Source organism: Anser cygnoides, chromosome 9 (assembly GCF_040182565.1).
Source record: "Anser cygnoides isolate HZ-2024a breed goose chromosome 9, Taihu_goose_T2T_genome, whole genome shotgun sequence".
In the NCBI taxonomy this organism is placed as follows: Eukaryota; Metazoa; Chordata; class Aves; order Anseriformes; family Anatidae; genus Anser; species Anser cygnoides.
In genome coordinates, this window is record NC_089881.1 from 23,439,589 (window position 1) to 23,511,677 (window position 72,089).

Here is a 72,089-nt window from a genome sequence, read left to right on the forward strand (position 1 = left end):
GATTTAAATGCAAAACAAAACAAAAAACCCCAATATTAATGCACTCTGCATATAGAACAGCTTTTGGTATCCTTGCATGCAGAAGTGGAAGGAACAAGCTTTAAACAGGAGGAGGAAAACAAATAGTGTAGGAGTTGACAGATATTTGGATTTTAGTAAAGCATTTGATGCTGTCTCATGAAATCTTAATTGAAAAATTAATTCGAGTCAGCTTGGCTAGAGACAATTTTGTGTGGATTGAATATTAGGTAAAAGACAAAAAAAGTTACAATAAACAGCTATGTAACAAGATGGTTGGACATGTCCAGTGGGGTAACACATACTGATTGTTACTCCAGGTTTAGTTATATCTTCATTAGTGATCTAGAAACAAGTGTAAATAGGATCTTAATGAAATGCAGAAATTATGCTCATTCTAGAGGATTTAAAATGTCAACAAGGCATGCGTTACTTTGTGAAATAAAAAGGAACTGATTAGAAACATGGATGAAACTTGGCCAGAAAGAGATTCAGCCATAGAATAAAATGTTTTTATTAAAAAAAAATAAAAATAAGAAAACAAAAAATATGGCAAATTGGAAGACAAATCATTAAAATAAGAAGTATAGAAAAAGAAGCTGTAGTAATGGACAAGAAGAGAGATGGTAAATGTCACGAGAACTATAAAAAATATAAAGGTAACTCCAGGATCCAATGCCCTTTGTAGCCAATGGAAGTCTGGCCATTGATTTCAAAGGATTTTGGCAATTGCAAAGCAGGGATTTCCTGCAAACTTGTCATGGACCTTGCATGCAACTATGAGAAATGCACTCTTAGAAAGATGATCAATTGTATGGAAATCAGAGAAGATACTGAAGAAATTATGTATTTATTTATTTATTTTGGTGAGAACTGAGGGAGGAAGAAAAATTAAGAGAAGTGGTTATGGCTTAGGCTAGTAAGGAGTAAGTGGAACACAATAACAACTTCAAGTGTCTGAGGGTATGAGATGGGAAAAGAGGTAATTATTCACTTCATTATATGGAAGTACAATTTTAACAAGTAAGAGAAATACATTACACAGAATGAAAGACATCTGATGTAAATATCAGGAAATGCAGCATATTAAACTGTTGAATAATAGAAGAGATGGAAGTCGTGTGGTTTAGGACTCTTAAAAATCAGATTGAATGCCAGCCACTGAAATGCAGGAAGTAATTTTTCTTTTTTATTCCTTACAATTCTGTGAAATATTTGACTTAAAAAGACTAGTATCTTCCAGACAATTCCTGTGCAAGTTTCATGTGTTAAAGCCTACATCAGGAGAAGCAGAAATAGCAAAGGATAAATTGCTCTTAAAAAGGAATAAATACTCTTTGTACCTTTTGATCATGTAATCTTCTCTCTACTTTTACCACTCTCTGATTAAGATTATAGTCTTTTATCAAATCTAGTACTCGTGTCAATATCTTTGAGCTTTTTTTCCCTTATGTAGAGGTTAGCAAGGTAGGAAATGGGAATATTTTTACCAGTATCCCACAGATCTGTTAGCTGAAGAATTTTTTACCATGATTTGTCTTAGGTTACTCTGTCTTCTGACAGAAATACCAGCCATAGGTATGGATGTGGTGTAAGATTTGTTCTCAGGAATTTATCTTCTCTGGTCAAATCCCTTTCTTAGCTTTTAGTTTCTAAATTTGATAAAGTAATTTGATTAATCAATGCAGTTCTTTGGATATGTCCACTAATTCACTTTGCAAAAAATTGCAATGTAAAAACATTAAACAAAGAAAATGTAAAGAACTGGGATTTATGGGGGTATGGAAATTCCACAGTTCATGATAGGGCAGGTAGCTGTTTATACTCAGCAGTTTCGGCCATTTCCCCAATCTCTGTATTTTAGTTCCCAGTTCTATACCAAAAGTAGGAAGCAAAGAAAAAGTTTTGATGACAAATAAGGATTTTTTTTTTCTTTCATTCTTAAAGAGGCAAATTAAAATATAGATACATAGTTATAAACTTAGGAAATGCAAATTCTTTTTTGGTATAAATGATCATAAATTCAATCATTTCAAGTTCAGTATGACAATCTACAGCAATGGAGGATATATACTATATCTATCTCAGCATTTGTTAATGTATAAACTCTTTTACTCACACTGGTGTTCATTCTCAATAGTCTTAGGAAACATTAATGCACAATTTGTAGATTTTACACACTACCACAGTTTACAACAAAACACACTGAAAACTGGCTTCTAGTCAGTTCGGACAGGAACCTGTCTTAATTTAATGATATCATTACCAAAGTTTAAGAAAATATTGTAAAAGTAATAGGGGATTAAAAAAAAAAAAAAAAGTGGAAACAATGTGGTGAAAGCTTGCCAGGGGTAAGCATAAATAAAATTTTAATATAAAAAAACATTTTATATATTTTTACTATAAACAATCATTGACAAATTTATGTATCTAAGCCTAGAAAATCAAATTGTCCTGCACTGCAAGAAGCAAGGATCAGAGATAAGCTGAATATAAAGCCCTAGTACAACACCTGGATGCATAAGTGCACAACAGAAAATAGGGAAGCAGTGGTATTTGTCCGTGTAGTAGTGCTGAGACAGTTATTGGAATAGTCTGTTTAATTCTTCAGTCCAAATTCCAAACTTATATTGGAAATGATCAGAAAAATGATATTAAGAGGTCTGGAAAACCTATTTTCTAGGGAAAAATTTAAGAAACTAAATCTATGTGGTTTATCCAAACACAGTTCAAGAGATTACTTTCATTAACTTGAAGTCAAGGAAGTACTGATGTGAAAAATCACCTGCTGGCAAGTTATTAAAACCAATAAATCTTCTGATCCATATATAAACTATGATAGTATCAATGACATCAGTGGAACCACACTATTATGCAAGTCAGATTATTTAAGTGCTTGTAGTTTATCCTCAGGTAAATTCAGTCAGTGACTGTAGTGCCTGTCTAAAACAAACAAACAAACCTACAAAACCAACACATTCAGATCAGTCCCAGTTCAGATCAGAATCAAAAAATTCAGGCTTGGATATGTGGACAGTTTATAAATACCTGAAATTAAACAGATTAATGACTAAGGCTGGTTAAGATTAAGAATCAGCTCAAAATGCATGGAAAAAAAACACCACCACAAACTGTGAAATATTCTGACATTCTTCAAAACTGAAATTCTGTGTTTCTGCACACTTGTATTATGCATTTAAAAGAATGATCATGTTTTATTCCTTGCCAGATTTGTTTTTCTACTTGGAAAACATTTATTCTGTTTCTTGTTTACAGTGAATTTAGAATTAACGTGGTTGTTTTGGTTGAACAAAAACAACCTCGACTTGTAATATGCTTCATTTTATCATACCAGAAAAATCCAATGTAAAAAAAATGTAACCTGAAGTTTGTTTAAATTACTTAAAGAGTTAAGTTAGTTGACAAAAGAATTAAGTTAGCTGATAATTACCATATAAACAGATCAAGGATCAAAACTACCAGTGAAGTTTTACGAAGTGTAAGAAGATTATATTTCCAAGTTATAATACTGAAAGGCAGAACTAGCTTAATGTATATAGAAAAATAAACCTAATATCCGTATGTGAAATATCATTGTCTCAGTGAATGTTTTTCACAAAGTAATAATCAGAATAAGAAAATCCAGCAGTCCAGTTCAATAAAGTAACACACAGTTGGCATTAGTGAAGCATGTATTTGGTGCAATGATGTTTATTTGTATAAACCAAGCCATGTTTTCTTAAATACTGTAGAAATATACAGAAATCCCAATTCAAAAACACTCTGCCTGGTTTCCTCATGAGTTTGCCATCCTAAAAACCATTTCCCTGTGCCAGCTTTCCTTGCAGAACGTGCTCACCTCTTTGATTATCAATCACATGCCTGCTGCACTCAGCTTCTCCCAGGACTCTGCTCATCACAGGCTCTTTTGGTGTCCCCTAGCTATTTTTAAGCATGGTATTACAGAAAGCTAAAAATGCATCTGTTATTTTCACATCCTAAATTTAAACACCTTTAAATAAAAAATCCTGACTAAATCTGCTGGCACAGAACAGAATCATTCTTGAGCAGCAAATATCTGACTGAGTATAGTCAGATCTTGAGCAGGGAAACACTACGTGGAGGACTCAGGTCAGCAGCTCTGTTGGCTACAGCAAGGAACGAGCTTGCAATAGGGAGGAGACCCGTCCGAGCAGCACGAAGGTTCTAGAACAAAGTACAGCAAGGAAGACCTAGCAGCATAGCTCTAAAACTGGAAAACATCCTGGTAAGAGCTGGAAGATCCACATGCATCTCAGCATTCCTCTTCCTGAGAAGTCTTGCAGTCTGAGTCACCACCAATATTCCTTGTGCTATTTGTTAATCATTAACCAGGTTAGCTAACAGTGCTGGTGTGGCTGTGCCTACTTCTGCTGCGAACACACTTTTATAATTTACCATGGTATGAATGATGTTTATGTTTTACTTAATTGATTCCAAAGCATCATAGCAGTCTGGGAATGATCATGTGAGCGTCTGGAGTGAGTCAGACACTATCTCCAGGTTAAGTCCTTGGTGTTGCTTTAGATGGTCAAAACTCAGGGCGTTAACAGGCTCAGGCTTAGGAGTTTATAAAGCATGTGGCAAATACAGACAGGACAGAAGACACAATCTAGTGACAACATGAGATTTACAGCATTGCAGACTGGCAAAAGCCGAACAGTAGAAACCCTTCAACTTGAATTGTTTTTCAGATATTTATTTTTAGAGTAAGATTTGATTTTTGATTCAATAAAAATACAGAAAATATGATTTTTTAAAAAAGATTATTATATATATATATATATATTTTCATCAGAAAATACAACACGGAATAGAACGTAGTTCAATGCCACAGCAGTTGACCTGGGCACTAGCAGACAGACTCATTTCTCAGTCCCGGGTACTGAATTGACATCCCACATTCATACAGACATGGAAGACCAAATATGAAAAATGAATAAATGAGTTTGACGACTAACCCAATGTTATGTTAGATTTTAATACTTCTAAATTTCTAATTAAAGCAAGGTGGAATCTATCATATTCTGCTCAGATGACAAATCAACCCTCTGAATTAAAACTGTGAAGTGCTTAAAGGAAAAAAAAAAAAAAGAATAGATCTCCATGTCCTCATTCCAGTTCTTGGAAAGAAGTTTAAAACGAGCAAAAAACTGCCTTCATATCAGCAGCTATAAAAGTACACTGTTACAGGTAAAGGTCTCGGCAAAGCAGGGAAGGCACAGACGCGTGATCAAAGCTGCGCAGAAATACATGTGTTTCCTTCAGTTGTTTGGCAATGTGTCATTATTTAGGTAAATTATTTACATATAAGAAGCAGCATATCCTCTGAGTCACGTAACACTCCTGGCTCCTTAAACTTGCTGCTTATCTGACAGCAGGGCAGTCGCAGATATAAGGAGCTTGGCTACTTGGCAGTCCTTGATTGGTCTGAGAATGCTCTTCTGCTGAAGGAAAGAAGCAGTGAGACGGAAAATCAGCTCTCAGGTTTGTCTTTTCTGCTTTGTTTTCAAGTAAAAGTGTTTAAAGCTGTGGAGGTGGAAGTTCTGATTCGATCAGACAGGGAGATCAGAGTGAGTAAGCATGTGCTGCTCCCCCCCACACCTATTTCTTTGTTAATTTGTGAGAACATCATGGGTGTGATGTTGTAGGGGGCAGACGAGGGGAGTGATGCCAGCCAGGCCTGGGCCTGGGCCTGTTTCCCCCACAGCCTAGGAGCTCACTGCTGATCCTGCCAGGGCAGCCTCTGGCACCAGACCAGGCCTGGACACACCTGGTCCTGTGCTTTGAGCTGTGCAAAGATGATGGATAAAAGATATTAAGTTGGAAGCTGGGGGCCCTCTGCTGCAGGAGCAATTAAGTAATTACTAATGGCTAAAAATGTCATGTTGTTGGTCCTTACCAGGTATTCTTCGGTGTTGGAAATGCAAAGCGTGCTCTAGGAAAACAAAGAGCCAGTTAATTGCACGATTTTACCTTACTAGAGTAGCACTGTAATATTTCTGAATACATCTGTTTTTGGACAACCAAAAAAGGGTATATAGATAATTCTGTCTCACACTGTGAGGACACAGAGTGACTCTACAATGCATACAGGCACATGAAAAGGAGTTCTGAGGTAGTTTGTACCCAGTTTATGTGGGGTCACCCCAATTTAAATGGGTCTGGTCTAGGACTTAACAGTGCTGCAGAAGAAAAGACAACTCCTAAATCTGTTATGGTTTAAAAAAATAAACATCAACCTTAAAATTACACAGGAATATTGGAGTGAGAATTGGCATTAGGCTGAGTAAACCAAATCAGAGGAACATTATGCATCAATGTGGAACGAAACTGCATGTACTCTTTTCTCTTTAAAGTGTTAGCAGGACATCAAGGTGGAATTAAAATGTTTTAAATGTCAGATGCTTGCTTCTCTTAGCTCCCACCAGGAATTTTCCAATCATCAAAAATCCAGCCATAATAAATGCACTTACACTGCAGTGTGCAGCTATTTCTCTCTAGCTGATAATGCTGTCAGACAGCCTTTGTGCAACAGAAGAAATAGAGCAAACACTTCTCAGCTGATTTCCTGCTACTCCATTGGCATATAAGTGTTGGCAATAAGGGTGAGATGTATAATAAGGCTTCAGACTTAGTTTTCTTTGCTCTGCAGTCATGCCATGAGATAGCAAACCTCAGACCTTAAAGCTCTCCATTAGTTGACGGTGGCTTTGCAAGGTGCTGCCCCTCTCTGCCAGGCTGGGGAAGACCTCCTGTGAGAGGAGGCTGCTTGGAGCTCATCCTCACCCACAGCTCATCAAAACACTGCCGATATCCTGGAGTTCTCACAGTTAAAATTTACAGCAATTAATGCAATGCATCTGACATTTCACTGCTTGAAGTGAAGTACCATGGAATGGCTATTCCTCCTTCACCACACAGGAGTTTCTTTCTTCTCGATTTTTCCCTTCTCCCCTCCCTTTTCTCCCAGCTGACCCCAAGTCCATCCATTCTCCTTCAAAAAGCACACGATGGGCTCAGACTTAGCTGTAGCAGGGGTGAAATTAATCACCAATTAATGTAGTGCTGAGGTCAGTGCTGTAGGTAATGAGTCTGATTAACACACATGATCCTGCAGCAGTGGTTAGCTAAATCTTTGCTTTCTTCCTTCTGGGATTAATCTCAGTTTATACATTTGCTCCTGGTCAGCCAGCAGTTAGATCCCAGATATATCAGGCTGGTCTGTCAGACAGCTTCAGGTTCCCTGGGCTCTTCATCTTTTAAATCTTTGCATAAATATCTCTGCACTTGTACCACAACAGGTATTTTTTTTAAGCCAGCATACTTGTTTTAGTGAGAACAAGCAGCAAATCAGCATCTCTGTGGATTCTGAAAAACTATGTTTCTAGGTTTTCCCAGCTGTAAAACTCTTAGAAAGGCTTTTCTTCCTTCTCTTTGCCTGTTTTTCTCTGGCAGAAGTTTGATTGCAATTTTCTTTCAATGTTTTTAAAGTGACTGACTTTAATTTGAATGTATTTTCCCCTGAAAATCCTTTCAGTCATTGTGGAATTATACAAAGCAGCTTTCTGCACAGGAGAAAAAAATAATAATAAAAAAAAAAATCTGAGACTGTTTCTGCTGAGGGGGGTGTGTGTTATGGGGAGTGCTGCTGTTTCCTGCCCTGAGCCAAAGCAGTTTGCTTCCTACCAGGCAGAAGGGATACAGCAGCGCTGCTGTGAGATGGAAATCAGGCAGAAGGTTGAGACAAGAGAGGCTGGGTACCAATCCCTCCTGCCTCCTTTCCATGCAAAGATGGCACGTTAGCAGACTGTCTGGTGATGGTGCTGTTACACAAATAATACACAAATTAGGTCTTGATGCTCCTGGCCCACTCCAGGTCACTGAAGCCCTATTTGGCAGCACCTATCCTGCTTTCGTATCCTTTGCTTCTTTGTTCTCGTTCCCTGAGTTTCTCCCATGCAAGAAATGCTCTTCCCTCATTTCTCTTACCAGAGTGCCAAAACAGCTGCAAAATGGGGCTGCTGAGCCTGGAGGGAGGAACGGTCACTGGGGGCCCTGTAAACCAAGCAAGGAAGGCTGGAGGAGTGACTCTAAACAGTGCAATGGCTCTGCATTTCCACATAGAATAATAACTTTTCAAAAAGTTGGGGGTGGGGTGCTATTTGATTTCGTGTTTGTTTTTAACATCTTGGCTCCACTGCTTTTGATGGGCTGCTCTCTATCAGCCTGGTTTCAAAGAAACAAGATGAAATTTTACAATGGTGAAGAAAAAGTATAGATTTTATTTTCAACTAAGTATGTTACTCTACAATGCCAAAACCACTATGGATTTGCTTTCTTTTTCAAATAAGAATGTAATAATACAGCAGCACACAACTTACTGTTGTTTATGACTTCAAGACCTGCGAAACTGAGCCCTGTGCAAGTTCAGAGCAGCCAAGGAAATGTGGTAGAGCAGTCAGAAATCAAAATTGTATCTTGGAGAATTTGCCAGTATCTCTGCACCTGTGTTCATCTCAAACTATCATACAAGCTTATTTTGTTTTGTAATGTCAAATCAAACAAAGTCACGTACTCGAGGACAAACAGTAACATTCAACAGCTCTTGTTAATTTAGGATAGATTCAGTGGAATAGTACAGAAATAAGGCATGAAATATAAGATATTGATGTACTTTCCAATAATGATGCATATCTTTCTGATTTCTCTGTGTCAATAATGATGCTTTCCAGTAAGGTCAGAATGGACAAGGCTTATTGGGGTGGTGAGGAGAAAGTAAATTCTTTCCTATCCCCCCCCAAACGTGGTAGGCTGAAACAGGTTGGCTCATCTTAGAAAAATGATGCAGATGATGCAGGTGTCTCCTTCTTATAAATTTACAGCAAATAAATATCCAGGAGGAGAAAAAGAAATATTTTCATAAGAGAAAAATGGTAACACTCAATAAAAATAGTTGCATATACATTTAGTCTGGAAATGAGAGTAATTTCTAATCTAGTGACTGATATTGTCAAATGTTAGGAGCAGAGTGGGCAAGAAACTACAAGATTATATTTAATCATACAATGAGTGAAATAATATATAATGATTTCTTATAACTGTAGAGGTCTGGACATGATGGACGGGAAGTCTTGAGAAATTTTGCTGTGGAAAATAACGTTGATTTTTGCTAAAAACCATTTTCAGAAGGGGAAAAAAAATGAGCAAAAGCTATCAGCTTGCTCCAGCAAATACATGCTTTTGAGATTATTACAGTTAGTAGGCCTTGAAGTTTAATTAAAGTGTTCTTAACAGCTAAATAACACTAAAGGCAATAGAGAAACTAAATTTCTAACAAACTAAAGCAGTATCCTCAGCCTTACCTTCATCAATGTATTTGAGAGTGAGAGAAAAGGAGATGCTGAAGAATACAAAAAAATAGAAAAAATTGTCAACATGTATATATTTAATTTTTGTAGATGTCCCCATCAATACCAATAAAGATCATGGGTAGAATCTGAATTCCTTTCTAGTTGGAAATCAACTGTTGATATCCATCTGTCCCCCTGCAGGGACCCTCAGGACTCACAACTGCTAATCTCACATTGTGAATAGAAGGCAAATGTTTTGCATGTGCTACACACAACTTGAAATAAAATACAATTATTGACTTCAGCTCTACATTATTCTGAAAAGGGTAAATGTACTGTGTGTGATGGGAAGCCTTCCAATAACATTTTTAGAAAAATTAGATATTTTAGGTGGCCTACGGTAGGCAACATTATTTGTAATGCACATGAAAACGTTACATATTCACATTCATCAATATGCATTGGCATAAGGGAACTGATTTTCTGAGATCATTGCTTCATCAGCTGACAATGGGAATGAAGTGTTCGACTTTGCTTTCTGCCAATTCCCCCTGCCATGATGCCTTAACATGAAATATACCACAAAGCCAACTTTTTGGCTGAACTGTTAATCAATTCATGTTCTGAATCATGAGTATTCATTGTAGTTAGTATTTTTATCTTGATATATGTGCATTGGATAATTGAGCCAGATTTCTCTAAATCAGTGTGACCATAGAAATTTTTCAGCCTTTTTAGATGCTGCACAGTTGAAAGACTTGTGCTGGTTTTGCTGGTCAAAAAGGAGCAAAATCGGGTGTAGAACTGTTTTAACACTTTTTAAAGCTCTTGTTGCCTAGAAGGCATTTCTGGTTTGTTTCTTCTGAATGTTTTCTATGTTTTCTGTGGTGTGGTTGAAACTCAATTCAAGATCAAGGGCATGTGAAACAACAGAAAACTTTTTTATTGGGTTTATCCTTTTGCTACTAGTAATCTGCAACACATTAGCCATTTTGGGCTGCTTTTAAAGAATAAGCAGACACTGAGTTGTTGTTTAGACTTTTGTTTTGAGAATTAAACAACCGTCACTGTATCCATTAATATCTGTACTGATAGATTAATAAATGTTCACCTGCATGAATCTTCAACTACCATTTTTTCCTAGTTGTCTATATTTACTGGAAAAATGAGTTTTATGCCATTTACTTCCATGTTGAAAGTCTGCCTAAATCCATGGTACGACTTAAACCTTTAAGGCAGGGTTGACCTGGTATTTAAATAAGCTTTTTGATGCTGAATACCATTCATTCAGATGCACTAGCAAATTCTTCCACAGCAGCAGCATGGACCCCACTTTTTTTTTTTTTCAGTGTAGAAGGGGAAAAAATATTTTATCTGCTTTGCAGAGCTTCAGACTCACTGAATGATTTGAAAGAAAATTGTCTTTGTTCTGATTTATGAGCAATCACAAGTAACACAGATTCTTCCCTTGGGACATTTCTACTGAAGTGTAACCACATCGAGATTAAGCTTCCTCTTTGCGTGCCCTGATAGTCTTGTGGGTGCTATTACCAGTTAAGGCATACAGACTCATGAGCATGATCTAAAACAAGCAAGTACAAGTATTCATTGCAATAGAGAAGCACATAAAATTGCTGAGTAAGCTGGTACCACTTTTTACATTATGCTTGGGATTTAAAGTGACAAAAGCCAGTCCCAGCAGCAAGCCTTGGGGCACTCCCTTATTAACCTCTCTGTATGTCAAGAATTAGCTATTTTTTCTTCTCCTTTGTTTTCCCTATCTCATGAACAGTTTTTAATCCATGGCAGAAAGTTACCTTTTACCCTGTAGCTATCAAATTTCCATAATGGGCTTTGGTGATGGATTGTGTCATAAGCCTTCTAAAACTACAACTGAATGGTCTCCTCAGGTCTTCTTTTATTCTCTATTAACTTTTTGCTGGCACTGAACAGATTTGTAGGGAAAGATTTTTAACCTTTCAAAACATGGGGGATTTTTACCTATTTCTTTATTTTTTAAATATCCTGTAGTTTTATATTCACATCTATCACTCAGTCTAAGATACCGGGCTTCACATAGCAGTAGTTGCTTCTCAGATAAGAAGTTAGACAGTGGAAAATCTGAAAACCCTCAACATATAGTTACCTCATATCTGAATGGACAGATTCACATTTAAACGAACTAGATAGAAGTCTACAGCATTGCTATTGTGCTTTACAGTAGCTAAGAATCTGTTTGTATTCTTTGGGAGACTATTTTGGGAGAGAAATCAACCTTGTGGCATGTCATCTGCAACTCACATGTGATCCACAAATCAAGGCATTGCCAGCACCCTGATGGGAGCTGAATAACTGAGTTACATTTCTCGTGTCTTGTGTTAGAATGAATTGTGCTCCAGCGTATTCCCACAATGAAAGAAGAGGTGTATTTTTCCCTCTTCTTTTTAATCTGACCTAAAGATGTTTTTCTCTGAGTACTCTGTGGGAAGACGGAAGGCACTGTCTGCTGCATCCCTCAAGGAGGAAAGCAGACAGCATGGAAAAACTTCTCCAGCAGCAAGCAAAAAGTTGAAGTGTAGCTGGGGAATTATCATAAAAGATTTGGGAATGTTAAGACAACACACAGGCAAATGCTTAGGGAGGTGGAATAGAAAATTAAACTAAATCATCTCCTAGTGTGACTCTCAGTTATTTTGTCCAGGTTTAAAGACTTGGGTTCCTGGATTTTGTTGTTATGTAGAAAACATAGGAGTTATCGTCTCCTTCTGATGATCAAGAGTTATGCTGCTTCTTATATTAGTTTTAGAAGTATGAAATTAATTGTATTTCCACAGAAATCCATGTGGGATGTTCTTGTCTTTTGTGTCACAAACTCCCAAAACTGATCTCACCTAATTGTCTAGTTTTATTAGAGGAAAGTATCAGGATCCAACCTTGAACCTTAGCCAAGTTTTCTTTATATTTTCATGGGTAAAATTAGCAGGTGGTGGGTTCAGGTGTAAACCAATAGGTGCAGTTTTTCATGACTCATGTCCTTACGCTATTGATCTTTGAGCAACCTGGTCTAGTGGAAGGTTGCCCGTGTCAGGGGGCTTGGAATTAGACAATCTTTAAGGTCCCTTCCTACGCAGACCATTCTATGATTCTGTGATCTTGTTGCCAGATGTTCTAGATGCTAGATGTTTACAAGTCTTCAGAAAGTGCTTGGACAATTTCAATGAAGAAAATAGTGGAAATAAGATACAAACACATCAACTCTCGCTGAGACTCATTTTTTTTGCTGGCTGGGAAGTTTTACAAGCATCATTACATCTACTCTGTTCTACTTTGATTTTCCAGACTTCTCTGGCATTTCGGGTTAAACCACAACAGATGTTTTACCTTTGGACAGACTCAGCATGGCTATACACATTCTTTATATGTAAAATTTCTCTTATTGAATGAAAGATGTTATAACTTCTCTCCAGTTAACATTTCTTTAGTCACACAGAGTGGAAAAATAATTTGAATCACACTGTTGTCAGGGCTGATCAGTCCTATAGAAACAAAATAATAAATTGGGTGGTGGGGAACCTGAGGGAAGGTTCTGGGAATAGCATCTATAAGAGACTGAAAGAATTAAATCTGTTTATAAGTTAGCAGGAAAAGAAATAGCTCAAGTATAAAATATCAGGGAGGGTAATCTGAAAAATAGTCCAAAAAAAAATATGGGCTAATCCAGCATTCAAATGATTAGCCTAATGCAAACTGCAATGCTGCTACCACTGGAAACAGATCTGATGGTCAGCATCTTGGCCAGCCTCTGCCTGTTTAAGGTGTCACCCAAGCCGTGTCCTCAGTACACTTGTGGTTTTTGAAATAACATGTAACTTTGAAAAACCGAAACAGCTTGTGTGTGTGGGGGGGGGAACGCAGTAGTGAAAGTAATCTGCAGTGACAAACATTAAGGAATGGTTTGTTGGAAACTGCACTGAGTGTATCATCAATTCACAGATCAGCTTTGCAGTGTTTGCATGCTAAGCCTGTGCATATGGGTTATTTATTTTCATACCTGAATTTCATGGCCAGAAAACGCTGCCAGTGGTTTACATAGAGAGCCAAAGTCCTATGAAATATACTGAGCTGTAAAATCAAGAGGAAAATGAGTCTGAGAGGCTTGTTTTGTTTCTGGTTTTCTAGGATTTGAGGGTCTTCCCAGTCAAATAACAGCTATTGAACGCGGCAGCGTAGCTCTGTGGGTGATGCATACTGCTTAAGGGCAACAGCACAGCCTGGTGGTTTATGGTTATTCCAATGCATTGGATCAGGTATCTACACAGGAAAATGCAGGACTTTCCTTTCCCCTTAAGCCAACTCATTGCCTGTACAGAACTGAAGCTGTTTCTCATTAATTCGTATGTAAGATACTGCTTTACCTGAGGTTTTCAGAATAAATAGAAAAGATGAGACTGCAAGGGTATATGCAAAAAGATAAATTAATAGGTCTCTTCCTTTCCAACATCTATGATTGTGAAACCTCGAGGCACAGTCGTGGCCAGCTAGTACATGTGGTTTGTGCTGAATGTGTCTTAATTTTTGTTCCAAGATAATAGCCAGAGGCAGATAACTAAAAAGGAAAAGTTTGCAATGTTCACTATGCAAAATTTAAAGAAAAAAATAGGCAAAAAAAAAAAATGTGTGCAGGAAAAATAAAATTTTGTCTTGCTGGCTTTTTCTATTACAATAAAGCCAAACAAAATAAATAATACATTAACATAAACTGAATATTCAAACACCAATAATAATATTTACTCTCTTTCTTCTGTGTCTTTGGGGTATGTGACGTTGGTCAGAGTGTACCTTCTGATGTGACAGTGAAATGGAATGGTGCCAATAAAATTAATTGCATTTGCTATTTTGCTTGATTTTTGAGGAATTGACTATGCTATTACTAGGAATGCAGCTGGCACTGTTGTAGTTGCTGAACAAAATTCCTGAAAGCTACAGTTAATTTTCAGTTCATTTACAGATCTTACTAAGTGGTTCAAAAGCAAATGGCTGTAGCTAGAAGAGCAGTGCCAGTCCAATGTTGGGGCTGGTCCTGAGTGTAGTTTCTTCTTCAGGCTCCTCAGCTCTGCTTACCTTGATAGAAAAATCCCTTGATTCTAGCCTGTATGGCTTTGGATCTGAGAGAAAATATATCTTGAGAGCGGCTTACCAAGGCACTGAAAGACTGAAGTGCTTTGAACCAAGAAGTAGCATTTTTTTTTTTTTTTTTAATGCAGTAAAGATTCCTACATGATGGTCACCACAAATAAATGTTCCGGTTTCTCTCTTGATCTTTAGTCTGAATGTGGCTGAAGTATGACTTGCAGTGAAGTGCGTTAGGTCACTTGGTCATACAGTTACTGCATTTGAACTTTTGTTTAAGCTCACGCTTAAGTTGCATTTATTTTAGTGTGATAGCTGGAGTCAGGGAGGCAGAGGATTCAAGACCCCCCACTGTACTCCAGTGGAAAAGGAGATATTGGCAGCATATGAAGGGGTTTGAGCTGCTTCAGAAGAGGTTGGTACTGAAGCACAGCTCCTTCTGGCACCCTGAGTGCAAAACCACCTTCTATTGCAAAAACAAGTTTATTTCTCACATATATATGTTTCCTTTTCATCACCTGCTAATAATAACCCATCACTTCAGGCACTGCCACATACTTTGCTTGTTGCTCGGCTCACGCGGTAGGTGGCGGGGTTCATTTCTGGACGGAGAGCCTCAAGTCAGCCATTTTGCCCTGACGCCTCTCCAGCAGGCCCTGGTGGCTGGGGCAGCACAGCCACACCAGTGCTGGTGGGATCAGTCTCTCCACTCCGCTTCCCGTGCTATTGGCCAGTACGACCCCATATTTTCATTTTACTGAAAGGAATTTGTCAGCAACAACTTAATTTATGGCTTGGGGACATCTGCCAGTCTTGACAATTGAGGATCAAACGCCCACTCAGAGAATCAGCATGTACCCAGTATTCATGCTTGGCTATGAGAAAGCTCTCTTTTTTTTCCATGTTAAATGAAGGGAACTTTTATTAGTATTAGTTTCACAGTGCCAGTCGTGCCACCAAACTGAATGCTGTATCAGCATTTACAGTACATTTAGAGGGTGAATCATCACCCTCATAGGCGTAACAATTCTGTAATACAAATCCAGCGTGTTGCAATATGTGTCCACCAAATTCTGTTCTTATTCCTACAAATTTTGTATCGAATCACTTAGGTCAGCTTAAATTTGGAGAGCAACAAAGTAAACACAATTTTTGGCTGATTTACATGTCTGTGATTATTGTAAAAGGGTTTGCTTCCTAAACTAAAGTGATGCAAACAGTCTGCCAAGAAAATGAGCTGCAATATTTTTGTTACATTTTTGTAAAGCTGGTTGTAACACTCAGTCATTAACCCGAGGATAAGTGGACACCTGAAAAGTAAAATTCAGATTACTTTTTACATTCATTGGATCTGTCAGTCTCAGGCTTGAAATGTCATCATTTTCCTTTGAGCTAAAACATTTGGAGTGTTAGCCTAATGTTTTTACTATGCACTGTTGCAGACGTGGGTAGCACACGTTGGCACCATTCGTCTTCAGAGCTGTTAGGGTTGGTATATCAATATCTGTGATTCAGGGACGCCTAATAGCATGGACTGTCAGGATGCAGTGTATCGCATTAAGAGTCATTAATAGCTCTATCCTGTGCACTGACATGATGTAATGTAACAGCTGTCCCAAAGAGAAACTCTTAAGGCATCCTGTCAAAGTCAGACATGCTAATAACTGCGGTAGGTGCTGGCACATCGCATGGTGACAGTGCCAGCGTCCTGCCTACCAGCAGCGCTGCAGCAATGCCAGGCATATTGTATGGAGTGCTAAAAATCCATGCATTAACGGCTCCATTTTTACTGACATTCTCCTGTATGCCCTGCCAGAGATTGATACTAAATGAGCTAAGGTGAGCCAAGATCAGACTTGTTTCATGCGACTTTGAGGCACCGTGGGGACAACGGAGCTGGCAGGCACATGCTTGAACTCCAAGTGCAAATGACTCGTCCTCACTGCCTGCCCTCAGCCTGCCTCTTGTTTTGCCTGCTATTGAGATGCCATCTCCTGCCAAAAACTCCAGACCTCATTTCTCACTGACCCTATCTCAGGCAAACACCTCTCTGTTTTTCATCGCACAGGAAGAAGCTTTCCATAAACATTTCACACAACTCTGTTGCCATCCGTTCTCATGGCTACATGCTGTATGTGCTGACAAATGTTGCTTTGTGGTTTTCAGTGTGTGTATCCCATCTTTCTGCTTCCACCGGATTCCACTTTTCTTAGACTGAAAACTTTTTTTCACTTGGACTGCCCTTACCTGATGTGTTGGCATATCCCACTGCAATCATGGTCGAAACTACAGCTGTGGAGGGAAAACCCAGTACAGCTTTCTGCGAGAAAGGATTCTTGTGTATAAATTTACAATTAAATGGCACTTCCAAAAGGCCAATAGTAAAGACCTTTATGCCAGTAATGAGGCATAGGAAACACTGATTTCTAAATGCCACAAATCAGTAAATTAGTTGCTCCTTGGGCACCTGTTATGTCAAACGCTGCTTATTGTCACTGGACTGAGTGGTCACTGTGGTGTCACTAGCATCTCCAGCAGGTGTGGGGGTTTTTACTATGCTTGGAGAATCTCACACGTGTTGTTCAACTGAGGTTGTTGGATACATCTTTATGGACCATGTCATGGCTTTAGGAGAGTGTGTTTTCCCTCAGTCTTTAGGTGAGGAGGGAATATGTCTGTCTTTAAGTCACTTTACTGAATAATTATCCACCAAGGCACAGGAGGCGCTTTTGTAACCTCTGCTGTTGAATATGCGTCCGTAGTGGAAATGGCTAAGCTGGAAAATCTCCACTTAACTATTCATAAGCCCTTGGGCTCCTGGCTCATGTTTTGGCTCAAGTGTAGCATACTGGATGGACAATAATGTCCTTGTTGAAGAGCCCTTTGATAGCTCATCCCACAGCCAGAGATACCAAAAGAAGAGCTTGAAAATTCCTCCAACTTCTTTAGGAGGGTTGTCTTCAGATGCTTAACCTGGATTGCTAAAGGGGTAAGAAGCTCTTAGTCCACAGAACAGACACCAGCCCATGTAATAGATATTGATATTGCTTATGGATATTGATCCTATTGACTCATTAGTTGATCTTCCAAAACAAACATTTATTTGTATTCACTCTGGCTCTGTTCTGAAGGCTGTTATGTACTGGCTGTGCACAGTCCCATTTTTTGCTTGCCAAGCAGATGGTCTTCCTGGGCTGGTTTGCAGGGACCAGCTGAACACGTCTGGCCACAGGTATTGGGGTAGGGAGGTACCCGTAGACACATCACGGCTGCAATAGTAAGTAGGGCAGACCAGCGGAAGCAATGAAACAGCCAGTTACCAGGATCCAGTGGTATACAAACTGCAGGGCTTCTTATTCCCTTTTTTTTTTTTCCCCCCTTCCATTTTGGAGAAGCTCAAATCTGATATCATAGACTGAATCCCCATTTCCCATGCTTATCATGACATAAATCTAGGCACCCATCACTGAAACATCATTCTAAGCTTTGCCTCAAAGTCTTTTGCATGGTGACACAGTGGGATCTAAAAGGACAACGATTTGGGAAAAATAGAAAAGAGCTGGATCAGTTCACTTACATTCCCTTTGGTCATACATCTTCTTTCCTGTCTGTTCTGGTACAATTACCTCACAAACATTTCATCATTGCCCATCTTCTCTTGACATAGCTTCCAGGTTTCTCTATAAAGTGCTCTGACTCTGCTGCTTTTCCTGTTTGTGCCCTAGTGCTTAATATTTGTACAGATTTATTGATTGTTTTTCTTACTGTTATTTTATTCTGCTATTTTACTGCTACAATTAACGTTTATTAGAAAAACTATTTTCATACTTTGTGTTTAAGGACATCACTGCACATTTTTTTGGCAACAATGAGAATAGCTGACTAAAAATTGGGGGTAAGAATAAAAGGAGTAGGAGAGACAAGGCAGCACAAGAGTTAGCAAATTGCCCTTCACTTTTCGCATGGTTAAATCCTAAACACTGGTAAATGCCCTTTCACTGGGGAGGAGAGTTCATATTTAATATAAGTACAAGTGTGCTTAATCAGAAAGGAAGCACCACAGGCATCTGCATTTCTTTGTGCGACATTTAAAATCTTAGGTAGTTTTCATCAGCTGCTGACAAGATGTTTTGCATGAACATGAAAGTTAAAATTACTTGACTGTCTTCACTGAGCAAACCTTAGCCATTGTACATCACTCCTCCAGTGGCCCTGGGAAATGCACTGACGTTTTATTAAAGCTATGTCCCTGCAGGCTAGGTAATGCTGGAGATGCTGAAAGGCAAACCATGTAAAACCTGCTTAGCGGTGACTGCCTGCCTACCTGTAGGTTGGTGAGTGGTGTTTTTTTTTTTTTTTTTTTTTTTTTTCCCCCCATACAAGCGAGTTGCTGCTTTGGCAAAAAATGCAGGCTCTTAATGCCATAATACTCCATCTGTGCCTTTGGAATCCACTTTCAGACCAAATCCTCACTACAACCTTTATTATGATTAATTATTGTGCACAGAAGATTCCCAGCTGCAGTGGTGGCTCCAACAACAGGCACTGGCAGCTCCTGGGCAGAGTGCTCAGAAGTGGCTTTCCTTCCCCATGGTACATCCACCAGCTGAGGAGCCCTGGAGTATTTGGCAGGAACTTCTTCTGATCATTGCCTTTGTGACTTTTAGAAAATGCAGACTCTGAATCCCAAAGGATGAACTCTGTTTACTGTGAAAAATGGATGGAAATGCTGCTCTTATTCAAGATTGCTATCAAAAAAAAAAAAAAAAAAAAACACTTCAATTTTCAGTAATACTTCGAGAGAAAACCTATAAAACTCAGGGATTTAAAACAAACCAAAGGTGATGTTTTAATGCTCTGTGTGTCTGGATGCAGTTCACTCTTCCTTATGATCTTGGGCACATCTTTTAATTTCCCAGTATCTCTGGACTGATAAATAGAAAGTCCTTCAGGTTGCAGGCTGTCTCTGTGCATTTTGTACTGAACCTGCCTTCAGGCAAAAGGGAGAGAATGAACAGAGAATCGCAATGTTCCTGTGACTGGTAAAGTGCCTCTTCTGCCAAACCGATGTGCACGGTGCCTGCCTGAGGTGCCACGTTCTGCCTGCATGCACCGAGGTTTTCCTTTCCTGTTCAACTTGCGGCAACCCATGCTGAAGGAAAATCCACTTACAGATTGTTTTCAGTGTTAAAATGCTATTGCATGATACGTAGGAAGGGACTGGGAGAAGTCAGTGCTGTTTCAGGCTTGTATGATTTCCTTGGTGCAAAGGTGAGAGGAAGAAGAGAGGAGTTTATCAGACAGGTCAATACACCAGGAAACTGTTTAGGTCAGAATAATCATAAGCAGAATATACTGGCAAGAAACTAATGGAGGCTACTGATGAAGAATAATTCTCTCATGTAAAATAAAGTTTCATAATAGTTGAACATCATTAGTGTTTCAAGAACATTGTTGGACTCAAAACTTTAATTTGTATCCCTACAAAGAAGTAGGTATGTAACATCAAATCATATTGAACCTCATATTATTTTTTTGGTGACTTTCTGTACTTACTATGTAGTCATACAGCAAAACCTGAGGGCGTTTGTTGTACTTCACCCCTAAGCCACCTGCTCTGACAACTCCGTTTTTCAAGCAGATGGTATTGTGATGAATTACCCAATATTCTCGAATCATGGCATGTTCCTGAAAAAAAAAAAAAAAAAAAAATGCACAGATGTTTATAACGAGGGTTTCATGATTACACAATGCTTGCACATCCACAGAGCGAAGGGGCCTTCTGTTAAAAAGGCACTCGGCCTAAGAAGGTTGCTGCTGTGAGGGGACTGACATTGCTTAGCAGTGCCTGGGCTTTCAGGAGCATAATAATCTCCGGACATGACCTGATGGAAGAGGTCAGTGCGTGCCTCTGTGTGTTGTGCCATGGGGTAACAAAATAAGCACAGCTTCTTCCAGGGTCATGTTTTTCCTGAAGTTACATTTCTTTCGCAGAACACATAGACAAAGAGATCAAATCAGCTGTGAATTATAGGAAGCAAGCAAAAAAATGACTGGAATATTTTTGTGTTTTGCCCTGGTGCATCACAGTGAGGGTAAATCCAACACATGACCTGATGCCGACTAGCATCAGTGCTTCCTTCCCCCTACTTGAGCAGAGCTGTGGGAAAGGCACAGCCCGGCTGCCTTCAATAACAGGCGGGCTGCAGAAACCTCTCTCACCTCCTCTCCAATGCACTCCAGACCCACGCAGAGCAGTGACAGGTGGATCTGACGTTTTACCTCATGACAGACACCGAAGTTATTTCTACTAAAACCCATAGCTGTGACACATTCAGGTGCCGTGAACCATTTATTGAAGAGTGGACAAGGGCACACTGAGCTTGTTTCCTCTATAACTCTCCGCCATCAGGTCCCAGCAGGTCCCAATGTAAGCCTCAGTACTTTCATTCACATTTTCAGTGTGCTGGATGAAACTGAAATCTGAAAACAGCAGTGGCTTAACCTAAACCGTTGGACACCTCTATGACTTTTTTCACGAGAGATATGTATCTCATTGTTACCGAAACTGAAAGACGGAAAATCATAGTAGCGATGAGGCCTAAAATAAAGGGTGATAATTGGGAATCGGGAAGAGTTCCAGCCTTCCCCACTTAAGTACTACTTAACAGACCCAAATGAGTTAATTTATGCATTGAAATTCTTAGTTATTCACAGAGTTTCAGTCTGAGAGGATGGGTTATCACAGAGTGAGCTTCATGCTGCTCTTGGTAGGCGATTACCAGTAGCCAACCTTAGTTTTCAGAGCCACACAGGTGTCATTTCTGCTTTTGAGAGTAGGCTGCAAAGACAACTATTTTTATGTATTTAATAGCTATCAAAAATATTTGATATCTGTTGAATATATTATCACAAGATAACACATAAAATTTTTTTTTGTCAATGAAGGATCACACGTAAAACAATGTCATGCTTTGCAAAACAGCATGCTCTTTACCTTGGGGAAAAAGCCAGCCTTGCAATCTCCAGATCCTTTCTTCTTCCACCTGTACATTGGATGAGTTGGACCATTTACCTTTTTTTTTTTTTTTTTTTTAAAACCATTTACCTGATTGAAGTCAGGAGAGGAAAGGCAGACTAATCTGAACTTCCTTGCTTCAAACATACCCACACTAGCCTTGGTGGTGTAAAACACATTTTTACATAATTTTAAATAAGTAGAGCATTAGTATCTATAGGAAAGAAAATGGAAGCATAAAAATGTAAAACACAGTTATAGGCAATTGATTAATCTTCTTCAGAGATCTGTGAAACCTAGCATGTAATTCAATTAAACTTATCATGTTCACACAATATTTTAGCTTTTTTTTAATGTTCCAGTTTTACCTGTTTTCTTACAAGCTAAACACCGGGGCTATAATAATGTTATGCAAGACATGCTGTGTATACGTTAATCATTCTTTACTTTCTTTATTGAATCTGATCCCTATATGAGACAAAGTAATGAGTTATGTAAGAATACAATAGGGGATTAAGAGTAAATGAACATTCAAAAAAAATAATAATAACAATAATGCGTCTATCTTTTATCTATTCCACTGGCTGTAATCCCTCATTGGCTCAGATTGCTCCAAGATTTTTCTAAAAGTACAGACCATAACTGTGCTAATAAAGAGGAAATTATATTAACCTATAATTAGAGTAATAACAAGAAAGTTACAGACGATCATAACTGAAACAATAAGAGGAAAATATAATTATTTTAATGGCTTATATGAGTGTTAGTGTCTTCTGTATACTTAATAAATTGGTATCCATTTTCATATGTACCTAAGACACCTTTCCTAATATTATCAAATTTCCCTTCAAATCAATTGGTTCTTATGACTTATCTAACTATTTGTTAATAGAAATATTGTTTGAAATTTCTGCTAGTCTCAAACAGCAACTGAAGCCTCCTGAGCAGAGCGGACCTGTGTTGTGTTCACTGGCACAATCTGGAAATGCTCACCCTGGCATAGGGTGATGGCATTTCAGAAGGTTCAGACGGTGGAAGAGCAGTCATCTCTGGAAATGTTGAATAGTACAGGAGATCAGCCATGTGGATGCTACTCATGTCCCCAGCAAAAAGCTTATGTTGAGACAAACCCCTGCCTCTCAATGGAGCACCGCTGTAATACCTGGATGGCAATAACTCCATCAAGGATATTTTAATCTCTGCTTAATTACTTTGTCAGTTCTGGCAGACACCTACTCCACCAGGTATTTTGTGCACTGCCCTGGAGGCATCCTCTTTCTGGAAGCTTCTCTGGAGTGAGACTTCTCTGAATAACCAGAATAATGACAGAATTTCAGACAGGTCTGGTGACCAGCTACCATCAGCCCTAGCAACACTCAGTCTCTCAACAGGCTTCTTAATGGTGTCAGTGTTTTACATGAACATTAAAATTTACATACAGGGGTGTCACGTGCAGTGCCAAGGATGAGATTTGCAGAAGACATACAGGCAGAGCAGGAAGAAGTAACTGTCCTTCTCAGGGTCACTGTATATGGGCAACTACTGTGCAACGATGCTCTGCAAGCAGGGTAAACTCAACTTAAAATCAAAGGCAATTATTTATTTCATAATATGCCCAGTCAAATAATGTGAATGTAAGCCCCAAAGCTGAGCATTAGTGGATCCATGCTGCTGCTGAGCTCCCGTCTTCTGTTTTTCCACCTGAAGATTTCACAGCTTTTGGCTTCGGTGTTTTTCTCCCTGAGTCCTTGAGCTGCTAACTGTCCCCATCTCAGCAATCTTACCCCTGTCTGCAATTTCACCTTTCTTATCTTGTACAGCTTGAGTTTATTTGTTTTCTTCACAGCTTTTTCTCACGACATAGCAGTTTTCTCAGAAGTGCAAGCCAAGGTCATGCAGCTGCTCTATGGGAAAACTCAGCCTGTGATTGGAGACAGCCAAGCCCCCCTAGGGAGCTTACCAGAGCTGGAGTTTAAACGAAACCTCTTCATTTTTTTCATAAAAATGACATTTCATATAGTATAGCCATAATTTGCCTTTTGAATTTCCTCTCAGCTATTAAAAAAAAGAAAAAAAAAAAAAAGCTTCCTACCTATCCATACAATTTGCATATATATATTTCCAAACACGCTTCACATGTGATATCTTTTACATTGAAGTGACATTTGCAAAGTTTTTCAGCCCAGCTATTCTTATGGGAGCCCAGGTGCTCTTTCTGAGACTGTAAATGGCTTGGAAGGGCAGGGTCAAATCCAGAGCAGGGGACGCTTCACATGTGAACAAACCGTGAAAGCCTAGAGGACGTCCTGGGAAAGGGGCCCACGCTTTCTACTTGGAATAGCTGAGATGCATTATTTTTCAAACAGGTTTTTCCCTCAGAGATTCTCAGCTCTGTTAGGTGACTCCTGAGTATAATCCAAAATGTGCATCACTTGGGGTATTCGTAAAGGTAAACATCTGCTTCTCTCTAGGTAATATCCTGAAGGGCAGTTTAATAATAAACAAAAAACATAACAAAACCACTTGATATTTCTATAACACATATTGTTTAAATTCTCTAAGCTTCTTAGACTATTAAATGTCAATCTTTCCTAGAGCTGGCCTTTGTTTTCATTTCCTAAGAGACCTGGGCACCTCTTCCACCAAAATTCCTGTCAGTGTGAGATCTATTTCATATGTATGTGCTGAACGATGAAAAAACTCCTGTCTTTGGTGGCAATTTTTTAAGAACCTTGCCTTAAATAAAGATTTGCATGACCTCAAAAGATAGTCTGACAGATAGATAGATAAGGATATTTAAAAGTATCATCAGTATATGGAGATATATATACATACATACATATACAAACATGCCGTTCTATATGTCTGCTGTTTTGTGCCTCCTTTCCTTTAAAACTCCCAAAGGAAAGCTGGGAAAATGACCAGTCTACACAGAATTACTAAAGGCATTAAGTGTATTTAATCTCTAATTTTCTCTCAGGTATTTTTAGTAATCTAAGGAATAACTAATATAAGTGTTTCCTCTCGCAGCACACGGTGGTGAAACTTTAATTTATATGTTAATTTTTTAATTAAAGGAAAAATCATAGAAGAGGGCTTACTTTTCTTAAAACGTATAGCATTATATTCTAACACTGGACTAAAGCGTAGTAGTCGATTATAACAGTCTCCACAGCTGGCCTCAACGCCCCCCTTCCCTGAAGACAGCCAGGTAACCCCAAGGCTGAACAGAGCCAAAACCAGCCATCCACTTCCCACAGGGTCACCTTGTTGGAGCCCATGGGAATGCTCCACATTTTGCATTTATCAGCTGAGCCCGCGTGAGGGTGTGTGGCTGCTCCCAGGGCACTGGGAAGCAGGGAAGAGGAGAAGAGAGAGAACAAGGTGGAGAAAGCAGATGTGGGACAACACGGCCAGCTCTGGAAAAACGATGAAGCCAGAAAGAGCATTTTGTGTATGTCTTCTGCTCATTGTCTACTGCTGAAGACCATGATGAGGGCTGAGAAAACAAGTTTGTCGTAAGCATCCAAAATACCTTGTTTAAAAGTGGCTTCTAACAAATTTTGGGGCTTATGATTCTTTCCTCTGACGTCATGGAAATGAAGCAAATGTGTGTCACCTGGCAATGTTCCCAACAGAGACATTTAAGTCAGTGAATGTGTGTGTCAGAGAAAATGGGAAACTGCCTTAAACAGCACAACTTAGTGTTTCCTGCAGGAAACTGCACTTGAAATGTTTTAATCAGCTGGAGATGTCTCTAGACTTGATTCCAAATTAACCCTAGTTTGTTATTTAGGATTTATGTTTACATAACTGCAACCAACATCTTGGCTAGGAATTCTGAATCTCAAACTGGCAACTGTATTGGACACTTCCATGCTAAAAATTCTGGGATTTATAATTTGGATTGGGTTTGGAATGGGATATATTCTCTCCAGTGGACATGTCCTTGCAATGCACCCATCGAATGTCTGATCCTGAAGGTAGATTGTAAAATTACCAGGAAAGACCAAATGAACATGCTTTCTTGAGCTTTTCCCTATTAAAATACTATTTCACATGCTAGCTTCTAAAAATCATTTGTAGTCTCCGTGTTAAGGTCTATAAACTTCATACTTTTTATTTCTTCTTTATTTGTGTTCTACGCTTTGCCAAATATTGCTTTTGTGTAATTGAAATGGAGCTATAGTTTGATTATTAAACAGAGGGAAGGTAACTGTCTCGAGCTCCAGCAGGGGAAGCAAAGGCCTTGGTAGCAGCTAACCTTGCAGGGTGGGACAGTTGCCTTACTCAGAGCAGTGTTACAGAGCAGATGCTGCCCGGGGCCAGGAGCCCCGGACACCAAGGGATGGCCTTCTCTCGTCATGCAGTGGCTAGGGGCATGGCTTTGACAAGACATTTTGTAAGTGGGGTGTATATGATTTATTCATTTACTCCCCTCCCTGTCTCTTTTCTGCCTTCATTTCTACCTCACAACGTTCGCACTTTACATAAGCTCTCTGGAGCTGTCTCCGTAGCTTGTAGCACTGCGGGTCCTGCTCCCAGCTGGGGATGGGGCAGGCACAGATTCACAAACACCACGGGCCCCTGCACTGTGTGACGTGTCCCCAGCTGGGCAGCAGCCCCGACAGCTCTGGCACGCAGTTTAGACTGGGCTGGCATCCCCAGCCTCGAACTCTGACAGAAACAATACTTTGCAGACTCAGGAAAAAGGAGTATACTCGTATACTAAAGGAGTATACTCATACACTAAAAGGTAGGATGATTTATTTTTTTAACCCTAAAAAGAGAGAGAGAACTGTGTGTGATGCCATATGGGTACTGTTTTTCACCCTAACATCATTACAGGACAACACAGACGTCTACAGTAGTCCTCAGATGGCCATGAGTCAAGTAATACCAGTGATGCTTGCCAGTTGTTGACATGTCTGTGCAGTGGACACTCCTCTTTTATCTGCCACAGTTGTTTATAACCATAAATAGCGACTTATGTTACAGTGAATAGAAAACTTTGAGATACTTTAACATTGTGCTAATCTTGAGCTGTACATCAGCGAAAAAGAACAGGTAGTGTCAGTGCTCTAGACGTGATGAAGGAAAGAGAGGCAGGATTTTACTATATTTGTAGTTCTGTTTATCTTCCCAGATAAAACTGTTGCCCTGTGCTAAAAACAAATCACTGCCTCTTCCCTTTCCTATAGAAGCTCATGCCTGATTTCCTCCAAAACGAGTTTCTCTCTGTAGCATTTCTCCAACGATACCATTAGCCTTTGAGCAGATGTCAGATACTAAGGAACGGCTGCCTGCAGATCAAGTTGCTGCTGCCAACTCTCGCGAGCTTTGTGTCAGAAACAGTTGATTATAATGTCAGTACTGTCCAATTTACGGGCTTAAAGCAGCAGCTGCATACTGCATTTTCCCTGAAGTATTCAAAGAACCTGACTCTTAAAAACTTTGTAGTTCTTGTAATAGAATTGGGGTAAGTGATTCTCTATTTACACGTCTCTGTCTGCCAGGGTAATTTACAGTTCAGCTTGATTTGCACGGGGATTGTGATCTTTTAAAATGTTACGCTCTGCCCATTTGTTGCTCTCTTGGGAAAACTCACTCCGCTCCGCAAATGGAACGAGTAAGCAGGCGTGTGTATCAGACCTTGGTATTATTCAAGGGATCCTGGGCTAAGTAAATTAAACCGAGCCAGAAATCACTTATTAATTCAACCATCTTTTCTATTTAAATAGTGTCTTTATAGTCTTGTGTGTAGATTTTTTGGCTGGGTAAAGATTTGCAGGGAGAAGAAACAATCATTGAAATAAATTGTATTCCCTTGTGGAATAAGAATACAAAAGTGTATTTTGTTTAACTTTTGATGGAGAAAACTACTACAGAAGCAGTTTTTTAATGTATGCAAATACATTATATGATATACGTCTACTCGGTTAAGGTTGATGAGCTAAAGCTCTTCTGCTCTTTTACTCTCATAGTAATAATCAAGGAATATTTGTTTTTCTCAGTGTGTTTTTCATCGCTGAGTTTGTTTTAATGCAACATTAGAAACCTTATTAAATGTAATATTAGTCTTGCATTGAAGGTGTAATTATAATCCTCTGTCCTTTGCTACTTTTGTCAATATTAGCAGAGTAACTCGAGACTAGACAAACCCTTTCATTCAGTAGTACAAAACTTCTGCATTTTTCAAGCTTGATCTATTTCAAACTTTTTCTTTAAAATGCCTACTATCCTCTTGAAGAAACCATTAACAAGGTACAGAATTTAATTTGGAGTTAGTTTTTTTTCATGTAATTCTTGTGTAAAACTTTATAGGATCAAAAGTTATGCCTGCTACAGTGTTTTCTTCCTGTCCCATTCTTTTCTAATTAACAAGGGAAGACAGAGCACAATTAATTTTAATTACTATTTAGATAGTAAAATCTTTAGGAACTGTAACCTCTCTGTTTTTATTTAGTACTTTTTTTTTTTTTCCTCCTTAATGATGATGTTTCAAACCTCTTACTATTTCCAGCTTGTTGTTATTGTTCGTTCCTAGGCAATGCATTAGAAGTGAATATGAAGGGAAAAAAAGAAAGTGTCAATGAAACAGCAAACATAGAATTTACTTTTCCCATCTGACAGTACTATGTAGTGGGTGCATGCATACCCAGCTAGGTTCTACTATTACCATTTCTGGGCTGACTGTGAGATAGAAGCAAAGAGCTTGGTTCTAACCTAATCTTAACATATTTTTTCTCATCCAGCTCTTACAAAATTTTTTATCAGAATGAATGAAAAACCAAAAGGACTAGCACACAGTAAGGGGAGCTAAATAGCAGTCAATGGTGTGAGCCTCCCGCACAGGGACTGTGGGCTGCTGGAACAAGCCTCTGCTTAAACCAGCTCTGCAGGAGTTGCTGGACCACGTGGGTCGTCCAGACTGACTGCTCACATCTCTAAAGTTTAGCATATATATTAAGCTTAGCATTTGCAGGTTTCTAAACACCAAGCTTACAGCTGGGTGGAGCATTAGACCAGCTCTGAAACCTATTACCCCATTAACTGCTTTTTTTTTTTTATTAATAAAAAGACAAGAAAGTAAATGTTTATTTTACTTAACTTTATCTATTTTCTATCTATTTTGATGAATGTTAAAAATACCATCTCTGAAGGTTCTTTTCTGCATGTTTGATGCTATCTCAAAGTTGGGAACTTCCTTGCACAAAATGTTCTTTTTTTTTTTTCCCTTGCATTTTCTTAGTTTATTTCTAACAATATGCAAACAAGCAAGAGGAGCTCAGATTAGGCGCACAGCTGTACTTTCCACAGAAATTAGCCTCCTTCCTTTTAAGGACACAAGTGCTTCTCATTAACAAAGAATAGCCTGTTTAAAGTAGCTGGACAGAGTACACTATGTACAACAGGGCAATAAGCAAAAAATAGAAGGAAGCTTTGTTGAGCATTTTCAAATATGTAAGCCATAGAAATAAGTTTATGTAAATGGTATTTTTCTGGCTTTTCACTTTCAAGAGGATGATACTGGGTGTTTTTTAATAGTATTTGTAAAGGCTGTAGTAAATGGGACCATTAGTATGCTTAAATAGGGTATGTAATCAGTATCTGTACCTTTAGCTTTAAGATGGTATTAATTGTTACTTTGAAAAGTTCTTAGGAAGCAAAGACAAGGACATAAAATTTAAGGCACCACCTATGTATATTAAAAAAATCCTTTTTTTTTAACATTTGATTTTTCATTCTATGTCATGGAAATATGACTGTTTGTCACAATTATGATGGTTATAAGCCTGGTTAAGTTGCTTTAGGGAAATAAGATCTTGATGTCTCATTTAGGTCTTGGCGTACCTCTGTATGCAGTCACCCACAGGAGCTAATGAGCTGGCAGTCAGTTCAGAGGTACTTCACATACTCCACTTGGTAAAACACTTTCCGATCTGAAGACGTATTAGTAATGAGTTTACAGCAATGCCATCCTAATGGTTTGCTTCAGCCCAGGCACGCACTGTGACATGAAAGCATAGCTCAAAAATTATGTGGACCTGGAAATCCTTGGATTAAAACTTGGTTTCAAATTCTGGTTCATTGTTCATGGAATGTGTGTTTATGTGTGGAAAAATCTGTGACCAGCGATGTTGATAATCTCCCGTTATTGATCTGAGAATACAAACTGACAAAGAGCCCCCTAACAGAATAATGGTTAATTGGGCACGGCCTTTTGTGTCACAGATCATAAAATGTTCTGTTCATCTTGCCAGTGGAAATGCAAGTGCTTAAGTCACCTGCTGGTGGCGTGAGACACTGCTGGTATTTGGGAACAGAAGAGGCAAGCATCAGGCTCAACAGTACCCTCAAAACATCTCCCTAGTCACTGCTGTAGATTTATATCAATAAAAGGCATGATATATGACTTATGGCCATGTAGTCAGAGACTAATTTTCTTTCTTTGGTCTGGCTTCCTCACTTCTATGTTATTTTAGTGACAGACTTTTTCTGAAACACTGTATTAAATACTAGATCCTAAACATAGCTTTTGCAACAAGGCTGACAAGAAGCCGTGGTTAAAGACTGCTTGAGTTTTGTGCAGCAGCACTGTCTTATTTTCTGTGCCCTTGGGATGACCTGTATCCTGCTAATACATCGAAATAGTAATCCTGAATTTCTTTTTCTCCCGTGTTTCAGGCATCATGATTTGGGTAAATGGTACAAGTATCCATACCAGATTTCTTATGTGGCTTCTTCTCCTGTATATGTTCATCAGGAAAGTAGTGCCTGAAGATAACATCATTACAACCAAGAATGGCAGAGTAAGAGGGACGAACCTGCAGGTACTTGGGGGGACTGTGACAGCCTTCCTTGGAATACCTTACGGAAAGCCACCCATTGGTAGACTGAGATTTCAAAAACCAGAGCCTCATGAGAAGTGGTCAGATGTTTGGGATGCCACAAAACACGCAAACTCCTGTTATCAGCTTATAGATACAACTTACCCTGGATTTCCTGGATCAGAGATGTGGAATCCAAAAACTAACCTAAGTGAAGACTGCTTATACCTTAATGTATGGATTCCTTCTCCCAGACCCAAGAATGCAACTGTCATGGTTTGGATATATGGGGGTGGCTTTGAGTCTGGGTCAACTTCCCTACCTGTCTATGATGGCAAGTTTCTAGCCAGGGTAGAAAGAGTCATTGTAGTTTCCATGAACTACAGGACTGGTGCATTAGGATTTTTGGCTTTGCCGGGAAACCAGGAAGTTCCTGGAAATGCAGGTTTATTTGATCAAAGACTAGCACTTCAATGGGTCCAGGAGAACATAGCAGCCTTTGGAGGCAATCCAAAAAGTGTGACTATATTTGGAGAGAGTGCTGGCTCGGCTTCTGTAAGTTACCATATCCTTTCTCCTAAAAGCCATCCTTTATTCACAAGAGCCATCATGCAAAGTGGATCTGCAAATGCCCCTTGGGCTGCAATAACAGCATCTGAGGCCAGGAACAGAACAGTGGCTTTGGCTAAACAACTCCAGTGTCCCACCAGCAATGAGACAGAGCTAATTCTCTGCCTCCAAGACAAGGACCCAAAGGATATATTGGAGAATGAAGCTTATGTCACAAAATATGCCCCTCTTTTACAAATATATTTTTGTCCAACTGTGGATGGTGATTTTCTATTGGACATGCCAGAAACATTGATTGAAAATGGCATTTTCAAACAAACACAGATCTTGGTTGGTGTTAATAAAGATGAAGGATCGAGTTTTCTAGCATATGGAGTCCCTGGCTTCAGCAAGGACAGTGATGGCTTGATAAACAAAACAGAATTTGAAGCAGCTTTAACTCTGTCCTTTCCAGAAGCAAGCCAACTTGCAATAGAATCAATCATTTTTCAATACACAGATTGGGAAAATGAGCAAAAGCCAGAACATTACCGTGACGCCATGGATGATGTTATCGGGGACTACAATATCATATGTCCTGCAGTGGAGTTCACCAAAAAATTTGCGCAACTAGGACACAATGCCTTCTTTTACTTTTTTGAACACCGATCCTCAAAGCTCCCTTGGCCTGAGTGGATGGGGGTAATGCATGGTTATGAGATTGAGTTTGTGTTCGGATTGCCTCTAGAAAGAAGAGTTAATTACACCAAAGCTGAAGAAATCTTAAGCCGGTCCGTGCTGAGGTATTGGGCAAGTTTTGCGAAAACTGGGTAAGTTTACTGTAGTAAAGTTTGTTTGGTTCAGATGGTTAGATGTTTTTTTATTTCACAGACAGAAAAACCTTAATTGTCTTGATAGTGATTTGATGCCTGATGAGAATGATGAGAAAGGATTAACTGTTCAGCTAGCCATAATTCCTGCGTTAGTTCCGATAAAAGCACCGTCTTAGTAAAATAAACTGTTGACGTGTAGCTTACTGTATTGAGTGAGCTTAAGAAAGCAATGTTTATCCACCTATGAAAATAAATACAAAACATTTTTTTGCCATGGTAGCAGTTGGTACAAATAAGGTAGTGGTTTCAAGTTTTAGAAACCAAATATTTTGAATTCTGAAGACCTCAAAAAATACAAGTAGGAGCAAAAAGTCCAAGTTGCTTTCAGATGTAGTTTGCTCAGAACATGCAGGTATATAACGTGGAGGTATATTTTATTCACATGATGAAATGATTTGGATTGCTGGATGTTCTCTTCAGAAAGCCTTATGTTCCCATATGTACTGTAAGTATAATCCTGAGTTTCACTGAAGCCAAAAACAATTCACTTGCTATTTCCATTAGGCTCATCTTTAAATGAAATATGTCTTAGCCTGCATAAGAAGCAAATAAACATAGTTCATTTGGACATTTGAAATGGTTTAAATAGAGCCCCTCATTCAGTCTATTTATCTGGTGTCTAAGAGAAGAGTGAGACAGCCCTTGCTCTGCGTGGAGAGATCGTGGGGCTCTCTCGATGCAATACTCAGTTTGAAATGAAAACATTTCCGTGTGGTAAGAAAAACAGCAGCTACCACTGCCATGTACAGAGTCTTAAGGCTGCAAGCCTGATGCAATGGGCAGCGCTCTTTTCTTAGAAGCTCAGTTTGTATTGTCTCCTAATTATATGTATAAACACCTGCATTTGTGAAAATACAGAATCAGAAACTGAATTCATACTTTTAAAATGTTTATATAACTTAAATTTTAAAATCCTGCATTGCTTTGACTTCCGTGGTGGACTTTTCTTTTGACTTGTGAAGGATATGTAGCGTTGTAAAGACCGAAATCAACTTTGGAACAAGATCTCATTATTTTTCTTAATAGATTAAGAGATTAGAAATCAGAAGAGGCCACAGTGCTTGTTTAGTCCATGCTACCTCATACATAAACCAAAACATAGGTAGGACTTAAACATTTCCAGTGATGGAATTTGCAGCACAAATATTGGTAGGTTGTTCTAATGCTTAATTACACTTAAACCAGTTACAGCTATAAAGAGAAGTTTTGTGTCTGGTCTGGACATGCCTATTCTATTTCTCCATTTTCCAGATGCTATATTTTGTTCGACAGTTTCTAAGCTTTACATTGTGATTTGTGTTCCATACAGAGATAATTCTAGGCTCTATTCAAATAACCCTTAATCCTTTTTCTTGTTAAACAAAACAGGTTATACTCTTGAGTCTTTCACTATAATGCATTTTTCCAAGTCCTTAAGTAATAACTGTGCATCTCCTCTGAAACTGTAATTCATCAACACCTCGTTGGAACTTTCTGTGTTAGAATTACACACTGTCATCCCCCAAAGAATCCTAATTACAGGTGTCATCTGTCCTCTATTTCAACCTGATATTCCCCTGTTTACTCCTCCAAGGAAAATGCTATTTTCTTTGACCATGCTGTTATGCTACGAGCTGCAGTGTGCCTGTGCATGGTCCCAGTCCTATGGTCCCCACTTCTGTGGTGGCTCTGCTTCGGCTCCAAAACACACTGCATGTCGTGGCTGGCACCAGCTTGTGGGCAGCCGAGCTGCGGCACCAGCCCATTAAAGCCCCGTTATGTTATCCTCCGAGGTGAACTAACAATTAAGTTTTATGTGCATTTTTTTTTTAACAGATTTACTTATGAGAATGTGGGATTTTTTATTCAAAGAAGTATTTTTTATGTAGATCTATTAGTTACACTAACAAATTCTATCCCTTTTATGTCTTGGATTTATAATATCCTTTTTTTTACCATAAGCGATAAGCATCTTAAAACTCAGAAAAATGAACATACATATGACTATACTTATCAGAAGCACAATATTTTAATGCAGATTTTATTCTAATAAAATAAAATAAAAATAATAAGAACCTAAGAGCTCTCCCTGCTTCTGTCTTAACTCGGAGCGTGATAGCACCACTCTGTATCAACTCAGAGTGAAAGACTAACACAGAGACAAGCATTCAGCAGGGGCATGCATTTTGGAAATGAGCTCTGCGGTTGATTTATCAATGCCAAAAATGTATGTGATAGATTCCCAAGATGATGTCTGCACAATGAGATAGGACAATACTTGCTAACAATTCCCGCATCATGAAGACATGCTATGACAACACTGCTTTGAGGCTGGTGTCACTACGCCCTCAGCCGAGAGCGAACCGAGAGGAGGCTCCTTATAACATGCTGCAGCTTTACAACCTACAGGACTTTGCAATCAGCATCTTATACCTCCCATCCAAAAACTGCAGACTTTTCCATTAAGCATAACTAGTTATTAGCAGGAAAAGAGAAATTTAGGGCTACACAAGATTTTGCAACACTATATTTACATCTCTGTGAACTACTGCTCCCACTGGATTTTCTCTCTCTGTATGTATATATATATAAATCTCAATTACCTGCTGTACAAAACAGAGTATACTGTCCCTGTCACCCTGGCTAAATTAGACAACATAAGATACATTCAGGTTTAAGTTGATTTTACCATCAGTCTGGTCATCTAGTCTGATTATCATTTGCACTATAATTAGATTAGCCTACGGATCAAATTTCAAGTGGTTTCCACAGCAAACAGCAAATAATCTCTCCCTCTGCTTCCACCACAAGTATCAAAACCATCACTATTATGATCAACAATGTAATCACTCAATTTACGTACCAGTAAAGGATCTGATCACTATTAACCCATTGTGTGCCACTTTCCTCATCATCCAGATCACAGATTCTATATTCATAGTGTACAAGTAGTGGGGAAATAATTAAAAAAATAATGTTAATAATGCCAAAAGTAATAGCCTATTGTTGGATTAAAAATGGATTTAAAATGGTCGTATGAAAAGTCAAAGGTCCAAATGCTCTGCAGGAACACTTTCAGTTTCTTAGAAACAACTAATATGAATGGGGAATGCAGACAATTGAGTAGGAAATGGGAAAAGACATCTCACCCATGCGGCTTGAAGTTAGATGTGGGAGTTTTACACCAATATCTTCATTCAGCACCCAAGGGAATAGTGGCAATTTTAGGAATCTGCCGTATATTTATGTGTTCTGTAATATCCGTGGAGGCCTTGCTGAAGTATCCTTCACTGACAATAAGACACTATTTGGCTTGGGAACTATGGATGTAGTAACTACTTCTGTTACTGCAAAAAAAAAGAAACAGGCAGTGATATTTACCTACATAAATACAGTTACTAGAGAGCACATCATTTGAGATGAGAAAAAAAAAAAAGAAAAAGGCAAATTTCCTTGTGGGTCTGACAATTAACATGGAGTAGCTTGAAGAAAGGACAGACTGGGAGGCCCATAATATTCCTGGTAGTGATGTTTAGGATCAGCCCTTTGGATTATTTCCAGCGACTGCTAACCCTGATGCTGGCAGGTAGACCACAGGACACAGGTGGGCAACCCCTGTGGAGCTGTGGCTAAGTGGACTGGCTTTGTGGGTAACTTCCCCTCCAGTTCTACACTCACAGCACCTCTTCCTCTCAGAAATATGCTTATGATTTATTTCAAGAGCAGATCTAAGTAATCAGTGGTACAGATTAGCTTTTAGACTCTGCAAGTATGTGCTACATGTGGAGAAAAATACCGTGCTCTGATTCACAGTGTTTAGAAGAGCCTGGCTCCAGTAATCAGTCTTTTATTCCATGAAAGGTGCAGCCAGTTACTACCCTTCCTGGTCAGGTTAAAGTGCCTCTGCCTTCCAGTCCTGGGCATTCCCAGCCTTTCCAGCATACTGCTATTTGAAGTCTACTGGCAGCTGGACTCTTGCATCTTCCAATCTTAGGGTGGATGCAGATGTCCCTTAAAATGCAGAGAAAGTCAGTGATTACCAAACTGCCAATAAATCACTGGGACTGGAAGTCAAAAGCTTCCAAGCATGGCAATTCCTTTTCCATTACTTGGACAATTCTGCTGCTTCATTATCAGTACATTTTTTAATGACTGAACTTTCATTATCAAGCATTCTGACCAAGTATCCCAGGCTTTCCTAGTGCTATTACCGTAATTTTGTAAAACACTTTTTCTTGGCATATATTTGAGTATTGAGAGAACAAGACTGTCATTGCTTCCTCAAAAATCTCAGAGAAGTGAGGGAGGAAAGAGGGTTATTGCTGGTGCTTTCTCAATAAATCAAGTATAATAAAATATTTTTATTATGAGAAAGAACAGATTCCAAAACCGAGCTCCTTGATTTAAATTTTGACTTAAGATTATTCCATTTACCCTGACCTAAGAACTCCTCATCTGATTCTTGTTTTAAGACCAGTGGCAGTTGAACATCGTTTACTAGTCTTAAAACATTTGATAGAACTCCAGCTATCACCAAACTGAATATTGGTGATAGCAAAGAAATGTGGCTGAATTTTATTCAACTGTAAACCAAAGTGTGATATTAACATTATATGGAAGGGGGTGAATCAGGCTCTGTATAGTTATGTTTGAATATAGGTAAAGTTCATTTTAAAAATATTGTTAGTTTTCAGTGACCTTCTGAATGTTTTCCAGCGCACTTTATTTTAAGTGAAGTCCATGGTGATAGAAATAATTTTAAAATCTCTTTTTAAATACTTCTAAAATTCTTTTCTCTGCTGCATTTTTGATGTTGTTGAGAAAGCTTTTGAAAGTAAGCAAGTGACACTAACAGGTACTATCAATCATAAACAGCAGAATGCTCTGCTAACTCTAGAAAGAAGAAGTTTTATTTATCAGGAAAAAATATATGGCATCCCAAATCAGTGGTTGCTAGGTTATGCCTTTTGCATTACTTTATTCATTAGATTTGGTAACTGTATTTTTTAGATATGAGTGACGTAAACTGACAAGGAGATAGACAAATCAGATGAGATGAAAACTCAAATAAGAATGTAGTGGAACATACAGAGATAATATTTTTAAGGCTTTGTGAAAAATGTTTCAGATAAAAGGAAACTGGCAAAACTTGTCTCAGTGCCAGTTTTACAACTGCTGAAACAAATCTTTGCAGCTTTTTCTCTAAAGTGAAGCCTTTGAAATATTTCCTCCTATGTTTTAGGGGAATTTGTGAGGCTTTGATTGTCCCACTAAAGCTCTGAAGCACTTTGCCTGGTTATTATTGCCTTTCCCTGATGTTCCACTGGTAGACATATAATAAATTTCAGTGCTTTTGTTACCAACTTATCACAACATGTTTATAGATAGTAGTTTCAGAACAGTGAGAAGAAAAGCAACAGCCTCATAGAGAGTCCAGACGAGAGACTGAACTGGGGACCTATATCATCTATGTATGGAAAGGGAAGAATATACTGAAAAAAAAAAAAAAAAAAGATAATATAAACCATCCAACCACTTAATTTTCTAATACCTCAATAACTAGGATGGTTTACTTACTACCAAGCCATTTTATAAGAAATTTACTGTGGGTTTTATCTCTTTTTGTGACTAGCCTACATTTACAGGGAAACAGGCTGAGACCTGGTGCTGATCCTCACAGGTTCCTCAGAGAGACCAATGCTGCAGCTCAGCAGGACCAAGAGGAGAGTTTCCCTGAGGCTTCTGCTTCTGACATCTCACAGTCATCTAGAATAAATCACTTGTCATCTTAATGAGTGATTTGACTGGATCAGGTTAATAAGAAGATTTCTGGGTGTGAGTTAAAAGCTGAAGGAGTATAAACAAGGCATGAGGAGGGTTTCTAAAAATATGAAAAAAGATACGGAAAGAAAGGTCTTACCTTCCCTGTGTTAGGGAAAAGCAAAGCTTTTATTTTGACCCAAAAGAGCACATGCATTCTCACACTCTTTCATGGAACCATTTCTGAGCCGTGAAAAAATATTGTGGAAATTGTATTCATGAACAAAAAAATGGTCAAACTTTAGGAAAGTTACTGTTTTTCTGTATCTGTTTCTCTACCTTCACTTTCATTTTTTGAGTTCTAAAAATGACTCATCACTTTTCCAGTGTCCATATATATTTCTTATATTCAGAAGCAGTAATGGAAACAAGCAACACAATACATTTGGAAATAGTGCATCATGGAAAAAATCAGTAACTAGAGACTCACTTTTGGCACTCATCTCAGTTCCTGGCTTGCAAGCTGACAAGCTGTCATTGAATTTCAAAACTGAAAACAGGAATATTTGATTCAATCATCTTTTGAAAATAGGCCTGGGATACAAATTGTTTAGATTGGTTTAGCATTATTGCAAATATTGCAAAATTACACAAAGATGTCTTGTTGCTTTCCATATGTGCAGCAAATGCAATTCCATCCACACAGATTTTGTTCTCTACAAAAGATGAGTCAAATCATTATTTTCAAACATGAGATGAGAACGTCTATTAAGGAAATGTCCGAATATTGTAGGAGTAATTGAATGAGACATAAAACTAAAACCTAAAACTGTAGTGCTAAGCTTTGCCTTGGATATAGCACTGGCGATTCATTATAGAAAAGGGTAAGCTCTAATGCAATTGTCAGGAATGGAGCAGTAGGTAAAGAATCTCTTCCTGATGACGGACAGCACAAAAAGCCTCATGATTAAATCAGTGGATTTCAATTAAAAAAAAAAATAAATCTGCTGCTATAAGATTTTTTGCTTTGTATTGAAAGCTGTATTAGCATAGTTCTTTTTTTAGGATGACTTCATTAGGACTTATCCACCTGAATACCTTTGTGTATCTGAGACTCCTAAAATGATTACTAACGTAGCTCTCTAACTCAAAGACAAATTGCAGGGGCAATAAATCAGTTTCAGCATGTGCTCAGTTACCAAAGTGGAAATCACAGCTTCAAAAGACAGCAGATACTTTTTAAATACTGACAAGGTTTGCAGGATCAAAACCACCAGTGCTATCCACAGTCCTGAGACTGAAGAAGGTGAACATCCTGTGTCTGGAGACATGGGCAGAGACACGCCAACAAGCACATACAGGCAGAAGAGAAGAAATGATAATGGGGATCTCTTTGAGGTGGGCTTTCGTAGAGCTAGGCTGCCTTTGGCTGACCCTGAACAACAAGAGAGGGAAACATCTCAGATGTGGCTTTTTCCTACTCTCATGACAAAGAGATAGGTAGAAGAACCTGTACCAGACCTGCTTCTCTGTTGTGCCCCAAACCCTGCAGGAAGCCTACCCAGGAATATTTTTGGGGAAGAGAGAGGGATGAAGAGGTACGACTATGCTAAGGGTTAGAATAAAATTATGGCATGCTTTCTACCCTCAGTTTGGGGTTGGAAATAAAAAGCCTTGGTGGAAATTGTTTAGCATTTGTTGGAAAATATATAAGTGAAGAAGATGGGAAAACAAGAAAGGGAAATGCTAATGGATGCAAGAGGTTATGTGAACAAGGAAAGACACAAAGCAATACACTTCAGAGATTATTTAGGATTAGGGATTACTTTCCCTAAATCATAACCGTGTACACGTAATTGAATGATTGCAGAAGTCACTGTGAAGTTCTAATTAGCGTTCACCCATAGTTAACCCTCTTTTTAGAACACTTTTTCTGTGCTGCTTTTCTACAGCTTAGTCCTTGTTTCATCATCAAAAGACAGAAATTGAAGTTTGAAAGGTCTGCAAACCCCATTTTTCCAAGTGGCTCTGGAACATTAATCTGAAGTCCTACTGAGGAATTTCACATGAGGAATGGAAACCTTTCAGTACAAATTTTAATTTACTACCCAACACAAGAGATTGGCTTGTTTCAGGGAAGTGGCAAAGGGGAGAAAAGAGGAAATGAGGAGCAGCAGAGGTTACCTAACACCATATTTTCAAAGGTAGTTCGATATAATGTTTAATTTTTTTTCGATCAACTGCAAGAATAGTCAGTTGTGGGTAAATGTAGTTAGCAATTTAGTCACAGGATTTGTGATCTTCCCTCCCCAGAGTTCTAGAAGCTGCATAAGTAGAAATCAGACATTTCATGCTCACAGTTAGTGATGTTACACAATTATATGCTAGTACAGATGTAAAATTAAATCTGCTGCCATCATCTTCCTTCCCAGACATCATTGGCCTACATCTGTATTCTCTACCTTTCTTTGAGGGAACATAAAACAAGTTCCTATTTTCACACAATACAAACTCCAAGGAGTGTTGCCTCAAATTTACACCAGAGATATTTTATTTTATTATTATTTTTTTTTTCCCTATTGGAGCTGCTGTTCTGTGATTTTTATTTTAACTAATGAAGTGTTAAGTATCTGTCTCTCATGAATGGTGTTTGCTGTGGTTTTCTCAAGGAACAAGTGAATTTTCTATGTAATTGGAAATTCTTAGAGGTTTAAAAAGTTACTTTTTTTTTTTCCTAGATATGAAGTACTGTGCATACTATAATTCCACAAAAGCGCCCTCAATTTTAAAGAGAAGAACTTTAATTATCAGATATCCTCCCCTCTTCCCATACTATTTCTTTCTGAGATCATGACTTTCATGATTCTCAGTCCAAAAGTTTCTATTTGGAGATCTCCCATTTGGTGCCAGGATGTAGTTTAAATCAGATTCAGAGGATGTTATAATGCTGGGACATAATATGAATGTGTTGAACATAAAAAGATACATAGCTCAATGTGTAGATGTCAAATCTACAGCAAATTTATAACACAGATAAGAAAATAAATTTATCATATATTTTTCTATTTTATTCTTAAGTATCCTAATGGTGGGCTTATGAATACTATTACTTCTTATTTACATTTTCCATCATGAAGTATCAGTAGTTCAGTTTCAGGTGAAGCAAGAACACATATACATGCTACTGAAAATTGCCTGAAGGTTTTATATATAGGACTCTTCAATTTGACCCAGATTTCATGGCAGTTGAAGTTTGTGACTTATGCTTTTCCTACCATTTACAGAAATAAAATAGTGGTAGTAGCGGAAAATATCAAGAAAAATGTTACTATGATCAAGTCCATCAGGACACAATGAATCTAGATGATTTTACTTGGTTCGGGGCTATGTGGAGTATCCATCTTGAAAAGAAATCATGATTAAGGCAATTACAGTTGAAAACAGATCTCAAATACTATATTGTAGAATAACATCCACTACACAGCCTGTATTGAAAATGTAGTCTTTAGAGATAAGAAAAGCATCAAGTCCGTTTATCTAACAATTTCCATGTGTTTGGGAATGAACTCTATTAACGGCAAGGAGAGTAAGAGATGGAAACAGCAATCATATACATATAAGTACAGCATTTACTCTTCCTTACAACCAAAGGGGCTGACAAATTTTACCAAAGCCACTGGGAATTTTAAACACAGTATTAGTAGTTCTATGGAAATAAAAACATTTTTCTCTCCTTTTATGCAATTTCTTTAGATTTGTCCCTGGGAGCAATTCTGGTTAAAATACTATGTAAGTTCAAGTTTTCCCAGGCCATGAGAAGGAGAAGTGAGGGTGTACAGGAGATATACCAGTTTTAGTGGACAACTAAAAGGGCAAGTGCCATGTCCATTTCTGTCTACTTATTCTTTTATTTACCTTCGGTGGAAATGACTTCCTTCTTCAAAGTCCCAGTAGGGTTCAGCACATTCTTCCATTTCCAAATAGCCCTCCTCTTCAACTTCTACAAGTAAGACTAAAAACTATTGTTTCATCTGAGTCCCTGCTGTAGCCAAGAGTATAAAAAAATAGCATATTTGAAAAGTGGTCCGTGAAAGCTGAAATTGATATTGTAGGAAAGGTCATAAAGGTCTTAGAAAATACTTTGCAGGAACATTAAAGAAAAAAAAAAAAGTTTAAAATTTTCCTTTAGAATGAAAAAGGCTGAAATCGTAGTGGGACCTTTCATGTCTATTCAAAAATGACATAAACTTGAACTGTGAATATTCACTCTAGAACCTGGAGTCCTGGAGAAGGTAGGAAATCATCATAGTAAACCCTATCTAGAACGAGAGTAGCTTCTTTTGTAAAGAACTGCAGGTATTTCTCCTGGGACCTGATCCAGAGCTTTCTGAAAATAAATCTCTTCCATTTATGTGGATTTGGGTCAGCCCCTAATTTACTGATTCACCTCAAAAAGTGTTGAACTGGTCTTCAAACACCATCCAAAATAACAAATCAGATGCAAGGCATGTTAAACACAAGTAATAAAATACTTCTGAAAAAAATCTTTACTGCTTTATCTCAATATATAACCAAAGAAGTGTAAAGGTCTACACTTATATGATGTAGGTATGTTGTGTTAGGTACTTGTCACATACAACTTAATGGGACTGTTAGCTAGAGTGAGTGGTAAATATTTATTAAAAGTCAGAATAAACCATACTTTTTGTGTTTTAAAACTATTTCCACATTAATTCCAAGATTTCATCCATTTTCCTGAACTCAATTCAACTTCAAATATTTTTTTCTTCCTGACATCATGCAACTACGTTGAAGATTATTCTGTGGTCATTTCCAGGCTTTCCTTTCTTTCCTTTGGCCCAAAATAATGCTCTCAACATGGTCTCAGTCTCTTCCTTACACCCTCTTTAAAACTCTGCAGAACATGCATGCATTTGGGATATACCATCCAAGATACTGTGGGGTCTCTGAGCATCAGGGGTTTAGGACTGTAGTAGAGACTTGCTGAGAAGCCAGGAGACACAGGACTGACAGCTCTCACTCAGAAGGACTCAGGGGATATCAGGACAACAGTCTGCTCATTTAAATCAGTACAATTCAAGCTAAATTTAGAGAAGTATCTGTTCAGGTTTATCTTCACAGTTGCTCAGAAAAGGACATTTTACCTCACTTTCAAGTTTCTAGCACTGATAACTCTTAGGCAGAACATTGGAACTGCTCTTCCAGACCTTGTATAATGATCACATCTCATCGCATGCTATAAAGATAGCAGAGTTTGGGGCAGGGGTTCCTGAAATAGCACCAAGCTTTGCTGGAACATTTTCACAATGCAGGAGACCTACGTGCAGGGGTGCTAGCGTGGGCCCAGGAGGTTGGAAATACTCTGCTGGTGTCTGAAGGGCTCATTAACTCTGGCTCGGCTGACCTGGCTTATTATTACTGCTGATACCAGAGCAGAGTCCAATCCTGGAGCAAGGGATTTGAGGGACTGAGCTCCTAAATGCATTGCCAGCGTGCCCAAAGAGCTAAGACAGAAGATCCCGGATCCAAAAGTCTCAAATACTATATCATCTATGGCCAATATCTCAAGACCTTCCTTCCTTGTCCACCTTTATATATAGCAGGAATTCACAAATAAGCATGAAGACATGCACAAGCAAGAAGCATTTTAACTGGATGGGTGCTTCATGAGTCTGTTTTGAGCAGAACACAATAAGACCAAAAAAGAAGCAACAGCTTGTTGCTTCATTTCCTGAAACCGATATCATCTGTAATAATGCATACCAGGGCAAATTATAGTTTAAGATTTAAACACACCACGGCTGTCACCAAGCTGGAATCTGGAAGGAATATCCTGAGCTTTATTTAGCCTGTGAAGATGTAAGAAAGCCTAGCTGCAAAGGTCTTCTCCAATTTCTGTCAGTTAAAAAGCATGCCAGCTGGATTCTACAGGTTTCTTCAAGGATCAGCAGAAGAAATAATGTTTATCTTCAATATTACTTGCAAAGCAGTTTCCTTTTGCTGTGACTCAGAGGCACTTTATAGTCACTAGATAATGAACTCATGTTTGTAATCTGTGAGTGAGAGCTGAGAACAACAAAAAATAATGAACTTTCCATAAACAACTGCTTGAGAAAAGCAATTTGAAGGATTCAACCCCGCAACCTCTCTCAAATTTGTAGTACTTAATCATCGGACTCCTTTCATTCAGTACCGTGGGAATCTGAGCAGGGCTCAACGATCACATAATCGGGACCAATGATTTTCATGCAACATTAAGGAACTATTAAATAATAAAGTTTTAATTACTACAGATTTTCAGAAGCTGGTTACTATTTTCTTGCAAGGATTAAATTGTAATAAACAAATCAATGTTTTAAAACACAATCAGGATTTATTTATTTTCCAAACTCCCCTATTCTTCATACTGCCAGAGGAGCACAGGCCTGACACCTTGAGATTGCTGAGGCTATGAGGCTGCAAAGAAGCTTAGTGTATAAAAAAGATAATCGTGAATGCTTTCCAATCACCCAGTATTCCACAGGCTGACAATAGCCGTGTCGGAGTTGTCACCTTTCAGTATGGTAGTTTTTAGAGCTTGGTTATTATAAATGGCACCACTCAGACCTTTCAGTTGATAGATTAGATAGCTGTTGTCTTTCCCATTAGTCTAAAAGGATAAAGACCTTAAGAGGATATTTAAAAATAAAATATTAAGCATGGCAGGACATTTGCAGAGGTTCCATCAGTTCAATAGATAGGATGGTTAGTGATTAGCTGATATTAAGGAATACCCTGGACAGCTGCCTCAATTAAATAAAAACTAGCAAGGTAAGTTGTTATGCAGTATTATGGATCAACAGTACCAACCGGCATCAAAACTAATGTATGTATTTGTGAGGTGATAACATGTCAGCTTTCCAACTCACTTATTTAGGAGTGGCACTTCCCCTTGGCTTGTTACTGCAAATGAGCCAACCTGTAAACTTTAGATAATGGACAGGAAAGTGCCTCTGTCATCTTGTCTTTGCTTTGCAGTTTCTAATAGCAGAAAGCCCCAAAGAGTACATTTTAATGTAAAATATTTTGGCATAATACTGAGATTTTGTCCAGGGAGTCCATCAAGTCCTCTTAGTGGATGGTAAATGATTAGCTGACTTGGGAAAATGTTCTGAATAACTGTCTGAATTAAAAAAATCTGAGAGTAAATTCATTATACTGAATCACACATATGTGGCCCCAATTGGTGGTGATATTTGCATCAGATGCAATCTACGTATTCACACAGTGAGAGCCTTTTGGATTTATATAGCCTTCAATTGCTGAATGGAAAGTTTATGCAACAGTTTGAGCTTCAGGGGATGTTTTTACAGTTAGAATTTTTTTACAGGTGTTACAGATGCTTTTTATCCTTTCCCATGCTAACTTCTCTAAGGATAGTCTCCAGAACAGGTTCATTTTCTTTGTTACAATAGCTAGGCCTGCTCCTCAGTTTAAAGATTTTGAGTTTTCAACGCTGTGGCCCTCTCTGGTGTCTAGTTAACAGCGAGCCATCTGAAACTAACAGCATGGTATGAAGACACCGGCGTTAAGCCAAATTGTTTGAAGGTTTGAGAAGATTCAACAAGTACTTAACAGTAAGCTGCTCTTCTTTTTAATAAGACTGGGCTGGAAAGTATCTGTTAAACTCCCAGCAGCAGGTCAGCAGGCCTTACACAGACTATTCCACCACCATCCCCCTGGGGACCGCACCACCACCCAGAGCTGCTGTTAACCTGGCAGGGGTTGTGTTGTGACAAGAAAATGAACACAGGTATAAATATCACGCATTATGGCCTTTGGAAATTATGTGAGATATCTGGAGACATTTGCCTGACTAATGCTGCAAACACTTCCTGCCCCTCGACCCTGAGCTCCACGAGGACGTGGGCAGCCCGGCACGCCTGGTGCACCTCTGCTGCTTGCCAGCTAATTAGGAGCGAAAAAGAGTGAAAGGAAGGAAAACAACAACATGTTCTCTTCCAGGATGGAGGGGAAAAAAAAAAAAAAGAAAAAAAAAGAGTCTTCTATTTGTTTCAAATGCTAAGTACTAAAAGGTATTTTTTTGGGTGCTTTGTTTAGTGCCAAAATGATTAATGGAGGAGTTCTACACAGCATAGCCATTAATAAATCAGTTGTAAAGCTAAGATATATTTTTAGGATACAAATCTCATGGTCTTTCTTCAAAATGTACGATATCCTCAATGAGATCACTCCTTGACTGAGGCATTGGCATGAGGGACTCAGGCTTTGTCCCCGTTACAGAAAGAGTAAAATGTTTGCCATAGCCCATCCCTTGGAAGAGCAATGAGTTGGAGGCCAGAGCTTTGGTGGGGACCTATCTCATGGTGATCTTATCTGGCAGTCCTTCCCACCCTATAATTTAAAAAAAATCTACCTATAATTTCATTAAAGCAAATGGGTATGTTTACTCATGGTGCCATTACAGCTTAGTCTGTGATATCACTTGTTAGGTGGGAACCTTGTTTCAGTTAGAAACAGTTTGACTTTGCTTCCCACCTCTTACTCATGGATATCAGCAGCTGACACTATAGCCCAGTTGATGTTTTCTTATCCTTTTACTCATTTTGTACCTTAAATTTCTCTGCCCTGTGCTATCTTACTTCTCTTTACCTGGCAGAAAATGCATTAGAAGAAAACACAACCACGATTTAAAATGGTACAGAAAAATCTTTTAGTTATGTAATTCTACAAGTGCAAGCTCAAAGTACATTATTAATTTCATTCACTACTATTAGGTTTAATATCTGTACTGGGCTGCTGCACAAGGGCATGTAGGAGTGGAAACCATGCTGCTGCCTCATCTGTGTTGCTGTACATGTTGCCGCTGAGAAGCTACCTCGGGTACCTCCACACGAGCTTTCAGCAGCTCCTTCTGTTGGCCCTAAAGATGTGCAGAGGCATCCCCCCTTCCCAGGGCGGCCCCAGGGTGAAACAATGACAGTGTTTTTCTCCCATGGTGCTGAACTGACCGTTTCCATAATTCTTAAAGACTTTGTTATACCACTGTAGAAAATGCACGAGAGTCAGGGTTACCGCTGCTGTGGCATTCCTAGTTATCCGGGAGGCAGATCCCCCTCCCTGTTATCTTGTGCCCATGGTAACACAGTGTAAAACGGCATCCCATGAAAAACAGCTGATTGCCAGTACTGCCTGATAGCTGCAAGGAGCCATGAAAGCTAATAAAAATGATTCACATTCACTCCCTCCTCCTTTTAAACCAACTGTTAAAAGAAAAGGGGGCAAAATTGAGAGTGAGCATCAGCAGATACAACCCTGGTGAAGTCAATAAAGTTGCACCTAGCAGGAACAGGTCTCCATTTGATTTCAATTCTTACTGCACAGGGGAAGCAGAGGGTGCAGCGGCATTATCATAACCTTTCATTAATCTCAGCGGGCAGCTTATTCAGCTAACGAGACACATGCCAGCAGAATGTCAGTGTGGTGGTAACCTGCAGAAGGCACCGAGGAAGAAATTGCCTCACTGTGCACTGTCTTTGGCTGGGGTGGTTGCTGCTACTCTGACGAGAGCAGCAGAGAGGTAAGCTGTGCATGGAGAGGCCACCTTCCCACTGCTTTGCAGATCAGGGAGGAATGGGATATTCTCTACGGGGTGAACTGGAGGCAAGCGAGCTTGCTGCGCTCATCTCAGAGAGGGTCGGATGGAAGCCAGCAGCAACTGAAGAGACAATTAAGAGCAATAACATGCTGCTCAGGGGAAATTAGTATGTGCTTCCTCTCAGGGAGCAATATCTCTATGAACAGCTGCAGCCAGGCAGAAGCAGTATTTGTTTGTCTGTGGTCTTCCAGGCAGGCCTATCTGGAGGAAGGGGCTACCAGGGACTGCAGGCAGAGTTGTGTTTCAGCTTCTGAAACTCTTAGTGAGGTTGGGTTGATATAATTCATCTGTGTTAGATAGCTAAAAGGACGTTTTCATTGTTGTTGTTTAGTTGTTGTTGTTGTTTGTCTCTCTAGAGAAACACACAAGGTGTTAACCTGATCCTTTTACAGAGCAGCCAAATAGGAATAGAGTGAAAGCCTGGGACAATCTAAGCTAGCATGTGGTGCAGTTAGTGTTTACAACACTCATTAAGAAGGTAAATTATGCCTAAACCATTTTCCAAGAGAGGTAGCACAGCGTTTTTTTTTTTTTTTTTTCTTTATGGACTATATCAAAGTATAATGTAACAGTACAAAGGAACAACTCTGTTAAATGGTGATATCACAGCAGAGTGAAAACGATTCAAAGTTCACTCCCCAAAATAAAAACTGTATTTTACAGAGACATTATATCGTGTGTGCTTACAAAATAATAATAGTAAAAAAAAATAGGTGTTGAATTAATTTTTTCTGTGTGTTTGAAAAGCCATCTGTAAAAATGAATATTATGTTCTGCCTAATTTGTGAATATTAATAAATATTCAATGAAGTAGTATTGTTTTCCAGGCTATATTGATCATATTAATGAGAATGGTAATGAGGGTATGCTTATTATGATTAACAGAACTCTGTTCAGGTTATTGCATTCAATCTGCACAAAATTAACATTCTCTTTCTGAAGTTTTTGAAGAAGAACATAAAATATCCAGAAATGATCAGTGAACAAGCTCCTCTGAAACCCTCTTCACTCCTGGTATGTCAAATCTCGAATGTTTACTAGGAATGAGTCTTGAGAATTGAATGTTATTGACAGTTATGGCTGTACAATACCCAAAGAGGGAGAGTATGATCTTAGTAACAGTAAACAATAACAAGCAAATTCCACTGAGCAGAGGATTAAAATAAGGCTCACGAAATTCAGTGGGAGCATGTGTATGTGTGAAGGTAGTACGTGACAACAACTTCAAGTGGAGATTGAGCCCCCAAAGTACTCTGCTTTTCAAGTTTATGAGAAAAGAAGTTTGGCTGCCTTAAACACATACCTTAATGAAATAACTGAGTGAACTGCTGGGCCACTGTCAGAAAGTAAAGAAAGTCCAGCCTACAACTTCAGGGCACATGTAAAGAAGAAAGAATAGCAGAAATATTGAAACAAATTCTGTTTACATCAAAGTTTAAACACAAGGTTGTTCTTTTCTTCTTCTCTTCTCTAGGAGCAATTCAAATAATTGTACTTAATTGTGTCAAGACTCACTCCTGCACACATTAAAAGATAATAAGCTAGTTTCTTCCTAAAATATTCAGTGAAGAAGCTTGCATTCTCTCTGAACAAAAGGAAGGTCTTCCCTAACTAGAGCTTACAGATAGGGACAGAAGTCTAAGAAATGATATTAGTGTTTGAAGAAGTAGATACACAAGATCCATCCTAAGATGTGTGGCCCAAGCCCTGCGCGATGCAATTTCAGAGGTAGGGTTGTGCAGTGTATTGGGTCCCTTTCTATTTGGTGAGGATATTCTCACATAATTTTTTTTTTTTAATAAATAATAAAAAAAGAATATGATAAAACTTTGAGCTTGGTCCAGAGACCATTGAATTTTACTTTTTTTTTTTTTTTCCCGTGCACTGCAATTCTCATCACAAAGTTATTAGCAAGAAGGAATGAAAAGTAATTGTGATAGGACAACGAGGTTATAATCATAACTTGTTCTTATCAATTAAAAATTATACTCCTGTGATCTCTCTGCTTTGCTATATATGAGAACTGCTTTTTAACTCTGGAAATTTTCAGCTAAGAAGGAAATTACTGGACATTTCTTTGAACAGTAAGCATTCTGGAAATGCAGAAAGAATGTCATAATCAGCAGGCTTATGTATTTCGAAATGCTCTCATGCTTCTTTCAATAATTTTTAGTAAAATACATCTGTAGCCATTGTATAATCCCCCACACACCTGTAAATTACAATGTGGAATGTCATGATTTATTTCATAGCATAAAAGCTGTTAAATGAATTCTGACAGCACCATTAGCGTTCTGATCTTGAACTGAAGTGCAAGTCAGCTCTGTTTAAGTCATCGTTCTCGTGAGCCACAAATAAATGTGCAGTTAAAAAGGGTTCCATAAGTTAATCAGAACAAAATTAGTAAAGAAAAATCAGTAAAGAAGTGAGCCAATTGGGAAATGGCATGCTAAATCTCATACTCTAAGATGATGTTTCTGTAAGTGGCGGTTACCTGGTGCTAAGGAATCCAGAGCAAAGCAGAATGCTAAAACATGGGCCAAATATTTGACTCATTCTGCGACGTGTCCATATTATTTCAGTGGCTGAATCTTGTGCTCTGACTGCTCCCACCTATGCCCAGTACCTTGTTCCCATTCTTGGCAAGCAGCACTCAAGTGGGCTTCACACATATTGGACTCCTGTTGACCGCTGCCTTCTGGGAACTCTTGGTGAAAAGCAAAATGGAAATAACCAAATAAACTCAGCTTCTACTGTTCCTTAATTTATCCTGCCAAAGATCACTGACTACTGTTGTTCTGCTCTAAAACCCATTCCTTATATCGTCTTCTAGCAAAGAAAATGAGTTCTGCTTGCACTGAAATAAGATGCTTAATTTGTCTTCTAACCTCTTCAGAGCTAACATAGATTTATTTTTTAAACAGTCCCAGATCACTTTTTCTAAAAATCATATTTTGTCTCATTTGTTCCCTAACGCAACATTCCTCATTTTGTTCTTCTACACACTTAAACCATTTTTTTTTTCTCTAGTCATGCAGATAAATCCTATAGGTGCTACATGTTGTCCTTTTTGGAGGGAAAAACTGGATGTCTGTCCCTTTGAATGTTAATCAGTCTGTCCCTACAACCTTATGAATTCTATTGTATTATAAATATTTATCACAACTATTTTAATACTAACAGCTGTGATCCTTTAATGTGCGGAGCGTGTGTTATAAAGAGCCAAGTGCTCTGCCGCTCTTCCCAGTTTCCAGAAGATTTGAGGTTGTTCATGTTTGGCACTCCACTAACAGAGCTCAGTGCACTTCAGGGAGGAACTGTTCCTTCTTAATGAGAAATAATTATTTTCTCTTCCACTGTAGATACCTCTGATCCAAAATTTAGACACTTCTGCACCTTTACTTGTATTTTTCATCTGAGTCATTTAGTCCAATCTGTTTGTCTATCTGAAGTGATCAGCATCACTCAAACTAAAACATGAATCATTCATCCCCCCCAAACTAGTTTATTTGTTCTTAACTCACCCTCAATAATGTACAGCTTCTGTGAGAATCTCCAAATTCAACATGTGTAGCTTGTGTATGGTAGTTTACTAACTTTTTCCTTAGGTAAAGCGTTTAAAATATAAACCATAATGCTTATATATATGTATATATATATTTAATGAACTTAAACCAATTTTTGCTTCTTCTTTTTTTTTTTCCTGTCGCTTAGAAAAGTGTACTTCAGTAATTCCAAGCTAACATAGCTAAGCTGAAATAACTGTTAAGTTAAAAGCCAACCAACCAATCAATCAACCTACAAACCCTCATGGTGTGATAATTTCTCATTTAAAATGAAATGTTTCTCTTTCTCATTCAGAAATCCAAATGGGACCCTGGTTAATGGAACAAGATGGCCAGTCTTCACCAGTACTGAACAAAAATATTTAACATTAAATACTGATGCTTCAGAGGTGCTGACAAAGTTACGTTCTCAGCAGTGTCGATTCTGGAATATTTTTTTTCCCAAAGTTCTGGAAATGACAGGTAAAAATGGTTTTGTAGATACTTTTATTTGAACTGCTTTATACAAGGCTCATCTACTTGGTATTAATGTGGTAGTTCAGTTTAAATCTTTACATTTCTATTTGTAGCTCTATTTCCATGAGATTTTCAGATGTTGGACAAAACTTCCAATGACATAGATTTTCTTGAGAAGCCTGAAGCCACAGTTTTTGTAAAGCCCACCAAACAGACTAAGCATTTGTACTTCTGGACTTCAACAGGAATTGCTTTTATAAAGTGATTTTGCAGCTCTGGAAATGCAATCTGTAGTTTGGAGTAAAAAAGTCTCACTTCAAAAATATGATACACTTTTTAAAGGTTAATTAGTAATTTACAAGCTTTCTGTAAGATTCAGTTTGAATGTTAGTCTTAAAAAAAATGTAAACTTTCACTGGTGCACAGATGATTCTTTCTGAAATAATTTGTTCCTTCCTAATTTGAGCCTATAACTGTGTTATGGCTCAAATTTTATCCCCTCTCAATTCAAGAGATGTTTCTAAATTAAATCAAGAGAAGAAAAATCAGGAGGTGAAATGAATAATTTATAAAGCCTATTCTGCGATTTTAAAATCACGGTATTCCAAATTATGGATGGATTTTAGGGAGGTTTCTCCATTTCTGACAATCCCTTTATGCTGAACCAGGAGAAGTGAACAATTTTACACATTTCTTTAATCTGGCTGTGAACCCCTACTGAGTAATGTGTGCCTTAAAAATGGACTGTGCATAACCAAATGCACCACGCCAGAGCAGAAAAGAGCACATCACCAGACAGTTCAACACATCTTTGTCAGGACAGCAGAATTGTTTTGCTTGATCCTGTGGTGTGAGAGATGATGAAGCAACACTGGATCTGCTGGGAGACATAAATACATCACTTTATCTACCATATTCAGTAATTTTACAACATAAATCTACATGGTTAATTAACCATGTGTATTCTTAGCAAAAAGGAAAGAATCATTGTGCTTGGATTCTAATCTAGAAATAAGACAAGAGTATGGTTAAGTACTGCTGTTTTGTCATGTCACTACATCTATCAGTCCTTGAAATATTGTAGCAGAAATACCGTGGTTTTATATTTTATATGTTTCCTGCACAATCTCATATAATTCTGACAAAGAAACATTTAAGTTTCTACTTGCAATCATGATATAGTACTTTGTATTGTAATAATTTTCTTCATGGAAATAGTATTTTGCATTTCCTTTTATGCTCAAAAGAACTGACAGGACAGTGAGTGCCATAAATACAAGTATTTTTTTATCTTCTGAGGGACTATCTCTTCTATCATTTCTTCTATAGAAATATTCTTAGATGAGCTGGGTTACTTTAACATGATATAAGATGACAGAAAACAAGATGCAAGGAAATTTTATGTTATCATTATTGAAAGCTGTAGTTCAAGCTGAGTTCAGATAGACAAAATAGGACTACATCACTTAGGACTTGAAGAAAGCAATCAAGCTGACTTATTTTGCAGATATTGAAAGGGAATTTCTAATTGATCCAAGTGGTCAGGGTTTGACATGGATGCACTTGCTGGTGAACCACTCACTTAGTCAGTGAGCAACTCATTGCACAAGCCGTGCTGTGCCTTCGATATCTTCTCTATATGTCATGGCCAGGTGCAAATGTATTCCAGCATCTGAGCGAGCCTGCTCCCATGGCAGACTTGGTAAGACTGAAGCATTTAAATATACAAGAGAGGAAAATATTTAGTCCCAGCCATCTTTATGGTTAGATCTTTTCCTCAAGCAACAAAACCTGAATAGATACCAACCCTCCTTCCCACCCCCCCCACCCCCCCTCCCCCCAAAAAAAAAAAAAAAGTCATGGGGTTGTGAGCTGAGAAAATTAATAAAAAATAAAAATAAAAAACTCACACACTTAGAGTAACAGCCACATATAATACCAGCCTTTATATTTCTAGACTATTTTGTATGATTTTGGAAGATTTCTCAATGTCTTCCCCTTCAATTTCAATGTGAAAGAGTATAACTGAAGACACAAGTCCAAACCTGTGGTTTCAGGTTAAGCTTGTTAAGAATCACAACCCAGACAAACCATACCTAGATATGCCTTACGTGGGCTCTGAGTTCCAACTTGACACAATTGCTACACAAATTTCCACCCTATTGAAAAGGGCTAACCGCACTTAGAATACCCTCCATTCACAGTCAGCCAAAGACAAGCCGGGAGCATCCAGCATTTAATGTTTCATTCGAGGGCACGAGCACCGGGACAACCACCACACCAGTTTCTGATGACTGCTTCTAAAAGAAACACACTGGAGGGACAGTAAACAGTAAGTGACTCTTAAGTAGCTTTTAGAGCAATCATATGTTAATTATAAAAGCATCTACGTAAGACTCTACCTCCTTAACACAATCTTTAATGCATCCAGAGCCCTACCTATTTATATACCTGTTTCGTCTAAATTATAGAAAGCTGCAGGCAGCCAAGCCTTTCATTTGTGTTCCATTGCTATTTTAGTGTCTAATATATATAGTACGTAAATTTCCATCTTATTTGGCACTACTGCATTATATATCTTCTAGAAAAAAATCAAACTTCAAAGTAGCTAACATAAATGCATTGTATTAAAAAATACATAAACTGAAAAGATTTTAAATATGGAGACAGAAAAGTTCAACCTCTTGACTAGTAATAATCCAAATCATTGTATTTGCTATGATCCTCTCAACAGCATCTAGATTCTATAGACCTAAACACTCAGGGTATTCAGACTATTAAAAATGTGATGAATTAGAAAAGCCACCATCACAATTAGTTTTCTATTTCCATGGAGCTATGTGCAGCACTCTTTATGCATGAAAAGTGAATTAGTCAAAAGTAACCTCACCAATTGTAGTGCAGCTACTGACAAAGTAAAATCTTACTCAGTGTGCCTATGGCAGCCATCTATGGACCTCTCTAATCTTAATTCTTTCTAGCTCCAGCATCTTGCATCCTGAGTCATAAGAGGGAGAAGAGCCCTTACAATATTTTGCCTCCCAGGTAGAGCTATTGCCTTTTAGAAGATGATGATGATAATGTTGAAGTCCTTCAAAATACAAATATAATGTTTTGATTTAAAAAACAAAACAAAACAAAACCAAAAACATTTCTATTCAGAGTGTGTGGTTAAAGAACATTTAATACAGAGATACTGAAGTAGATGTACTATTTGTTTTCTCCTTTCTGAAATCTTGTGTGGAAGCTATCACCATGAGCGACTACAGTATAAACTTGTAGTGTTTATCACACTAATGAATCAAGAAGTTTGCAGGTATCAGCATCTATGAGCTGTTGAGGAGGACAGAAAAAAATAATTCCTATTTGTCATCCCTTATTAATTATACTGTATCATGGCCTTTGTCCCAAGCTTAATGTTAATACTACAAAAATAAATTCAAGATTAGCACTTTATTGGCGTATCTAGCAGAGCAACAAATGATGGTATGGATATAAATTTAACTCTACTATAATGCCATTGAAATGAGGGCTGTATGCCTACGTGGAAAGAAAAGAAATGCCAGCTGTCTGTGCTGACACTGCTGAAGAATAAAAACAACCCTCTTTTATATTTTTATTTTTATTTTTTTTATTTTATTTTATTTTATTTTATTTTATTTTATTTTATTTTATTTTATTTTATTTTATTTTATTTTATTTTATTTTATTTTATTTATTTTATTTTATTTTATTTTATTTTATTTTATTTTATTATTTTATTTATTTTTTATTATGATTATTTTTTTTCTGTTGTTCTGCTAATCTGAGACCTTTCTAAGCATTAAGGTATGATTCACTGCCTCCTGAAATCTCTCCTTTTCTCCTTGTAAACTTCACTACATTCTGTGTTAGGCTAATTGGTATTAGTATAAAGTTTGGGACCATCTTAAAGACTGCATGTAACTTCACTGTAGTATTAGCTGACTACCAGAGTATTGCAGCACTCGCTACTCTGAACTGTAATTATCAGTCAAGATGAATTCCCTAATTCTTATCCTTTTTTTTTTATTTTATTTTATTTTATTTTATTTTATTTTATTTTATTTTGTTTTGTTTTGTTTTGTTTTGTTTTGTTTTTGCCTTCTAGCTGTCAGCTCATCTAAGTCATAGGTGGTTGCTTCAAAGAGATTGATGATGTTAGTGATAATGGGATGCATTGACTTGTGACTTCAATTTGGATCTTATCACTGAAAAAAGCAAGCAAATAGGAATCCAAGTTCTTATTTCAGTGTTTTCCTTTCTCCTTTTTGTCTTTTAGATTCATAATGGTGGCTAGTCTGAATTTCTCATTGTCTGCTTTCTTTAGCTCCCTCGCTTCTTCACCAAGAGGCACTGAAATGTCTCATAATTTACACTCTAGACCAGTGACTTTTAATTGAAGATGTGTGTATGATAGAGCTATTCCAGTTTCTAATGTCTTTGGGCAGAAACACTTTCTGCACATTAAGACTTCAAACACATCTAAACCTGAATAATTAAAGAAGGAACAGTTTTTTGAATTCATAAGTGGAAGCTTTGCCTGTATAAATAAAACTGGGAATCCATAATCCAGAATAAGACAAGAAATAAGGTTTAGGTATTTTTCTCCAAGTAATACCAGTAATGCTTCATACATCAAACTACCAATCCATCTGATATATATAATGAAAATTTGGCTCTAAGACCCTGGATAATTCTTTAAATTGAGAAATGTGCAAAGATGAGTTCCTAGGGTCAGGAAAGTAAAATGACGTGGATATCTTCTCCCTATAGTTCTGTGAATCGCATCTGCATCTCTTAGTAATCAAAACATGCTTTTATTGTTACCAACATTTACAAATGCTCTTTGAGTTAATCACAACTATGGCCAGCAGAAAAAAAATTAAAAATGATCTGAAGTTTTCTTTGAACTCTGATATAGCCAAGCTTATTTACGTCTTTGAACTGAGAGGAATTTGGTTAACTTTTTAATATTTCTTCCTATGTTTGTTCTTCACAATTTCACTTCTGGCTACAAAAAGATGTACAGAACCTCCCCAAGAAAAAGTATCTTGGTTTTATTTCTGGTCTCACTGGAACAAAGTAATGTAAATCTCATTTCAAAGTCTCATTAAATTGCCATCTGGATTTCCAGACCAAAAAGGTTTGGAAATGTTGAGCTGAACTGCAGATAAGCAACCAAATTACTGGATGCTTCTCCAAACTAAATCTCTGAATCTGTTAACTCTATTTCCAGAATATTTCCTCTACTGATGTATAAAACACAAAAGTATTCCATTTTCACATAACCAGCTAAACTTGCAGTGCTGGCAGATCATAAAAAAGGGGGGAAAGGGTGTTTTTATGGTGGAAAAGGGCCTATGCTCTATTGCAGCAGAAGAACATAAAGTCAAAAGAGCATAAAGAAACCACGGAACTGTTATCTCATGAACACAATTACCACATTTTTTTGGAAGCAAGCTATGTCAATATGGGATACTGAGATAATTAGGTGCAAAATGAATAAAGGCAATCATAGATCATAAATGGTTTCTAAACTTTAAGAAAAAGTCTGCAACTGACCCAAAATAATAACTCACAGCATGTAATGGACCCTGTATGTTTTATCTTTCCTTTAGTAGTTGTATGTGTTGTTCCTGCAAGGTCACTTCATTCCTCTCTAGGGTTAATTACCTTCTGGGACTGGAGGAAGTGATCCTTGTCCATAAGATACTCTGGAAACCTTGTAAAATGATATATTTTTATTATTCTTCTCATCCTCACCCTCAGCTCTGAAGCCTGTAACAAATTTGGCAATAAATATTGCCTTGGGACACAGGATTAGTCAGCAAATGCTTTATATGGGCTAGAATGAAAAAGAAAAAAGAAAATTTCACATTGACATTATGCATATCTTAGAGTGTCCTTCTCCAAACTTGTCTTTTACTCATTGAACATGCAGATTTATTTCAAAGTATGGTGAAATCCTGGCCATCCATTGTAATCCATTGAAACTAATGGCAATACTGTTATTGCCTTCAACAAAGCTGTGGTTTCAATGTATCTTTGCAAGTACCTATCTCAGTTTGCATATCATATACTTTTGGGAGTATGTAGGCTTCACTGTGGAGTATATTGAACCAAAGTAATACTTTGAGAATTAAAAAAAAAAAAAAAAAAAAAAAGTGGCTTTAAAATGCCAAGTTTGATGGACAGAATATTATCCAGAAGCAACAACCCCGTACATAAACATCTTTATTACCAGAAGTGTGCCTGAATGATATCTTTGCAGTCCTTCCTTCCTGATCTAAAGATAAAGTGTTAGTCACTGAATTTCTGTCATTCCAGGCTTGAGAAAAAAGACAAAAGACCATCCTATAATATATTTAGAGCAAGTGACATTGATAATCAAAATTATTTTTCAATTAACATATAAAGAGATTCAAATTTAGATTAATGTAACCCATTTCATGTTTTACAGGAAATATTGATGAAGCAGAACGAGAGTGGAAAGCAGGATTCCATCGCTGGAACAATTACATGTCAGACTGGAAAAATCAATTTAATGATTACACCAGCAAGAAGGAGAGATGTGCAGGCTCTAATTAATATGTTTACCCTTTCCAGTATTTCCGTATTACTGTTCATCAAGGCAAGTATACAGGTAGCTTTCTAACACATCTAGCATTAAATATGTTATGCAGACTGAAAAAAAACGTTATGGATATAATTTTGATTCCCCAGATCTTTCATTTATATTTTACCTCATATCTCAATAAACAATATAAGGCATCCGTACCCTTTGAAGCTTCAGTGTGTTAAATAGGACTATAGAGATTAAAGTCTGAAGATTAATGATGTACATATAAACACTAGCTGCTTAAATTCACACTTCAAAGATACAATGTAATCTGTTATAGAAAAATGGATTTTTTTTTAGTAGAAATAGCAGTGGTTTATAGCATTGCCATGCAAAACACAATCATTTTTGATCTTTAACTGCAATGCCACAGCACTTAAACCTTGCTTCAGACATAATTTAATTGACATAAATATAAAGAGATAACAACGTTGCTGGACACACCAAATGATATTTGCTTGTTAGACCAAAAAGTTTTAAGATGCTCATTAAAGCCTGAATCATTGCTTCTTTATAGCAAAATCTGTAGGACTAAGCCATAGTAAGAGGGTATTCAAACTATCTATTGAAGACTTGAAGACTTAAATCATCTGCATTCTGTGCAAGTGCAAAGGTGAAATAAGACAGAAAAACTGAGACCTGTGCTTCTGCTATCTTTTTTTTTTTTTTCCTCTTTTTTTTTCCATGGAGAAAAAAAATACAGATTTACAAAGTAATACATTCACAGCTTTCCCTGATCAGGCACCCAATTGTCTTCACCCTGTACAAGTCTCTGCAATGGAGGTAAGCCCCAATTATGAACATTTTTGTCCACTGAGTCGTCTCGCAGTCAAGGTACAGGCCCATATTTACTGGAACGTGAAGGATAAGTTTTTATATATCTAGAAGAACATCAGTCTGTTCTTCCTCAATCTAGCAAGCTCATCAGAAGTCAGCCATGAAAGCCCTGCTAAGGAAGGCTGGGAGGAACCTCACTGTAGAGGGACATTGTGATGTGGTGGGAAGGACGCGGCTCTTTGACATGGTCAAATTGGCTCCAGTTGTCACAAACGTAGATGTCTCTTCAATGGCTTTCTACCCACTCAAGCTGACTCTATCAGACTGTCCTAAAAAAAACCTTGGATAACTTTTCCTCCTATTTCTCTGCTTCTGGATGGGGTTGCAAGCTGTATGCTTGAATGATACTTTAAATAGCTGCTTTTTACTGGCCCATCTGGGAAGAATAATTGTCAAAAATTTGATAAACATAAGGAGTATGTAAAAGCAACAACCCATCTCATAAATAAATTATTCTGAAGCTTTCTGTAAAAGTAATAGCCTTTCAGTGGATCTATTTTCTGTTCTAGTGATTATGAGCTCTTGCAAAATTCCGTCTTGAATTTAATATACTGAAGAGATCTAGATAAGAAACAGAGGGTGGTCTCTTTTGGCAGTTAGTTTGACCACATGGGATCCCTACACACACACACACATGAAGACTTATTTTTGCAGAAAAGCTAAACTCTGAAACTGATGATGGCTTATCATCTTTTCAGTTGCTTCTAAGAGAACACAATTATTTCCTGACTTTTAATGGAAAAACATCTTTACCACAATATTTCCAAAGACTACAATTCATCCTACGCAGTAAAAAAACTGGTCATTTTTGAGCAGGCTAATTAAAACTTGAATGTATCTAGGATTAAAAAGCCCTCTTCATACACCACTTCATGTTTATACCACAAGTAATTAGCTCACTACATACATTAGCATAGTTACTGCTATTAATAATAGCATGGAGAGCTGTGCCATTCTGTGGTGTATTGGCTATTTACTGAATATTACATACTGCTGGTAAGCTTTTGAAAAAGTGACAGAAGGGTAAACTTTCTGTCCAACATTGAGCTCATTCTGGATCTCCCAATTTTACTCACCTGGTGTACTTCATAGGTATGCTGGGTACTCATCTGCCACAGTGAGCCTCAACACCTGCGATAGCACATATGCATATTTAAAAGCAACATTTTTCTTTTCTGATATCCTCTTTTTAGTTGTATTTCGCTATCTATCTGTCTAATCAGCCTAATCAGTGAGAAAAAAAAAAAAAATCTGAGCTAATTAAAATGTACAAATAACCTTTGGGAAGGGCAGAAAGCAAAGAAGTCTGTAAAATATTTTGCTGTGAAGGTGTCTTTATATGTGGTGTCAGCTAGGACGTATAAGGTCTATTTGAAGACTAATACTCTTTCCACAGTATTTATAACGTGTCTGTACCGTGTTCTTAAATAGGAATAAGGACGGAGGGAGGAAGAAAGAAAAGCAGAGTAAAATAAAACTTAAAACTACTTTGAAGTGTTGTTTTACTGATTTTCTTGGTAAGAATAAATTGCTAACTTTGTATTTTTCATATGCTGGAAAATAATATCTCAATTTGTCGTTCATATGAAATCAATATATTATCTAGTCATATAGTCACAACCCACACTTACACAAATAAAGTAAAGCCTTAAATACTTGGATGTAAGTGGCTAAGGTAATAAAGAGCACAAAAAAAACAGTCCCCATTGTGGAGAGCTTAAAACTAAAGGTCAAACAAACTTGTGTTGGAAATTGTTTGAGGATACTATGTCATAGCTTAAAACAATTACATACTAGACAAATATTTCATCCAGACCTCGCTGAAGATGTAACGTTGCTAATTAATGTTTTCACTTGGCTCAAAAGAGACAAGAGACTAAGGCTTCTCTGTGAAACCAGAGAAAATGTGTTGATCCTTTCTTCCCATCTCTGATATCTGAAGCAAGAATTCTGAATTTAGTCCCAGAGTTGGTGAAAGATTATAAGAAAATGAACTGCAGTGCCAACAAAAATGTTGGCATTAAATCAGTTGTCATTAGGTTTATAAACCAACAGCATGCTGATTAAATTACAAACATTTCACACCTATTTTGGAGATAGTTATAAGAGGGCTGAAGTCAGAAATTTCCCAGCAAAATTCTGTTTAATTAAAACTACTGACTTTTGCATTTCAAATGTTTTGTCTAAAGGATTTTGGGTTAGATAAGCTTTCAGTAAAGTTAAGTGTTATTTAAATGAAATTCCATCTGTGCCCCTCCTGGAATATCAAAACCAAAGGAGTTGGGGTGCTCAGGGTGTCTGACCTGGGGGCTCTGCTGAGCTGGGCCAGCCAAGGTTGAAGCTTCCTGGCTTGGAACAGTGGCCCTCAGTCACCCAACATTGTCTTTAGCAGTAGCAAGCCTCCTGCAAGGTTTCCAGCCTTCCTGACAAACACATTTTACACTTTTAACTTGGACTTTTGGGACGGACATTCAAGTCTTGCTGTCCTAAGCCCTGGCTGTCACTCGAGGTTTATCATACTGATAAAGCCAAATTCCCTCTAAGTGGAAGCCTGGCTTTTTGGCCCTCTTTGGTCACTAGACGATCAGCTATTTATAGAGTAAAGATTACTGCTCTATAAATATATGGATATATGCACAGAATTTAGCTCTGTGTGAACAGACAACTCAGATGTGTCTGCAAGGAACAGAGGCAAATCTCTAACAGCTCATAGTTGCAAATGTGTCTTTGCAACATAAGTCCATCTTTTATTTTAAGTAGAGTGCTGGAGAAAAAATTATCTCGGGTTCTGACAGAACTGACAGAAAAATGTATATTTATTTCATGATGTACAAGCTTAATATGACCTCCAGCCTCTCTAATGTTCCTATCAGAATGGATCATCAGGAAGCGATCCGGCCCATTGTCGTATACAGATATCACATAGATAATCTGAACATAATATTAACAGTGGGGATATATACATATTTGTCTCTGTCAGCATCATAATGCTTTCTTTTTCCCAGGCATGACTACGTATCATGCATTTCTACTGGCTCAGCACCAGTTCTGCAGCATCAGCGGCAGCTATTTAGAGGGGCACAACAAACGTCACCGTGCTTCAGTTACACCTGCAGCGTGTCCAGCTAGTAAAGAGCAGCCACTGCCAAATGCCAGCCTGTCCACTCAGGGTTCCTGCCCTTTCTTCCCCTGCAGTGGAAAAAACACAAACATTTTTGCCCCAGAATGATCAATACCTGAATGGCTTCATGATGGCCACAGTGGTCCTAAGCATCCCAGTGTCTCTGTTCTGATAACTTCAGCCAAAAAAAAAAAAAAGTCTTCCACTGAATTGCAAAATGGGTTTAGGAATTTGACAATGATTCAGAATATGGGGTGAGGAACGAGACCACAGCTTTGGCTCAGGCTTGGGGGCTGCTATGGAAAGTGCTTGTGCCAGCTGACTACTTTCTCACTATCTTTTCTCTTCCAATCAGTGGAACGATGGGCATTTGCCAAAAACTCAGACTGCTCTTGGCTAGCCAGCAAGTCTAAACCAAGCACCTGTGTAACAGATATGTGCAGCTGTATATGTTTACCGCAGCTGATCCATCTGTAGTACGCACCACATGCCAGTTGATTTACTCTGGGTGGACTGAGAGCAAGACTCCATTAGAAAAAAGTTCCTGCTGAAGGACAAATATTTCTCATGGCTTTGTTTTTATTTCTCCCCAACTGCCTGAGGTTCTAGGTGGGTTTGCTATTGCTAGCTGATTACTGCTGTGTGAAAGTAAAGAAACGTCTTTAAAAAAATAAATAAATCTGTAGCAAAATGGAAAATTTTAGGCTATTTCAATACCATGTCTTAGGGATCTACAAGAGTTATTTGGAAACGGTGTGTGGACATGGTTAATATTTAACTACCTTGATTCTATTTTGTGAGCTGAGAAGACCATTCCTTTAAAATTCTGTTACAGGTTTCAGATAATATGCATCCACAAACACATAACATACTAATATAGGAAATATACTCTTAGCAGTGTATTTCCAACCTTTGTAAGCAACGTGGACTTGGAGATAAAGGCTTATGTGTTACGGTTTTTGATGTTTTTTGTATTTTCAACATGTACCTTTTTAGCCTTTACTGAAGAAAGTGATCACAGGACTTTCTGCTATAAATTAGCACCTCAGCCAAATTAGTCATTCACAGTTAAAAGTTCAAAAGCTTTTATTCTGATTTCAATTGTTTTAGAACCAAATTTTATGAACAAACATAATTAGCCATTTTTAAATGCTTCATAAGACAAGATAATTCCTTCCTGACCCCTGCTGAAATCTTGAAGTATGAATACTGATTATCTTGTTTTAGCACATAAACCTTCCAGCATTTCGTTGATAAACTAGATTAGTTGCACTCATAAAAACTTTAACTCATAGACTTAATGACTACAAAGCAGTGATGTGAATCTACAATTAGCACAGGTGTGAATTTGAGAGGCTTTTAATTGGATTGCAGGTGAGATTAAATAAGGCTTTTAGGCATGCTGCAAGCATGGGCTGGGTTGGTTGTATAATGCTTTCAGTTGGTTTGGGGGGGAGAGTTAGGTGGAAAAAGGAGGTTCAATTATAGCATGGAGTCTGCTACATGAAAGTCAATGATGAGATGTTTCCTTCCTGATAGCATCATGGTGGTATGAGAAATGCTTATATTGGCTTTGAGGTTCTGTCTTTTGGGATTTACTGAATCAAGCCATTGCGTATGTAGCCTTGTTTTTAAAAATACTGTCATTCTGGTCAGGGATCTGGAGGTAGCCTGGAAATTACTGTTGTTTGAAAGATATGTAGTCCCTCAAAATTTACATATGTGCTTGGAGAAGAATATCAGCTTCTGATCTTTTCAATTCTGCTCCATTTGAATATATGCCGTGGTTGCAGGAGCTAATGTTTTAGCCACTATTATTAGAATAATGTACAAGTGGTGTAGGTGGTTCTTGCAGTTTGGGAGTGCTGTGGTTAATTTCTTTAATTTATAAAGTATTTATAAGTCTTCAGTTATACTGAGTAGTGGTAAAAGTGTGTAGGCAGAAAGCAGTTATCTCCACACCTCTCAATCTTCCAAATTAAATTCACTCTTGCAGCATGTCTAATCACTTCAGGGTACCTCATCATCCTCTCTATTACAGGCTATGCAGCACCATTTCTTGCAAAATAGATACATTCCAATGGAGTTTTCAGATTGATATTATTTTATTATCTCATATGGGAGACAATTAGGGTATTAACCCAGAGAAAGAAGCAAAAGATGTGACCATTTATCGAGGACTGTTTAGAAAGTAATTCAGATGGACTTTATTGAGGACAGTGAGAACCAGCTGGAATTACACATCCAAAGTGATACTTCTGAAATATTAAACTTTTCCCACTCACTAATTACAGATCTATGAATTTTATAGATACTGTTAGCTGAAGTTCTATTAGCCATTAAATAACATGTTAAATATGTGTTTTACATGAGGAAAAATGAAACACGGTTAACTTTTTTTTTAATTAGGAGTCAGAATTACAGAAAAACATTGCTTAGTTATCTTTCAGCATATTTTTTATCTGGGCATCAGTCCCATTTCACGCTTCATTTTCAGTGCTATGGTAATTTGCGTAGTTTGGGGTTTTTCCCATTTCTGATCTCTGAAAGAGACTTGTAGCTTTCACTGCAGTTATAATTTTGGTTTCAAGACTGATTATTAGAAACCAAGACTTCAACTATATGCTTATATATACACCTGGCTACCTTGGTACAGTGGTATTTGTATGTTGCATTTCTCTTTGGGAATGACCTCAGTACTCACGGTATTAGACTGTTGGGTGACTTTCAGTTAATTAAAATTTTGTCATTGCCTTCAGCAGAAGTACAAAACCTCCTTTGACTGACATCTTCAGTCTTCTTTATCACTTACTAATCTGGGAGATATTTACTATATAAGAGGAAAAATTCCACACCTCGAAGCCTACATTTTTCACAGAGTTCTCTTAGTGATGAGCTAAATGGGAGAGTGGAGCTATGGACAAACTGTGCTTATTTGCTCCTCTTTGCAGAGGAAGATTCATTAGATGCTAACTGAAAACTCCAACAATTAATTCACTTTATATTTTACCTGTTTACACTCTTTATCTCACCTGAGCATCCTCTGCTCCCCACCAGACTACTTTAATTGTAACGCAAACCTGATCTGCTGTAGCAGTTCCCATCTTTATCTGCACTGAGATACAGTGTAGGTATTATTAAAAATACTAAGATCAGTAAATCCAAGAACTCCTTTCTGGAGAGGGGCACTGACAGCCAGCTACTGCAGGAGCTCACAAGCTGTGACAATCCCCTGTGAGTCCACAACTGCAAAAAGTGATCTTGGTTAAAAACTCAGCCTAAAATGCGCTACCCGTACTTCAAGAAACTCTTTGATTGGGTTTGAGCAATGTAATTTGACAATACTTCAGAGCAAAGAGAGCAATAAAGGAAGGCTCTTTGTATTTTCTTCCCTATCTCTGGGCACAAAAACACTGGATTAACAGTGCATTAGTTACCTCAAACAGTGGTAAGATAGCAATGTGCCAGCTGTAGCAGGACGTGAGGACTACAGCCCAGTGGACTGATGGAAACAAGACTGAACTCCCCATTCAGGCAGAATGGTCCTTTGGCAAGACACTACTTCAGGGGACACTTGGAAGCCCCTGGATCCCTGTGAGCTTTTCACTCATTCAGTCTTGCCCTTGTTACTGGTGATCCAGGTGTGCTGTAGTATGGAAATAGATGGTCTGCTGTTGGCCACCTTTTGAACCCTTTCAATAACAGGGAATACAACTCACTCAGAGCAATGGAGAGGATCCATGGAGGGTTTTGTCCAGGATATCTCCAACTCCAGAATAAGCTATATAATTTTTGTTGATATAATAACAAGTCTTTTGCAAAATCCTTGAAAATCACACAATATTTTATTTTTATATTCAAAGAAAGCTGCTTTGAGCATGTAGCCATCCACTGAAGCCTAAATTCCTTCTAGTTCCCTTTTGTATTACAGTTAGAAACTCCTAAAAACTAGAGTACTATGGCTGTACCATGATTTCATGGCATTTGATGTTCATAACTCATTTATAAAAATAGATTAGTCCATTAAAGACCTTATTAATAGTGGTTCTAGCAAAGCATACCTTGTCTAAAGCATTATAATTATTGGTCAATAATTCCTCTTTAGCTGTCTGTATTACTACTACTTTATTTCAACTCTTGGCTTCTTACCCTTTGATCTGCTAATTATCTTTTTACCCTCTGATCCTCTTTGCGATTCCTTTGCAATTTGATCCATTAATTTCAGTACACATGTTCCGTGATTTCTGTAGAATGTGCATTTCTTCTGACCTTCTTCACCTTTCTTCATATAAACACCATCTTTCTGTGGGGTATATCTTCTGTAAGTATGTATTGACGGGAAATGCTATAGTTAAAAGTATCTTTACACTTTTGTTGCAATCCTTTGGACTTTTTGAAAATGTCTTAATATTTTGGTTTTGACAAATTTTGATGGAAAGGGGCACTCAACTCTGGTAAATTCTCTGGCACTCCGTCTTCAACAAAGACTTAGGATGTTGTTTTTTTTTTTCAAATGTTAATAATTGTTGGTTGTATTTCAGTCCTGGAGACTATCAAAAAATAGATTCTGCTATTTTTTGTGTGTGTAATATAAAAAATGTATTTTCTGATATAAGACTTTTTGCGTTTTATACGAACACGCAACTTGTGAATTACTGAATTGTCTGCATTGCCAGTTTCATAGTCCCTTCTAAGACAAATGTAGACTTTCAGTAAAACCTAAAGATGTTTTAGAGTGGTAGAATTGTAGCAAGTTAAACTCAAACTCTTAACTTCTGTAGTACAGAAACGATAGTACTAGGGGATGGGGGGGTTTCTGAGTCTGGGAAGTGACCATTTGACAACTGGAGTGTCACTTCTGCATTCAAAACCTATATTTCTTTTGTTTGCTGTGATCAAGTTGTCTTATAAGAGTTAAAAACAGTCACATTTTCACAGGCATTGTCTGATACTGCACCAAAGTCAGGGCAATGTAGCTGTGTTACAGGCAGTACTGCAGCATCTGCTTGTGGGGGGAAGCAGGACTATGTGAATAAGGGTTTTACATTCAACATGCTCCATTTTAAGGTACAAAGCAGTGCTGGTGGTCCAAATGGATGCCCTTTGGGATGGCTTCCCACTGGGCAGGTTGGGTGATTGGGCTGACTCTGAGACTGGGAGCAATGAGAAGGCTCATGTTGGGGTCCTTCCTCCTGCTCCTGCCTCACCCAGAGCCACTCTTCCCACGACCATCACAGGTCACTCCGGAAGCTCACTCACATATGCGTCGTTCAGTGCTGTGCTTTTCCTGTGAAGTTTTGTTGTTGTTTTTTCCTCCAAATTATCCATTTTGCAAAGCTCCTAAATAAAAGTCTGCTTCACAGAGAAAAGCAACCAAATGTAAGCTGTCTCTTTTCAAAAATCACACAAAAGAAGGACAAATTTGGTTAAAACTCCCTGTGTCTCACTGTGCCCATCTGTGTTGTGGGAGTTCATCCGTTAATATTTACCTACCTTCTTAACCTCAGAGAGAGCAGATTTAGTTCAGTACTGTGGGTTTGGGAAATCTTAATCAATAAAATGCAGCAAAACACAGGGTCTACGATTCTTTTATTCAGTTTTTATGCAGCACTTAGCTGCAAATGCTTACTTAGTCCTTCAGCCAAAGCTACCAGCTATTTAAATGAATGATCCTGTGGTGTGTCCACTCAAATTAACTCAACGTCTTATTCCAGAGAAACCTCTGCAGAGCTGACAAGTAGCCATCATTTATGGAACACTTTTTTTTTTTCTCTTTGACCTCATTTCTGCTTTAAAAATGATGGATTTAATGCGTTTTTTCTTGTATAAATAATCTGTGCAATTGTTAATATGGAGGATTCATTTTAGCTTCTTCAGTGAAGAGGGGGAAAAAAATCTCATTTTCTGTGCATCCAAATCTTTTTGATCACATTACTCTTATGAACTGTAGATATTGCAGAGGAAAAATAAATGTTACAGAGTAGAGATATCTCCTTCTAAAATCCTAAGAAAAACCCCAAGAAATAATATTCTTCTCTCACAGTTGTGAGAGTAAACACACAAAAGTGTGTTTATTGAGTATAGTCCTAGCTAATCATACTGACTTACTCTTCCTTTTTCCTTTAGACTTACCTGATAGAATGTAAGTTCCCATTTTTTCACATTAGTTCTCAAATAGTTCACACTTCCTTGCATCACAAGGCATTTAACAGCTTTTCAGTAATCTGATTGTTCAATTGTCTGAATATTCCTTGACATGGAAAAGTGAAGTACAAGAGAAGCCTGAAATATCTTGAAATACAGTAGGCCATTTCACTGTAACTGAAGCAAGTAATGGAGAATTTGTTAAATAAAATGTAAAGAAATGAATTGTGGTTTGCAATAAATACGTGTACTGCTTCAAGGGTATTTCTATTTGAATTATGGGATTTCTCATTCATTGTTTGGGAATCAGGGCTTATCTGCTTGACTTCACTTTATAGTCCCCTAGCCAGGTATCTTAGCTGCTTCTGAGACACACTATAGTTCAACACTATATAGAGAAGCTCAGTTCGTTGATTGTAGATCTCAGATTTGCCAAACGTAACCAGAAAGGTGGTCAGAACTGCTGACAATGCTATTTTTCTTTATTACCATCTGTATTGTGAAGGAAAACTTTTTGCTGCCTCCTTTGGTGAAACTCAGTCCCTTCAAGTATTTCAAAGAGAGCAAAAACATCACTAACAACTAGGTTAAACAGCTACTGAAGCATACCTGAATTTGTGTCTAACCTGAAATGCAAAATAGCAAAAGAAGAAACTGATTAATCAATAAAGTCTTCAAAGTGGAGAACTGCCATTTCCCCCTGTCGAATACTCTCCCTTTTTGTTTTTGTGTAATACTTATCTCATTCAAATACTTATTCAAAATTGTGGTTATTAAAATTCAGCAAACTGTGTAATGTGAACATATACTTTTTTTTTTTTCCTACATCAAAATTAACCTGTTATACTTTCAATCTCCAGTTTCAATCCAAATTCACTTAACCGAAACATTTAGGTCATTTTCACAGAATCACAGAATGGCTCGGGTTGAAAGGTACCTTAAAGCTTATTTATTTCCCACCCCCTTCCATAGGCAGGGATGCCACCCACTAGATCAGGTTGCCCAAAGCCCCATCCAACCTGGCCCTGAAGACCTCCAGGGATGGGGCATCCACAACCTCCCTGGGCAGTCTGTTCCAGTGCCTCACCACATTTACAGTGAAGAATTTCTTCCTAATGTCTAATCTAAATCTATACCCTTTCGGTTTCAGACCATTCTGCCTTGTCCTATCATTATCTACCTGAGTAAAGAGTCCCTCTCCATCCTTTTAATTTTTTTTTTTCATTTGTTATTAACTAATAAGCAAGTAACTTTTCTCTTTTCCTTTTGTATCCCACTAGCAAATTGCATCAGGTAGTTATCAGTGACTCAGTTATTTTCCCCCTTCCCTTTCTCAATTTTCCTCTCTGTGTTGCCTGTACTGTTTATTTGGTGTTTTGGAACCTTAAGAAATCCACAGGATTTCTCTGTATTATTTTGCTTTACCATTAAAAAAAAAAAAAAAAAAGGATAATTTTCCATAATGGTAGCCAGCCAGAGTGTTTCCAAACACAGAATTCAGCTGCAGTCCATTTCCTAATGAATACCATTTTGCCTTTCATGCCACTCCCAGTTGTTTATAACTATTAAAGCTTCAGACTATCAGAGCTTACCCCAGCTCTTGTGTTCACCCTGTTAGCTCTGAACAGCAATTAAAACCCAAGATTTCAAGAAAACTTTCGGATTTTATTTTCAGACATCTTTGGATTTCATTCTCTAAGATTATTTGCACCAAATAGGTTCAATATTTTGCACTAGAAACCTCATCTAAAAGTGACTGAAGTCAATGAAAGATTTTCAGCTGACATTTGTAGGGTTTAAACTGAACCCTCATTCAGCAACTGAGCCAGCCCCTAGTCTTTCATCAGTACTCAATGTGCAGGTTATGCCTTGATACACATACACAAAAATAAATAATAATAAAAAATAAAATATGTATTTATAACTAAGATGAATGTACAAGTAATATCATGTCACACATGCCCCAAAATTGCAAGGCTTTGTTGGCTATAACCTTCACTGCAGGAAGATTCAGAAAAGCCAGATGCCAGCTCCAGTTTTGTAGCATGCAGAATTGCATTTCTGACTATCACTGGGCACCGACTTTTGATATTGTTTATCAATGAACTGGTTAGATATCTTTCCTTCTTTTTCTTCCTATGTTTAAGCAAGAAGCTTTACTTGAACTAAAGAAGCTCTTTAACCTTGGAACAGTAGTATTTTTCTCATTACAGCTTTCTTATTCATGAATTTAAGATCCAGTGATCTTGCTGCCTCTGCCCTGAGATCAGCTAATATTTTGTCTTTTGCTGAAGACAGCTAAAGAGGAAGCAGTCTTCAAACGTGCCCATTAGTTCAGTGCCTCAACATGAAGCACACCAGAACTGAAACATGGCTATGCCAAGTGTCTTTGAGGTCACGCTAGAGAGAGTGTGGAGCTAAGACCGATTAAAAAATTGGCATGTCAGATCAGATTGGGTTCCCCACATCCAGTGGGGGCCACAAACTGTGTAGCACCCCAAATATCATAAGGTTTTAATCAGTTTTTAAAATCTCTTTGCTTTCTAGTCAAGCCTTTGGTCTCATTATTCTATTTCTACACTAAGATGTAAACATATAAAATAATTTCTGTCAACTGAAAATAAACCTATAACTTGGGAAATACTTGGAATTGTTTACAGATGCTCGGTAACCTCATGAAGACTATTGCGTCCCTCTGAATTTAATGCAAGTTGACACTGAATTCAATGAAGTGTGAATTTTCCTCTCAATTCCACTAGCACTTTTCCTGGATTTAGTATGTCTGTAATTTCACACAGTGTCTGTAAATAGCATTATAATACAGCCACCAACTCAGCCACAGCATTTCAGTTGAGAAGGTAGAAACCAAAGTCCTTTGTCATAAGCTGCCTTCGGTTCGCATCTGCAATGGATAGTGTGGATCCAATCCTCTTGAGACTTGTATTTTACTACTAATTGATTTAATTTATTTTGATTTAATTTATTTATTATAATCAGAAATGGCCAACCCTCCCCCCCTGGGAAATATTAATAATATAAGAAAAAAATAACTGCTGTATGAGGGCCTCATAAACAGGAGAAATCTCAGCAGCTTCAGCTTGCTCCTGCAGAGAGAAGAAACAGTATGGTACCCAGCCTCACCATGGGGTGATATACCCACTCCTCCGTACTTCATCTTATCTCATGAACAGTGAAAGAGACACTGTGGAGTCCAGCGCATTAGCTGGCAATCCTATGGAGATCGCCAGCTTTGCAACAGTTTCCACATCACGACAAATGCTAAGATTGTAAATTGTAGCTGTGTAACAGTAGATTTAAGAATATTATTTTTTTTTCTTCTTTCTTTTACTTTTTGGTAAGTAAATAACCATCAGCAGGATTACTGCAATCCAAGATCATACACGGGATGGACATTTTTGGACTTTAAGGCCCCCTAGTTCCTTCATAACCAGCCTTGCAGATCAGGAAGGATAAGGTTTTAGCTTGTTATCCTTCTAATCCTATTGCGGTGCTGGCTGCCCTTGACAGTTTTCAGGCAAGCAGGTGCCTGGAAGGAAATGGAGTCAGATATCTAATTACTGGTTCTGCTGTGCTCTGAGGAGTGATGAAAAGAGTTATGCTGGGGTAGTTGCAAGTGGGAAATGGAAGGCAATAGCAGAGATGCCATTGCACTGGGTCATGTACCAGAGTGAAGCTGCTCTGGTAAAAGCATCTCCTCCCCAGCCTAGCACAGTGACAGACTGGTCCCTTGGACAGCAAATGAGACAAGGGTTCAGAGAAACATGAAGGTGCTGTGCTGGCAGGGAGCAAAATTTCAGCGGTGCTTCAGAGTCTCAAGACAAGGGAGCTCATGTGGAACTTAATGTCTCCTGGCCTCTGTCAGGAAAACTTGATGACCCTCACTAAACTGTTTTTCTGTTTCTTAGATTCAACAAGCAGCAAAGTCATATTAAAATCAGCTGACTTATGTTGGTGCTTAAAGCTACCCACAAAAATAAGTGCTTTGTTCAAAAAGGATGGGCTTAAGCTGAAGCACTTTGCTGTGTAAAGTTCTGAGTCAATATTAACTGGGCTGT

General features: G+C 38.0%; 1 protein-coding gene across 3 annotated transcripts; it reads left to right on the forward strand.

Moving 5' to 3' along the window:
* The first annotated feature begins 5,425 nt into the window (after positions 1-5,425).
* Positions 5,426-60,242, forward strand: BCHE (butyrylcholinesterase). 3 transcript variants are annotated; one of them, XM_067002219.1, is made up of 5 exons: positions 27,176-27,197; positions 30,247-31,768; positions 51,111-51,277; positions 53,476-53,603; positions 57,753-57,891. In XM_067002219.1, the coding sequence occupies exons 1-4, from the start codon at positions 27,179-27,181 to the stop codon at positions 53,598-53,600; spliced, it is 1,833 nt and encodes a 610-aa protein (XP_066858320.1). In that variant the 5' UTR covers positions 27,176-27,178; the 3' UTR covers positions 53,601-53,603; positions 57,753-57,891. The 3 variants fall into 3 exon arrangements, with proteins under 3 accessions (XP_047915467.1, XP_013030107.1, XP_066858320.1); XM_048059510.2 differs by lacking the exons at positions 27,176-27,197; positions 53,476-53,603 and adding an exon at positions 5,426-5,544 and having other exon boundaries at positions 57,753-60,242; XM_013174653.3 differs by lacking the exons at positions 27,176-27,197; positions 53,476-53,603 and adding an exon at positions 26,773-27,037 and having other exon boundaries at positions 57,753-60,242.
* Positions 60,243-72,089: the final 11,847 nt, after the last annotated feature.

Coding starts and splice junctions, on each gene's coding strand:
- BCHE (XM_067002219.1), top strand. Junction 31,769..51,110: donor GCAAGTTTTGCGAAAACTGG/GTAAGTTTACTG, acceptor TTTCTCATTCAG/AAATCCAAATGGGACCCTGG. Junction 51,278..53,475: donor CAAAGTTCTGGAAATGACAG/GTAAAAATGGTT, acceptor CTCCATTCACAG/TCAGCCAAAGACAAGCCGGG.